At 30.6% G+C, this 72089-nt stretch overlaps 2 protein-coding genes across 2 annotated transcripts; both read right to left on the bottom strand.

The window, feature by feature from the left end:
* Positions 1-27778: 27778 nt before the first annotated feature.
* LOC113550533 (protein sister of odd and bowel-like) lies at positions 27779-39501 on the bottom strand. Its single transcript, XM_026952426.2, has 2 exons — positions 38093-39501; positions 27779-28724 (listed from the first exon to the last, which is right to left on the bottom strand). The coding sequence occupies exons 1-2, from the start codon at positions 39034-39036 to the stop codon at positions 28328-28330; spliced, it is 1341 nt and encodes a 446-aa protein (XP_026808227.1). The 5' UTR covers positions 39037-39501; the 3' UTR covers positions 27779-28327.
* A 15743-nt stretch (positions 39502-55244) lies between these two features.
* On the bottom strand, positions 55245-55814 carry LOC113550475. Its single transcript, XM_026952322.1, has one exon. The coding sequence runs from the start codon at positions 55812-55814 to the stop codon at positions 55245-55247; it is 570 nt and encodes a 189-aa protein (XP_026808123.1).
* Positions 55815-72089: the final 16275 nt, after the last annotated feature.

Raw genomic sequence — 72089 nt, forward strand, 5'->3', positions numbered from 1 at the left:
AGAACACACTAAAATACATTCATACAGATATTATCTAGATGCAGCCGATACGGGTATAAATATATACATTTAAAACTACTGAAGTTAAAGTAAGGAACCCATTTGAAAAGTTTCACGAGAACAAGTCTGCAGCAGCGGTGACGTTGTAGTATAGGTATACTTTTACGATAAAAATCAATTTATGTAGATCATATGCGTTGAATATTAATAATGCATGAACACAATACGGACATTTGAAACGATTACCACCTACCACATACATTTTTCTTCCGTTTTCGTAATATTTTATATTGTAGGTAGGGGAATGAATAGGCATACAAACCCGCCGTCGTTTTCGATTATTCAACGTGTAGGCATCATTATTATTATTATTATTATTATTATTATTACACCAATCATATGCGGTTCGAGTTAGTTAGTCGGTACGTAATATTATTGCGTTCCGTTTTTAATGAAATAAATGCGTGTGTAGTCATATATAATATATTCGTATACTCTTAGAAAAACATTATCATGTATACAGCTGCTGCAGCGTCTGTCCTAAAAGTGTTGTATCCTATGCCCGGCCCGGAGATTGTTAATTTTAAAACAACGTTTCTACGCGCGCAAGGTATATCACTCATAGACAACGCCTATGCGTAAATACGTATGTATACTACACGCGCCGTATCCGTTTATAACACGTTTTTCAGTGTTGTGCTCGAGTTCCCGACCGCGCGCGCTCGTCAACCGAGCAACACGTCTCCCGCGGTGGGTCGAGTCGGTGATTGGTGGTGGAGTGGTGGCGGTGTGCACCATGCGGCGGCGGCGATAAGTTTCACCCGACTAATCGAGTTTGCGCGTCGTCGGGACACGATAATTAATATAAGTTTATCCGGCCGGCCGGTCCGTTGACACTTGATAAAGTAGCGGTTTATCACCGCCGCCGCCGCCGCCGTCGCCGCAACGACTTGTTGTTTGGCGTTATTATTATTAAAAAAAAAATAATACGTTTATACATATTACACTATATACCGCGTACACGGTTATACTGTTATGGTATGAATGGTATGATAATAATATATACCCAACACGAATGTGCGCGTATACGTTGCCCCGGCCGAAGACAGCAGGTAGCTGATGGGGACGCCCGCTGACACGCGTGCTCGTGGTGATGATGATGATAATAATAATATTATGTCCACCGCGGCCGAAACGACACATCGAATTATTACAATATTATACTATATATACGTGCGTGCCTTGGTATATTGTACACACGCACTAATATACTATAAAATATTGGTACACGCGTACTGCGGGCAGTTGTCTCAACGCGCGCCGCGTGCAGTTTGTCTCCGTCGACGACTATCGGCTTCTATATTTAATTTTTTTTTTTTTCAAACAGTATGAGTATTTTGTTACTACAGAACATTTTGATGTCGAAATAAAAATATGTTTGAACACTTGAACTACGTAAGCTCTTCTTCTCTTCTTTCTCCACCAGCTGTAAATAGGGGCGCCACCAAAGTTTATTGTTTATTTACACCTCCTTAAGAGGGACGGATTGATAGAATAGTTGTATGCATTTTAAACTTACAAAATGTCGGAAATTGATTTAGAAAATTTATAAAAAATTAAGAATATTAAACGTTTATACAAAAGAAAAATATTAATGTATTTTCGATATTTTTAAATTGCTGTTAAAGATCAACCTACGAAGAACTCCATGTTCAAGATTTCTTATACTCACAAACAAAAATATAAAAAAATAAAAATAAACTTACAATTTTAAAAGTCTATAAATAATTAAAAAATTGTCCAAAATAACTATACATTTTATTTTTTATATATCTATATAAGATGCAATTACAAATACTTTTCGAAAATTTAAAGTCAATAGTATAATTCAATTTTTAAATTTTACAATAAAACATGGAACTGGTTTTACGGTTTTATTGTAATGCTTTTTTCTTTTCCGTTTATTTAGAAAAATAATTATTTTCAATACTTTTTCCTTAAATACAAATTATATCTAATTTTTTACCAGAAACTTCTTAGGAAGTTGAAAATTGATTTACTTTTCGACTATAAAAATAATCTTCAAACACAGTAATAAAATTAAAAACAAGCCATTGTAAAACTATATAATATAATTACAATAGTAAAATATATTTATCATACCGCTCAAAACTTAAAATACGCGACAATTTAATATGAAACTATACCTAATAACTATATAATACTATCCCTTATCACTACCTTTACTTACACTAACTACTTATTTTCATGTTCTTTTTCGAGCTCCCTCGCCTTCAACATTTATTTTCATAAACAAAAAAGTAATAAAAAAAAAAAAATTGTTGTATTGGATTCACTGAGATCACTTTAGCTTGTATCTATAAACTTATACCTGCCTATACCTGTATGTTATATATGCGGTCGTTCTCTAATTAACCTATCACATTATCTCTGATGTATAATGTATATGTATACTGAATCTTTTAAATTTTAAATACGCCTTTTAGATTTATCGACTTGTCGCTTCGTCGCGTATTTATTGCCAATATTTTCGCCCCGTTAAAAGTTATTATTATTATTATATACTCACTTGCTCGTCGTAAATTTAATTTAGTGGTTTTTATTTTTTGTCGTTTTCTTTATATTTCATAAAATTACCACAAGCCGTGAAAATCCGCCGATTTTACGACATTGCACACACGCAATACCTATTATTTATATATCTTATGCCGCCGATTGGAAAGATAATAAATATCGGTCGTCTCCGCAGCCACACAGTCAACATGCAGCTAGCATATAATATATACGCAATCGGATACGCATTGCGGTCATCGAATTGTCTTTGTATACCTAAGTATTTCCCAAAAATATTATCACACACCTAAATAGGTAGTAGGTGTATTCGTAATATACCTTGTAGGCTGTGCATCTAATATTGATGTATAAACGTTAATTTTCAAGAGTTGTAAGTTTTTCTTTAACGAATGTCAATAAAATATAAACCAATTATATATTCGAGATCATTCTTATTTTTTTCTTTTTGAACCTGTCTCGATTTCGATTTCAATTTCAGTTTTTAACGATTCGTTTGACATATTCGCCTTGGTCTCTCATCCCTTATTTGCATAGATCGAATTTCGAATGTTTCGTGCAAAGTTATCCTGAGAAATAAATGTAATAGTATTATAGCGGACCGGTTTCTAGCGAGAACCATTTGGAAACCGTTTTTAAATGAGTAGCCGGTACCTATATATATATGTTTTTTATTGGTGGGAACATATCCAATCAACGTGACAACTAGTGATTGGACCCCCCGTCGTGGACATTGAATTATAATAATAATTATAATTACTACTCAAGTACACTGCAGTATCTAAATGTGTACGAGAGGTATCCTATACCTATATGTATGTATATAAGAATAAAGAATAACAATAAATGTCCAATTAATATACGCGCGTATAAGCTCGTCTTTAGGTAAATGACGAATGTCTACATGGATTCTATGGATTCTTTGTTTTGGTCTCTAATATATTTATATAGGTATATATAGATGTATAAATATGGATTATAAGACTCGCATATAGACACACTATATATGAAAATACGTTATAAGTATACAACTGTAAATTCAGTGAGAAGACATTATTGAAACGGAGAAGGAGAAAACATATTACAAAACAAAATTAAATTTATTCATAGCTAATAAATAAATTTAAAAATCAATAACGTGCTTTTGATAAATATTTTATAATGAATATGAATTCGGTAATCTGGAATAAAAAACTAAATAAGACTACTGTATAAGACGTATACTTATTACTTCAGCACTATTAGTACTGATGTTGATATAATGTACTTTAAACGTATAAATTGTATCTTTTCGAGAGTCAATACCAACGAATAGGCTATACATTATATCATTATAATGTATAATCGTTGTGAGTTTTGATTTTATTTTTATTTTTATTCGTTTATTCTGATAATATGAGTCTGGAAAACATGTACCTGGATGTGTAAAGCTGCAACGACATTTTAACACAAACGAATGGAAGAATGTCAGATCTCCAATATATACAAAACTCGTACGTCCTTGACTTGTAGAACCCATAAGATTTGAAAAAAAAACCGTATAAGAATAAATTTAATACACAAGACCAATAGTATACATACGTTTGTATAACATAACACGTAAACAGACATAATTCTTCGTTGGTAGTAGGTGATAAGTCGAATTCACAAAAATCGAATAAATCCTTATATAACTGTATTCGACTAATTTTTATTTTTTAACAGCTAAGCATGTATAATATATATACTTTACGCTCCTCGTGTTTGTATGTATAATAGACGATCGATAAATAACCATATATATATATAGGTATACATTATACCTATATAATCGACTGGCTTAGCTCTTTCAACATTAATACGTCAATATTGCTACAGTGTACCTATACATAATAATATATAGTTATGAACAAAATATCATACGCGTCGAAAATGTTCCGATGAAATTGTAGGTATATAATACAGTTTATGTAATATGTATAATATATACTATATAATATATTTCTGTGCAATATGTATATACATTATAATGTCATTCCGGTGGATCTCGGACGTTTCATGTTGTATATAGTTATATATAAGAGTAAATATTTTTTTAGAGAATTCTCAATAATACTGCACACACACACACACACACACACACGCACACATGCGTGCATATTATATCTGCTGCATATGATATGTGCGCGAGTTCTCCCGTCTTGTACGTCGGTATATTTTATTCTTATTTTTTTTTGTTTTTTTATGCGTTCTCGAAAACAACAGCGTGGGCCCGGTGTCACGTACCTCGCCGTAGCGCCGTGTGCAGTCCTGCTGGCGGATAATGCACCATATAGTATATAATATATATAAACTATATAGTCTTTGTATTTTTTTTTAAGCTTATTAAAATGTAATGTATTTTACAACGCGGCCATGTCGTCGACATGACTACGTCTAGTCTAAGTGATTTAAACAGCCTATACATATTATACTTTCAGCCACGATCACAGCTGTATATACCAGATACCTGTACATAATATATGTACCTATTATGTATATTATTGTATATATGTATATGTATATATGACATAGGCGCAACGAGTGTAATGTGTTTGTACGGCGGTGTGTAGTACTGGCGATACCTCATGCAGAACAATATAAAATTATATAAGTTGCTCATTTTATTATTATATCACAGAAACGACTTTTTTACAAGAGGCGAAGAAAAAATGAGCGATCGAACTTCGTTCTCCTTTTAGGAAAATAGTAAGTACTTACCATATTTCCACTGACACGAATCCGCGGAGGAACATTTTCGTTATTAATATATATTATATAGTTATAGTCGTAGTATATTATACAGCGGTCGCGTGTATTTATGACGTATATAAACATATAGTCAATATATATATATACGTGTTAGGTACAATAATACACGTTTGGCTATTGTGTAGACGGTAACATAACATTGCCGTTGTCAATGATAATGTTGCAACTCTGGCTCTTATACCTACATTTATATAATATAAATTTATATATAATAATATTAATGTGTATGTGTACTGTGTAGTACGACTATACAATAATACGCATTTTATTATATAATATGAGGGATTTCGGGAAAAAGTATCGACGCCTCGGTTGCATCAATCACGTTTTGTGTGATCAATTCCGACAGATATTGAACGATTTGCCTTTTCAATACTTTTTTTCCATTCTGTTCGATCGTTTTTATATTTTTTTTTTCTTTTCAGGTCCACACCGGACATAATTTATGATCCGACGACAAGGGTTTGGTGGTTATTAACTTTTCATCAATAACGCCTGCACCAAATATATAAGCATTTATATAGGTATATATAATATATATATTATATATATTATGTGTTTGTGTGTATGTGTATGAGTGTGTGTATCTATACACATATCCATAAACAAATCGCTGTGTTGTGGTTTTTCGGCGCTTTTCGATAGATCTCTTTGCGTGTACTACGTTAAAAAACCACATTTTTAAATTTCATACGAGTTCTGCATAGATCGCGGTTCCATGTCCAAACGACCAACGGACAAGTGGTTATTACCGCATCAGGTAACCCGCAAATGTATTATTCTATAAGGTCGTTTATATTCGAATAAATTAGAGAAAAATATACGCATTATTACTCATTGGTTACGACAATATACTTTATAGCTATAATGACTATATATTTATATATATGTACGTATAGAAGACATATACTATTATTATTTTATGTGATAAATTAATATTATTGATTATTTTTGCATATTATTATTTTCGTATTTGTTATATTCAGTTATTTAATAATAATTATAGTATTCACGTAGGTAATTAATAATATTTTTGTGTTGAAAAATTATTTCTATATAAAATATGTGTTATGCTATATTATATAGACTATAAGTAGGTTTTCGTTTATGTGTATTCTATAATACATAATATAAATTTATACTAAGATTTTGGTTATAATTTATACAATAATATAATATACATAAGACATAACCGTTTTTAAATAATACATATCATTATAAGTTTGTTTTTATCATTTAAAATATAGGAAGCAACCTTGAATATAGTACAGTTACAGACTACAGTGTGATTAACAATTGAAGCCTGGAATGGGAACTTTGGGAGAAATTTTTTTTTTAGAAACAGATGAGACATATATAGAATTTATGAAGGTTTTCGGAGAGTTTCCAAAATGTATGGGTGAACGGATTGTGTAGTGTTAAGTTAAATTGGATTAAGACACGAAAGGTTAATATAATATCTATAAATATATATTCAGGAATACATAGAGAAGATATGAAAATAGATCTGGAGTTGAGAGAACAATGTGAGTAGTAGATTTTAAAACGATGGGGAATACTCGAAAAAAAAATATTGTTAGCTATGATGATATAAATATAATGTAGATTCAACTTAATTATATAAGTATACGAATATTATGAACATATAAAAACAAAATGAAAAAAAAATAAATATTTTTTTTGTTAAAATATTCAGTTTGCGTATAAGATAAACCGTTCTTATAGAGACACCTTGACACTGCGTCCTTTTAATTTTATCCTGCCTATATATGTTAATATAATATGATATGAGTATATTATGACGATTGTACCTAATAAAATAAAAAATATATATTAAATAATTAACAAACTAAAATTAATGATGGATAATAATTACATTTTTAATCATAAAAATAGATAGTATTATGATTAACTATTTCACGAATTAGTTTTTTTTAGTAAAATTTGACAAATCATCATAATCCTTATAAGTTTTATAAAGTGTAATGAATATCTATTTTTAATTTTTTAATTATATAGATGTAATATTTATAATCTTCAACCATCAATTATAATCTTAAGATTTTCCCAACACTTTAAATATTCTCTATCACAATTGAATTATTTATGCATATTTAAAATGCTTTTATTTCTGTTACCTTATTAATAAGCTAAGTCGGAGTTTTGGAACTTTGACTAGTGTACACTTGTTTATATATATATGTATTATATAAACACAATATTATATACCTATATGAAATCCGAATGGTCATCGGAATAAAAGTCATCCGGAATCTCATCTGTCGTACGTTCAACAATTGTAACACCACATGTCCACATCGTATGATATATTATTTAAAACCATTGCAGCAATCCACGTCCGGAAACTGCGGTTTCTTCTACGCGATCATTTAGATATATTATAATATTATACTATAACTATAATATCATCACGTTTACATATTGTTATAGCGGTTGTTCGTTCCATATCGCATACATACCATCGTCATCGCAGAATATAAAAAGATGTATAGTGCGGCGCGCGCGTACACACATACGCATACATACACGTGTATTATACATACATAATATATAGACTATAGAAGAGGTGTTGACTGACACGGGACCGAAAAAGGCGCGGGCGGTTGAGTGATTAGCTCATTGTCGTCGAGTCCACGTCCAAACAAGCGGACTATACGTGTTATTATTACAATAAACAATGAACGAATACATATATACATATATATATATGTGTGTGTGTGTGTGTGTGTGTGTATGTGTGTGTGAGTGTGTTAGAGCGAGTGAGAGAGATCCAACAACGGATATAGACGAATGAACGGATACATAGAAACCGCAATCGGTGTAAGGGAATAACCATCATACCGCGGAGAGGTGAATCGTCGGGTTAATTAAAGGAGGAGAATAATGTTATATTATTATTATATTTTTGTTTCCTCGACTATACACACTCTATACCCCCGCCTAGATACGCTATACCACTATTTTATACCACCACGTCGTCGTCACCACGCCGACTGGAGTTTATGAATGAAACCCAATGACGTCATGTGCTCGATGTGTGCACGCTACGCGTATACAGGTAAAAAAACGCGTAGGTGGCGGCGTGCCGGTAATTCATCTTTGACCCCGGACATCAATATAAGACATTCCGCGAGTAAGGTACGTATGCGTACAATAATAAAAAATAATATTATAATATAATAATAATAGTACCGAACCGTTGAACACGCTGGATGCTGACGCCGCATGGGCGAGGACCAAAAGCACGCGTTGCTCGCACAAAGCGCCCATTGTCTTCGGTCCATTGAAGCCTCCGCCGCCGCTGTATACGTGTATATTATATCATTATGGTGTATGTGTTTGTGTGGCGCGTATGAGCGATCGAACGAACCAGCGACGAAGACGGAGACAAGACAATTGAACTTGATTTTTGACGATTCGGCGGAGCTTGATAAACACTGCGGCAATTATAATACAATATAGTATATATATATATGAGTGGGTCAGAATAATCCGAAAGGCTGTCCCACGTTTTTAAGCCACAGCATGAGCGATCACAAAATTTCGGGTCTGACAATAAACGGAATATACATAATTACCGCGAGCCTCTTAACCGTTCCAATAGGTCACTGTTGTATGTTATATACGTATAGGTTATGTCCCACCATAAGATAAGTATTTTTTTAGGCTATTAATTATTTTTTATGTGTAAAATTATTTCTCATATTATTTTATACTTAGAACTTTTAAGCGTTGAGATGTGTATGTAATTTATTTATAAATATGTCTTATAGTCAATACTCAATACATAGACCGGTAACTCATTGGGTGCTAGATTAGGATGAATAGTGGAACAATATTTATACACAAAAACGGGATAATCGGATAAATGATTTGGGTTCAACTTTAAAAATCTTACAAAATTGTAAGCTGATTTTTATGTTTATATTGATATTTTAAAGTTAATGTTTGCCTGTTGTATAAGGCAAATGATCACCTTTGTTGAGGATGGGGAATCAATATTACACTGTTGTAGTAGTTAAATGGGATGATTGAAGAGAAATATTTATAATTCTTAAGATAATATGATTCATATCTAATTTTGAAAAACAAATATATTAATAAAATTATAGTGTGTCATAAATTTTAAAGAAAATTGTTTTCATAATTTTAAATTAAACTTCTACTAACTCGTTTGCTAAAAAAGTATATATATATATATATTTTTAAGGAGTTTAGTACCAAAGATGTGTTTAGGATTTTGTACAGAAGGGATATATATTTATTCAGAGTTCATTAATCTTTTCGTAATAATGATTTATATGGTTTTTTAAACTGCTACGATACATTTCACAAATTTATGAAATGATTTTTATATTTATATTATAATTTATAAAGCTTATAAATTAAACAATTTACTTTTATTATTATGCGCAAAACGAAATTTATAAATAGTTTAATTGACGACATTACGGCCTACGGGGAAAATATATATATCAATAAATAGACTATGTGTTCCAAAACCTTGCCATCAGTTGCCAAATACAACATTGTTAGAAAGACTTGTCTTTTCTTGATATAGAGAGTATAGACACGTGCACAAAAATAAAATTCAGATGGGGAGATATTTATAAAACAATTTAGGTACAATTTACAATAATATAATATATATTTTTGTATTTTCGAGGGGGGGGGGGTAAACCCGTGCATACATTAGTATAATATGACAAGACTTAAAGTGTATGCCTAAGAAACATGTTATCTTTTTCTAAAAATGTTGTTATTTTTATTTTTGAATTTTTTTTTTATTCTCTCGTTATTAACGGGGATAACTTATGGACTAAGTGGTATGTTATGTCTATGATAGGCTTATCATTAGAATGTTAAAAGCTATAGAAGTGGTGGATAAATTAGTGGATTTTCTCGGTATATCTATTATTATAGTGTTGGTAAAACTGTAATCATTGCGGTTTCCAATATTCGTTTAATTTCATCTAGTTTTTGCAACGTCCTTTACCACAACCACGGTAAATCGCAGTTTTCCAGTCTTTCATGACTATTTGATCTACAGACAGATCTATTGACTTATTATTTTTATAGTATATGGTTTGTTCAACCACCCTTTCGTTCTTTGAATTCATAACGGAAGTTTACATAATATACAATTTTATTTTTCAACATTTTTCTGTTCTCCGAGCTGCATTATTGCGATATTGATGTGTCCGCAGCGGTTTTTGTCGTTTTCGTTAATACAAATTTTTACCCGGTAAACTTCTGAATCACTATATTCGTCTGCTTATATACAAATATACAATCACACTATTATACATGGACAATGATATAACCATCAGTGGTGTAATGATGTATTTAAGATTTTGTTTTGGAGATTTGATATGTATTTATCCTTAACTCACTAAATCGAGGAGGCTCCGTCACCTTCATTTCGAAGTTTTTTATATTGTGATAATGACATAACATTATAATTTCATCATTATTAAAAGCAAAAATGGTCCTTAAATCTAAATAAACCAGTAAGCTGAGAAGAATAAAATTTTTCTTTTCATGAATAATATTTTAATTTTTAGACTCTGTGCGTTACATTTAAAATGTCAACTAAAAATGTCACCGTAAACGTGAATCCAGATCAGGTTAGTTTAGTTTGTAGTTAAAATATTATTATAGTTTTAAGATGATTGAAAATATAATTTGGTCGTAAACAATTTATCGTCTTCAACCAAATAATATTATTAGCATAATATGTATGGTTAGATAGTACCTATTATCGTGATCACACGAATTGATACGTAGAATAATTTTATTAAAAAATAATTATTAGATATAGTTTATATTTTGAAAAGATTTATACGTTTTTCTGCACAAAACCATGTACTTATATGTACGTATATACAATATAATTGATCGGACTTTGTTTTATTGGTAGTCTTACATAAATCACACGGAAATGTCAACGATATATGCATTTATTGGTAATAAATCTAACGAATGTATCTTATTGAAATACTCTTCCATATGAAATATGATACGGACGTCATCAGTATGGATATAATAATATTAATACGTAGATGACTACATAATAGGTAGACAACTATATGATATTAATATATTATATAATATGGCGCACACAAAAGATGATAAAAATGCAATGGTAATATGGTATGATACATTGATACGCTGTATACCCATAATCGTATAGACTTAGGTATATGTACAGCCGTAAGGTGGTAAAATATTTATAGGGATGCAATTGTTTTAAACACGGTTATTTCGTTACTTTTGTCAAGCAAAAATCAACAGATAAAAATAATTATAAAAACTATACGTATTATTTATATGCATGAAATTAAAAATAAAAATAAATAATTATGTTCTTTGTTACAACATCCGTCATTAATTTAGTCGAACTCACTCGTACTGTATATAATATGTACGCAGCTGATAATATTATATATTATTAATTATGAAACCGGTAGGTACACGTGGCACGGTACCTATTTAATATTATGTGTATTATTTAATTGTTATTATTTTTTTTTCTATTCAATTATCACCCGTATGTATAATACCTTTATGGTATTTTTCACGCGTTTACAGGCAACGCCCACTATGTATTATTATGTCTTGTACATATTTTGAAAATTACTCTTATAGGACATGGGCCCATTAAAATGCATATTGTATTAGGCATACCTATTAATCGATAGAATATAATATTATATCATGAAATATATAATTTGGTGATTAATAAGACAGTATACAGTAGATATATACATTTGTAGACACGTAAGCTGGGTTGGTTTCCGACTGTCCTGTTATACAACAATATTATAATATTATAATATGGTATATGGTCGTATTTAGGAGAGGTAAACAAGGGGGTGTTGCCCTGCATTTGCTAATTTTGAGTGAGTAGCTAATAATTTTTAAATTTTAATTGTTTTAATCCTCTCATAACTTTATTCACTTATCTCCTAAAATTAATAATATTATATTATATATATTTTAGATTCTAAACACTTCGTTCTGATAAATGAATTGGTTTTACAACGATATGTGTGTGTGTGTTTTTTTTTTCGGTCCAATTTTCAACTAAATTCATAAACTGTTTAATACTCACACCTAAGGTTTTAAAATTAAATACAATGTTCATTATGAGTTTTATAGCCTTTATTAAAAATAAAAATTATACTAGAAAATAAAAGACCTTTTTTATGAACGTTTGAAATTCATAATTTTTACAACATTTCATACTCCTAACCCGTAAAATAACTATTTGTCCTCAAACAATTAATGTTATTTTATTGTAATTTAAAAACAAATAATTCTAGATACTTATAGACATAAAAATGTTTAACTGTTTTATTTAGTTTTTTTTTTTTAATTGTTGATGTAAATTTATTTGCTGGATTTAAATTCTTAAAAATTTAATATAAGATCCTCACATGCGTTATTCTTATATCTGCATAAAAATATTAAAAATACAGTCACATTTTTGCTTTATAATGCATTTGAAGTTGAAATGTTTACAGAATTACGAAAATTTACATACTACAAGTATTATGTAGTAAACAATTTATTAAAAATATTTAATTTTTGTAGCAAAATTCTATAAAAAAAATATTTTTTTCCCACAATTAGTTCATACTGGAACCAAAACAATCTAAATAATATATAAACATTATTATTTTTTATTGATTTAAAATTTAACTCGCATGAAATTATATATTTAAACGATGAAACGGTTTTTTTTTTATTAAATTATTAAATATGGCTCTGTTTGTATGCCATATGAGACAACGAAAAATACAACTTTATATCGTACTTTAACTGTTCTTCAAATTTCATTAGAGGAAGAGCGGTTATCTTATATATACAATAAACGTATAATGTACACACCTAATATATTATAATACAATAAGTACAACTAGTCACTCGTTAAATTATACTTGATTATAACATAATATAATATAGTATTAATAAATTAATACAACACAAGTATCGATTTTGAATTTTTATTCCTTATGAAATCGTTGTTTTTACTATTTGTGTGTATATGTGAATGATGAGTTATCTGCGACGCACTCAGTGGTTAAATTAAAATACCGTTGATCGTTAAGCAATTGGACATTGGCTATTATATTTATTAGTTTATTATTAAATTGTGGAAGATGACGAGAACTAGCAACTCTGAAGTGAATTGCATTCGAAACTACTTTTATTATTATTATTTTTTTTCATTTAACACTTTTTATAATATTTAATATAAAATTTAAATAATGCCTGTAGATAATGAAATATTATTATTGATAGTTTGTTAGGTTTTGTGTTTATTGAATATTATGTTTACATTCTAATATGAATCAATAATATTATAAATAGTAATAAAATAAAACCGCTGAAAAAATTTTGACATATAAAATAGTATTTCTAATAAATAAACTTAAAGATTTTTTCGCAAACAATTTGTTTTTTACCTTTTTTTTAATATTGTCTTAACAATAAAATTTGCTAGTTACTGTGCTAATTTTATTTTTTTAGCAGTGATCTTTGAATTAATTTCACTAATAGGTTATTATACATTTGTATGATTTTCTCAGACAGTCTAACTCTAACTTATTGGAAAAGTTGTTTTAATCTTTCGTTTTGTTAGTTTTTGGGTATTTATTTTCCAATATAATATTTTACACTACGACAGTTCAGAAACTAGTATATTATACGTCAAATATCAGATCTTAATGTTTCATTACGGTTTTATATTATATTTTTAAACCCATACTAAAGTTTATTATTTTACCCTCAATGTTAATACTATGTTTTTTGTTATGACTTATGAGTGTGTGCGTCTGTAAATAATTTAAGTTCTTCATTTTTTAAAATTCTTTCTCGGATAACATAGATTCATTTAATGTATATATATTATTAATTTTTAATAAGTAACATAACATCTGTTGTATAAATGAAATTTGTGTTGGCTAATGTATTACATATTTTAGTCGTTTAAATTGCTTTGGTACTAGTACAAAATTTACTTTTGTGTTACACGATGATACTGTTTCAACTTTTCTCAGATTGTTATCAGCAGAAAAAAAACTATTTGGAGAATAAAAATCAAAATATTGTAACAATCGATAATAACGATGTACCTATTATTTAATGACTATTGACTAATGAACATTGATAACTGTCGAGTAAAAATTAGATAAAACGATAAATAATAGTATGTAATTTATGTGTAACTATGTAATACAATTTAAAAAATCTAAAAAAAATGTCTAATAGGGCTATAAATGTATAGTATTTTGGTTGGTTGGGTATGTCTTTGTAAATTTATAAATAAAGTACATATATATCAATAAAATTCATTAATATTTTAAAATTGTATAAACCTGTATATTATAGTTAATCAAATACTATTCAATTAGCGAACATTAGGAATTAGGATTTAACATATTTTCCTTAAGAATTTCATATTTATTTGTATGCAATATGCTTTAAGTATAAAAATATTATATAATATTGCAATATGTAATAAACTAATAAGAATTTGTTTAAATAAATGTATTGCTATGATTATAAAAATGAGAATATACAAAGCCAATAGGTAAAGGAAATTGAGAAAACATTGTTATATCTGACCACCTTGTGCTTATTTATAACAAAACATTAAATAATTCATCCATTCAAATCCATTAATATGCGATGATAAAATATATGTATATAATAAAATTACCATATGGTCCTAATGTACTTTGTTCTTAATTTGAACATACGGATTTCTTGTTCGTATATGTAATCTCCTATCCGTTCTATGTAAGTTTAGTTTAACAGTGTGCGTATTTCTGTGGTACCTCGTATAGCTTTATACTTACATAATATTATAATCCTATTTAAGCGGGACGTAGGGGGTTAGGTACTCCTCCATTAATGACCACGTAAGGTGTATAAACAAAAGAATGAATGGATACCGGCTTTCACAATGGCAACGTGTAATATGTATAGGGTACTGTGTAAATGTATAAATAATACCGTAAAAACTTTTGTACACGCGTTATTCACTCTATGAATGTGTAAAAAAAACTTAAATAATAATAATAATAAAAACAACAACAATTGTAAAAAGGTATATAATACGAATATGTGTGATCCATGGGAGGTCCGTTTTTATGTGGTCCCGACTCAATGGAAACATGGCACATTAGCTGGTGACACGTCCGCATCATGCTACAGACAACCGGGTAGGCATAAATCACCGATTGCGTGCATATATATCACGCGTTGGAGATCTAAATCCTGTACAATATCCATATATGTGTACATAAAATAGAAAGATCAAAGATATAATATAATATAGAGATATATACAGACTAAGTCGTAAGTTATAATGTAATAGATGATATGCAGTAGAAAGCTTGTTGAAATTTTCTGAAAACTAAATCACCCCTGTTATAAATTTATATATTTTAACAATAATAATACGATTATTAAATGTTATGATACGTGCACTGTTATTATAATTACTATTTTAACCTATAAGTATTGTATTGTTGGTTCGAGTCAGTTACACGGTCTTGATAAAGTACTATTTTCTGTTCATTTTTTAAATATTTGTTAAGTTATGTTAAGTTATATACTTGATATTTAACATTGTAATAATATTAACAAAACAACTTTAACTTTTTTTAAAGATTGAATGAATTTTAATTTGTATACAAACAACATTTATTCAAGTAGGTCCATTATTTTAATTATTCACAAATATTTCAATTACTTTCTTATGCAAATGTTTACGGTAATTTTCTTCAATATTTAATCGTATAATTATACAACTGAAGTTTATTTATAATGCGATGTACCTAATGGTCGTTTTTGTTCGTTAATATGTAGGTATAATATACTATTATTAATGTTATGCTTATGATAATCTGTTTGTTGGATTTTTAGACTGTTCATATTTATGAGCTATTCGCATACTTTTTAAATAATTTGTATTTTAATGACTTTTTTAAAGATTGGATTAATAAAAAAAAAACGTAGAATTTATTTTTCTTTACAAAATACAGTGTACCTAATATAAGTATAATATGATGAATCATCACAATATACATACAAATATGAAATTCAAAATATAAAATGAAAAATGTGTATAAATATTTTTTAAATGCATAAATGTGAATACTAATTGTTATAAAATGTTAATCCGATTTTTTTGACATTGTTATACTGATATATGATTTTATGTTTTTAAATATTGTGTGATAATAAATCACCTATCAACACCTACTCTCGTTCCACATAGTTTACAAAATAAAAAAAATTCATCAGTATAAAATATATCTATTCCTAAATCGGTTAATTATACCGAACCTTAATATTAATCGACTAATATGACTATTATTTGATATTTTAGACATTTTTAAACTCGTGAACTAATACAACGTATTTGAAAAAAATCATTCAATTATGAATATGTAAGTTCATAAATATTAACACGGCAGAAATTATAATCACGATACGCTAACGTTATACACGTATTGATTTTGTCAAGATGTTATTAAGTTTCTAATTGTAATTTTGTCCAATAGAAATCGTAAGATTTAACGTCAATATAAACTATTTTCAAAATTTTTTTGAACGTTATACAAACACAAAATTAGTTAAAAAAATTATGATCATAATATAAACTTAAAAAATCTGATAAATGCATTAATATGCTGTACAATAATTAATTACCCATGCTCTCTTTTTTAAATATACAAAAAATAAACAAAATAAAATGTATTTAAATTATTTAATTTACGAAATCAATTTTCATCTAATTTACCCTAATGATGACACTTAATATATATTGTAATTTGAATTGATAATCACACTTGTCATTTGGTTACATTTTCACAGACTTCTTTTAAACGCTAACTTAAACCTAACCTAACCAGTGATATTTCTGAGCTATAACCTTCAATTGCTATGTATCTATATATTTTACTATTGTTATTAGGTATTTATTATTGAATTAAATGGCTTGAAAAATGTTTACCTAGTTTATTATTATTGAAATTTATTATGTTTCTTTTGCTTCTTTTATTCAAGTTTTATCTCATCATCTGTGATTTTAAATTTGTTGTAATTAGTTATTAAGATAATTCCCAATTTTTTTACTATCTAGTATCTATAGTATCTATTTTAAATATATTTATACGTGGACATAATAATACGGAACATTATATAATATATGTATATATGCTGTATTAAAAATACATTATTATAATATATGTATGCGTACATTAAAGCAAAATTTTTTTATGTTTGCCACAAATTTACTGGACGATTTAATTTGTATCGAAAACGTCTGTCATTCCATCACATAGTCGTATATGACTTGAACTAAGGTACGCTGAGTTCATCGAGTGGGTTGCCACCCGTGTGGGCCCAGCCGCGTGTTGCTACACGCTGACTGTGATGGTACACGCTACGAGGACGTTCTCCTCTTTTAAACTGCATAAATATTCAAATCACGCAGTAACCTATTATATGCGCGTGCAGCGGATGTGCAATTTGAAATGATTACCATTTTCCACACCTGTGTTAGCTCATTTGCAGGTACAACACACGTACGTAAATTATGACTGTAAATATATTATATGAGCAAGGATAGGGTGGACACAGGCAGAAGGGGATGTAGATAAGTATTGCGAATGCGTGTATACGTCTTAATTTACTCTGGCACGTGTACGACAGATAAACTTCATTTGCTTTTTCGCGATACAGGTTTTGTCTTAGTTATATTGTCCAGTTTTAAGTTACTAATATAACGTTTGTATACCTTAGCAAATAACGACATGGTTATATGTATTCTATATTATAAATTACATATATTATCCGCGAAACAGTATTTTCTCAAATTTATTTATCAGGTATATTATTCGTTAAACGATTAATATTATTTACCTATTATACTATAAATTACGAATAAGTATTGAATTAAAATAACTATAAAAAATAAAATATTATACAATAACTTAATATCATTATAATATAGTAGTTTAGAAAGATATAATATTTTTATAAATCATTGGGTAGAATCTTAATGAAAACTATAATAACTTGAGATAAAATAAACTAATTTTTTTTTAATAAGCATATAAGATGCACTATATTTCTATACATTTTAATGAAATATGTTGACCGAACTTAATTTTTTTTATGAAGTAACAAATAAAAAAAACAGGAGTTTAACATTTAAATTAACAGTCCATGTAAATAAACAATATTAGAAAATAATATATTCGGTAGGTATTCTAATATTTAAGTCACATCGTAAAACATAAAACTTAGGTATTCAACATTTTTTTTTTATTTTGATGTTTAATATTATGTACTATTATACATTGCATTTATTGATTGTTATATTTCATAAAAAAAAATTTTAAATATGATAAAATATTAAAATATTATTTAATAAAAAAATACCTCTTCATGGTCTATTTACATATTCCATAATATTATGGCAAATGTAAACAATAATTATTATTTAATTTTAATGTTATAATCAAAATAGAACTTTTAAATAACGATAAATTTAAATTAAAGATTTAGGTGCATATTTTTTATAATAGAAATTAAGAAGCTAAATTAAATTTTTTGGTTAGAAAACATTTTGTGTTATGTAATACCTTCACATAGTATTTAAACAATATTACCGAAACTACTAAGTTTAACACTGTACAAAGATAATATTATGTAAAACGGCAAAACAAACTAAACGTCACGTATTTCTCCTTTAACTTATTTAAACAATATTCATGGTACTTGATAGTTGTTAATCTATTTCCTTAATAAAAAGGGTGAAGAACAAACCGCAATGTATTGTTTAGGAACTTAACTGTCAAAAAGTTAAATGCGCCGCATTTTCTCAGAAGGTCAGTGTTTGATAATGAATATAACAATATCATTGTTGCCCGAAGGTAGATCATTTAACGGTGTTACGCGCACCGGTGATGGAAATGACTGTTGACTGATGATGATGCTAAGGGGTTGAAAATAAAGGCTACCTTTTAACAGGGGTTCTTATATATACCCCGCTGACAGGCACTTATAATGATCCCTTTGACGTTCAAAACACCGGGTCGTCCGACAAATGGCTTCCTGCTGAGAATTCATCGTAACCCTTTTCTTCTTGGTATTTGTATTCAACCCGCCAAAGTATATATTTGTACGTAATTTTGTATGGAACAACCATTATCAATAAAGAGACCAAACAGAATGCATTTTGACTATGTTATATTTTTCTGTCCTCTAAATCTTTGTTCGTCGTATATTTAAAGTGGTTTGTAATTATTTATACGCGTATAGGGATATCCTCCTACTAGTTTGCTAGTTTGCATGCTTATAATATCTAAAATAATAAATAATATCTCCCCGCCCGATTCACTGTAATAATGTACAATTCATTCGGTTAATCGTAGTAAATAACACGTATTCACAGACTCACGGTTATATATTATAATGATCTCATGGTCTAAGCATTTTTCGCCTAATCAATGGATTTTTTATTACCATAATTTTGCCGACAATTTGTTTTTTTTATCTGATCGGGACATTATGGAATTTAAACGTGCGTTCATAATATTTTTAATTTTTAATTTAATATTCTCATGTTACTCGTTTTAGCCCGTCGGCATATTTGTTGTTAAAGGCGCTTCATGCAAAGCCCGCACCGTTTTGAGCATGCACACAAATACCAATTATAACAGTTGATTGCAATCTTCAAGTATTTTTCCCTCACTTAAGCTCAAAAGACCAAAATATTTGCTGAACTATATATTTATAATTTATATATATATATGTACATACATAATACAAATATACTTACATTGTATAATGCTCAAAGTAATATAATTTATAATTCTTTATAAGATTTCATATCAATAGTCAACAGAGTGCTACTATTATACGTTTAAAAAGAAAAAATTAAAAATTGAGTATAATTAAATTAATATAATAGTAATAATAAACATCGGTTATATATTATATAAAACAAATAATATTTTATTTTAAATAGTTATTTGTGTATGATTTGTTTCTATTTAATCGTAGATTTAATCAATAAGCAGCCAATTACATTTATTAAATTGGAATTCAATTTAGATAAACTTATTATTTGTTTATTTGGGTTAATTTAATAAAAAAATAATTACTCGTTAAGTTTAAATTAACGTATCAAACAATTTGAACAATTATATTCTGTGTGAGTTTGAACGAAAAACCTTTAAATTTTAAGAATTTTTAAGTTATAATGTGATCATCTGACTTAAGATGACGCTATAGTAGAATTTGTCATTTCTATCATTTTACACGTAATAATAACTGAATAGCAAAATATTGGTATCCTTATTTTCAACATTATGCATTTTACAGGGTCAACATTAATTTAAATATATTTACATAAACTATATTTATTGATACTGCAAAAAATAATCCTGTGAAAAAATAACTACGGAACAAATAAGAGACTGTGCAAAATGTACACTGCAAAATATAGGAGAGTCCAAAACAGTACAATTTTTAAAATTGAAAACCGTTCAAAAAATATTAAAAATCTTATGTAAATGGTTAAATACTAATTAAATTTATGTGGGCTCATTTAACAAAAAAATAAACTTAAGTTTAAGAAAACGATCATGAAATATTAATATTATAAGTATATCATTTTTTTTTACATTTTATTAAAATTGTAAATAAATTTATATTGACTAAAAAAATTTTCAAATGTTTTTAAATGATACATTTCGTGACATTTACATTTCGTGAATATCAGTACGATAGGTGCACATCATTTTTATTATAGGATTATTTTTTCAGGATTTTTTTTCTGTGACTAAATTTCCAGGGTTATTAACTAGGAGAATCATATTTATTATTATACACTCAACAAGATCTAGGTCATTGCGCACTCTTGAACGCAATTCTAATTAATAGTTAAATTAATATTCATTAATTTTTTTAAAGTCGGTGTTCTAAATCTTATTCCGTTTATTGTATACCTATTACAATTTACAATTAACATTCAATTTTTTTTCGAGAGAAGAAAAAAAGTAGTAGATATGTGCAGGCTATAAAATTTGTACAATACCATAACATCATCGGTATGACTACAATATTATTACTTATTAGTTATCACTTATCACTATTATGTACGTATACCATTGTAATACTTATGTACTCTTGTCGCACAGGCATCGCGTTATTATGGGTACAAACATATTATATTGTGTGATGTACGAAGAATAAGCATTGTCGTCGAAACAGCGGTCGCATTTCCCCATTTTTGTCACCACTACTCACCACCGTCGACGGCGTGACCGCGCGGACATTATAATGACCGTCACCGCGGCGTCGTCGTCGGCGGTGGCGTACAAGACAAATTACACGTGAGCGCACCTCCTGCGGTTTACGGTCGACAAATCCATTCACACGCCACCGCCACCGCCTCCTTCCGGCCCTTATTGTCGTAGTCTTTTTATTTCGTATTTGCGGTGTAAATACCAATCTATTATCGTAGTTAAAATATGATAATATTATTATTCCATGTCGTACGACGTCGTCATCATATTATTATTATTTCGTGTCTCGCTGCAGTCGCCTCTAAACGGTGCTATCGCAGCGATGTAATGCATCCCGAGGGAATATTATCTTATATTGTAATAATGCACATAAATCACATGCCCGGAATGTTCTCGACAAGGGGAATTTATCGCGGACCCGTTTTTATGATGTGTTGGACTCGAGTTATGGCATTTGTGTATACATAGCACAGCCAGCACGGAAAACTTCATGTTGCCTGTTTGGCTATAGGTATAACCGTTAAATAATATAAACGACTTATATACGATGAGTATACGTGTATTGTGTATACGCACTGTATATTAGACTCAGTGACACGATGGGCATATTATAAAATCTAAATGAACACTTATCAGGAGTTTTGAAAAACAAATAGTTGGTGACTAGTAAGAAGTTCATGTTATGTCTTATGATTTTTAGTAGTCCCTAATATTTTAAGAATACAATTCGTACAATTTGTACATTAGTCAAACTTATATAATATGGGAAGCGTTTAGGTATATTACTTACTATACTACTAAAGCGTATACCCATACATTATTATAATATATTATATGCATTTCATAAAATTTAAAAAAGCAATGACCGTCTTTCAAACAATAACAAATCTTTATAGTTGGTAGTATTATTATTTTTTATTATGAGGAAAATACCTAATTTAAGTAGATATTTTTAAATTTTTTTTTTTAATAATTTTTGAATTAAAAATTATCATTGTTGAATATTCAATAAATACATTTATAATTAAAAAAAAATCCATAAATAAATTAAAATAATGTATGTAATAAATAAATCATAATAACTAAATAACTGCTATACCTATTAGCTTCATATTTTACAGTTTTAGAAAATATACACTTATACTTGATATTATTCACCACTCGAAAAATTGAATACTTCTTCTAAAAATAAATATCAGTATTTTACCTTGAAATCAATATATTTATTATAGTGTCATCATTCCGTAATATGCACACCAACGCAGAATGACAGGCTGAATGACGATAGAATTTGTGGTTTAAAAGTAATTATTATTTGCTTAATTTATTTATATATTCATAGTAGCTAGAGTAAAAATATATTTCATCAATCCAATAGAAAAAAAACTGTTTGATAAATAACCGTATCTACCAGCGACGTTATAGAATATTATATTACTTAAACAGTTGGTTAGAATATTTTTCTAAGAGCATTGTGCACATATTTGCAGTAATATCAATATGCTTACATAATATGTATACCGAAGCACCTATTATATATTATAATATATATATATATATATATATATATGTGTGTGTGTGTGTGTGTGTGTGTATGCATAACGGGGTTGCTTAGGGGTTGTTGGAGATTTTGTTATTCTTTATTGTGTATACATATTATATACGTCGTCCTCTTAGACCTAGTATGGCAGCATACATATTATATGATGAATGTATATTGGATACCAATCCCTGTGTCAACATAAATAATGGCATGTTTATCACGTACGCAAAAAAGAAATTATTTGAAAGGAGTGTTGCGAAAAAAATAAACAAATACCTCACACGATGCGACGAGAGTATATATACATATTCTTTCCACATTTTTGTGCACATTTACCCGCACCCCGTTCAAATTCCATTCACAACGATATATTATATAATTACGTAGACTGGCGAAAAAAGGTTTTTGTTTTTAAAAAAAAAAAAAACGTGTTTTTTTAAGCCAGAATTGTAAATGTTGTTTGACACACTATACAAAATAACTCGTAAGTCTTTAAATTAAAACGATATAATAGTCAGTAACCAGACACTTCTACGTATATAAAACTATAAAACCGTTCATTCATATTTCTTTGTATTCTATCACTAACCGTTTTCCTGATAATTTTGATTTTAAAATTAATAAAAAACACTACGACAATGGCGTATGTGATTTTGTTTTAACAAAACCTGATTTTTGTATTTTGTGTCACAGTTAAAGTTACCCATTAAAATAACGACAATAGAAAAATACTCATTTGAATATACATTTTTTTCACACTTAATTTTAAATATAAATTAATATTTAACAGAATAGAATATCATATATGGTATACTATAATGTTTAGTTTTTAGAATTAATCTATGTAGCTCAAATATTCATATTAAATTGATAATCTTTTAAATTAAAATGTTCAACTAAAATAATTTACGTAGTATGTTAGGTCCAGCCGTCTAGGTAGATGATCCTTAAAATTTAGATTATTTAGAATCAATATAATACAAATATAAAAAAATAACTAAAATGTTTTATCTAATGCCTGGAGCCAAATGCCCTTGACAAGTTTCACATGTCGAATATATTTTGATAACCTTGGAAACCATTATTGGTCCTAACATATGTTTTTATTTATTTTACCTATTATGGCTTCTTGTTCATTAAAAATACATTTTTTATCTCGTAACTGCATTATAGTATTGTGCATATTGTATTTTATTCATTGATATTTCAATTTTTTTTTTGTATGCACCATTTTTTATACGATATTTATTATTTATATTTCAACAAAAAATAAGTTAATCTACATCTTACTTCTAACTTCAAGAATTTGTATTCATTTTATTTTAAACCAAATATGTTTTTCAAAAATAAATTTAACCCGGCTTAAATTAAATTTAAGTTATATAAACATAGAATCCATGTTAAAACCAGATTTAAATTTGTTAATATGAGTATACGTACTTACAGATGTAAAGTTCAAAAAGTTCCAAATAATAATGGTGTTGAATAATATGCAAATTTAAGTTTAATTATGAATTAAAAAATCTCGAATGAAACGTAAAAATCTCAAACATAGTGCTGAACTGTTAAATATTCATATGTGTATTGCTACAATAGTAAATTACTGAGTAAATAGGTAACTCCTTAAATAATTTCATTTAAAATATGTTTGATCTTTTTTTTAAATGAACAAATCCTTTTCAAAATAATCGATTCTTTGCCATACGTACCTATGTCATGTTACTACATAAATTCTTGACTAGATATTACAGTAAAATTGTCTAAATGCTTCTTCAATATTTATAAAAAAGTTTAAATCTTTGTTTTTATAATAGTTTTGTCTATACATTTAACTTTATAAAAAATACAATAGATGATATTAAATATTCACCTTAAAATGATGATGTTAGATACTTGGATAATTTAATTAAATAACTATGTCTTTGTTTATATATCAATGTTATTTTACAATTATATAGTGTCTCAGTAGGTTAAGATAGTAATATGCTATCATAGTATAAGTAAATTGGGCCAGAATGTATTTTGTTTTTTTTCTTTTCTAACACGTTTTAATCCCATTGAGTTATTTGGATTTTACTACCAAATCAGTATATGTTAAAATAATAATTTTAAAGTTCTGATAAAAAATTTACGTGCAAATGCATTTGGCATTGATAATATTCATAGTATAACTATATATTATATTTAACTATCTTACACTCAAAAATCATTCTGTGAGTAAATGTATAGTAGTTAATGTTAAAAAAAAATATTCGTTTAAAATATTAAATTTTACTTTGAACTATTCTGCTATTAAGTTACACAGTAACGTATATCGGTAATTTTAACATTCAATGATTTTATAATTTTAAATATCCATAGCTAAAGCACACTCTATACATTTTAAACAATATTAATTAGTAGGTACAATTTGATTAATTGATGATGTTATAATATATTCTATTTTATGTTAAAAACATTATTGCCAGTGTAATATAGTCAATAATCATCACTCATCTCATATCGATTTAATATAATTAATTTAAATTTTTATTTTATATAATTTAGTTAATTTTATTTTGTATGCGTTTATTATTCAAATTTAGTAAATATAAAACTTAAAGATACGATAATATATAACATAAAGATAATTTTTTAACAATATATTCAATAATCTATTGAATTATTTACGATTCGTTTACCTTTACACTATATATACTCCTCGTATAGCAGACTATAACCTGCTATATTATAATATACCTACTAGCACAGTAGTCTTATAACAACATATATTATTAAAATATTGTTTAAGTTCATAACAAATGCGATGCTGTTTTAATTAATATTAATTAAAAAAAAAAAACAACAACTTGTTCGTTCGCTTGTAATTTATTCGTATACATGGTATTGCGGTTACGATATAATACTGGTATTGGTACAGTGTTAAATGTTTTTCTGTTGGTTAGAAGCAAATTATCTATCGAATCATATGTTTTTCACAGTAATAATTATGTATATAGATGTATTACATTACTGTACAAACGGCCAACGCTTATTTATTATGGATCAGATAATAAAAACACGTGCACAACTGTTAAATCGATGTCTTGTAATTTATTGAGTGCTGTTAGATGAGGAATCGTTTGTCGTGATTAATTTTGCATTATCGAATGTTTTTAAACTACTCGCGAGTACAATGAATGAATCCGGAATAATGGCACAATGCCTGATTATGGAATGGCTATTGGGATACATTAAACATTTGCTATCATTCATGGTGTGTAACAATTATTTTTGAATCTATTAACATATAAAAATATTGTGTGTTGTTTAGATTTAGCTGTCAGTAGTTAAATGATTATGAATTTATAATAAATGAACAATATTTTGAATAATCTTATTGAAAAAATTAGAATTTTCTGCCGTAAACCAAAAAATATTAATACGCATGACTGTTTCTGCAAAAGTGCAAATATTATTACCAATTATGTTACATACCAATATTTGGCACATTTTTCCATCCATATTATGAAAAGCTGATACGCTTTTAAAGTGTAAAACAGTATAAATTAACATCGAGAAACTTAAAAAGTTTTTTGACATTATTGGTTAAAACCAGTGATTTGAGAATGTATTTACTATTTTTACCTTAATTTTCATTAGGTTTTCCGTTTAAAAACATCATTCGACCCGTTTACACAAACAATAAACATAGTTGCAATAAAAATGTATTTTGTGTCTTAAGAAAGTTAATGTTAAATAATTCTATTTTTAATTAACTCATGCCATTTAATATTTACCATAATACAACTTATAATTATATTAATAATATTTGACTATACTACACGTATAATACTATATAAATAATAATCATTTAAATGTTTTATTTAGATAATTAGATTATCAATATATTAATATACTATATATTTTTATGATATTGAATAATGATTTTCTACGTACTTAATACTCTCCACAGTTTTGGTACCTGCATGTAAGCATTGTAAGCTATTTGCACACATGACGTCTATAGGATTTAATTGATATACATTATGTTTATCAATTGTTTTAAGGTTAGGTATAATATTATACTACACTTTAAAGCACGGATATAGATATAAATATAGATAGTATCTATATCCGTGCTTTAAATTAATATGCACTCATATATTATAGATACTTCTTCAATATATATCTCAGATTTATTTTCTGTCTTATTAGAGAAATGTTGGTGTATAATTGCTAAAATCAAGCGAATAACATTATATCATATATGATACTAAAACAAGCAATTAACATTTAATATTAATAAAAATTGAGTTTATAAACATTTTTTTGATACATATTTCTGAATAATTCCTACTCAATAGTTTGATAAGCAGTTATAAACATTAATTGGTTATCATAGTATACCTACCCTACTACCATAATTAATGAAACTAATAGGATTTTCATCGGGTTAAAGAAAAATATCTTAAAAAATCATAATAATAAATTATATAAATCGTTTATTATGTATACAACTTACAAATTAGTATTATAGGAGTTTTTTCTCTAACAAATTGCAAATATAACATGAATATATTATATATGTACACATATTACAGTACAACAACAAAGACGGGCGGTTACTATACCGTAATAATGTATTTAAACAACATATAATTTATGACATGCGTGTCATTTAGCGAGTAAAGTAATTACAAATCACGTAAAAATAATAATAATCATAATATAATAATTAAATATAAACAGCAAGAACGAGGGGATAGTATAATATATACATATCAGTCCGCGCAGAGTAACGGAAACAGGAAGACATGGTTAGGTAATCCTTTAGGCACATATATATATATACCTTTTGACAAATAAAAATGAATAATATTATATGGGTACTCATCATTCGTGCGTTATTGTAATATCATAATATTTTCGCGTACTTGGTTGCCCACGTATAATTTAAAAATAGAAAAACTCAATATCGTGGTATTCACTGCGGTGGGCCGGGGGAGGGTGGGATGGATTAGCGTTTTTTTTAAATTTATTTTTTCTTTCTTTCGAAATGAGATCAGCGGCCACAGTCATCCACAGCTGCTACGGTATCATTGTTGCGTCCGTGCGCGTCGGCGATGACCGTGGCTGATTGCAGTTCGGTTGTTGCATACGCCAGCTGAATTGACGCCGCGGATACAGGCGACAAGTTGTGCGTGAGGCTGTGCCGGCGCAAGTCGCAGTTCCGGCGAAACACTTTACTGCACGTCGGACAGTTGTATGGTTTGATATCGGTGTGCGTCAACAGATGCGTCTTCAGGTTAGACCGCTGGTTGAAGCTCCGGCTACACACCGGACACTTGTGCGGCGACTCTTCCAGGTGAAGGATCTTGTGTACGGCTAACGTACGCGACTGACAAAACCCTTTGCCACACTCCAGGCACTTGAATGGTTTCTCCTTGGAGTGAATGTACCTGCGGACATTAAAAACACACACGCCGGTTGATATAATAATACATGATAATTTATAAATTTACAATGATAATGTGCGCTAGGTTGTGATGTACATGTAGAAAATTATGTATAAGTACGGCATGTCAATATACTTATGGTTGCGATTTTATTAAATTGCTTATCCTTATAAATGTTGGACGCGCGCGCGCGCGCGCGTGTGTGTATATACATATGTAGTCTTAGACGTAGCATAGTTGTATTTAATTTTATTGCATACTTAAGCGTTTTAAAATTCTCGTGCGGATTTCAAATACCAAATTATATTTTGTATTGTTTTGCGTTTTGCGTACTTTGAGAATTGTACTAATAGTTTATTACATACGTCTTGGACGATGATGTAGCGTAGTGATTAAAACAGTAGTGTTGCAACGTTGCAAGCACTATTTTAATTCTTGTTTAATTGTTTAAAATGTTACCTCTTACCTCTTAAAGTTATAATATATACCTAGGTATGTACTGATCACAACTCAAATAAGTTATTAGTTCTAAAGTTTAGTTATTATATCACAATCATAGTCATAATCAGAACATTTTTTGGGAGAAGGGCTTTATGAAATATTTTAAAAAATATATTAAATTTACGTTAATTTACATAATTTGAGCAAATTTTGGAAGAGTTAAACACTTACCCCTCCCCAGATAAATTAATATTGTATTAAAATCAGCAACATCAAAATATATTTATGAGCTTTTGAATCTTTTTTTATTTGGTTATCCGCGAAGGCTTTAATAATTTAATACATAGGTAGTTACATTTTCTATATTATAATACAATACTTCTAAATAAGTTATAATTACTTTATCATTAGATTACTATATCGTACATATTATATTGTTGCACAGGGTGAACTGAAAAAAAAATACGTCAGTGTATCTTAATTTTTATTTAAAGCCTTCCCCTATCCAATATATAGCTAGTTTGTGTCATTGAAAGGTTGTTTTGGTTGATTAAGGTAATGTGGTCATTGAAAAAATTTTCATTAGGGATATCGGTACAAATGCTATACATATTAAACATAATATATTCTGAGGTCGTTCTTCAATCCCGTAATCTCTATGGTAAGACGAAATGTTTAATCATACACTACAATATGATGTATAACAGTATCAGTATTTTACGAATTTATCAATTTATTTTTTTTGCGTGTTTGCGCCTGGTTTATTGTTTTTATTATTGATTATTGAAAATAAAACGAATCGTCACTAGATTCTATGGTAGTAATTTTGATTTTTTTATCCTAATAGTAGAAATACGAGTTGTGGTTCTATTGAGCTTTCTAATCGATATCGTACAGACACAGAGGAACCCAAGGAACTGTATAGTATATAAATTACGTGTTTGCCTTTACATAGCTGTGAACGTTTGACCCGCAGCGACTCGCACGAATATTATCCGAATTCGCCGACACGTTTTGCGATAACGACTAACACCCACCTTATAATATTAATTTTGCTTTTCACGCGTGCGCGACGACAAGCCGACCTAGTATCGTATTATTATTGTACGAGACGAATTGCCTGTATTTATCTACACGAGTGGAATGATCTCTGTTTAATGTAAAAGTTACCTTTTCCAACGCTCACGAATGAAAGCGACCCAATTACATTCATTGACGTCTCAACACTCTCAACAGAAAAACTTAATTATTTTCAAACGAAATTTGTCGTCACTTCTCTTATCTCTATGCATTTATTGATAAATCTTGTACATAATCGTTGTGTTGCGCCCACGATGTAGAGAAGATATCTTCTCTAAATCGTGGCTGTGGCATTGTAAATGGGGACTGTACTACCATGCACTGTATATTTGTATTGCGATTATGATTACGTTTATGATTATGTATTATGTATGTATCGCATACTTCGAGGAATGATCAATCAGTTATCATGCAAAGTAGAATATACTATACAGATGATAAAACCGAAAATACATTAACGCACCTACTATTTAGTCAAATCTTATTTTATTTTAGTGTACATGAATTTTTAACATAGCCACATATCCACATAGGTTTGGGTCATAAGTAAAATGGTTTATTTTTTTTTAACTATTTAAATATAAAATCACTTATAAAAATGTTAAAATAACATGTAGAATAGAATATTATAATATCGATAATTAGTCATCTATAAATAGTACTGATTAGATATTCGCACTACGAGTATTACGTCCACAACATGGTTGCCCCGTGTGGTTTCAAAGGTGGAAAGGTGCGGCATCCTTACTGTATTGTTTATATATATTTATGTATATATGTGTGTATATGTATGCGTCTATGAATTATTATTACCGGTATCTATACAGACTTCAAGGCGATCGAAGATCGCAATCGCAAACATATTATTATCCAGCTGTATACACCAACGAGGCAATAGAATATTTTTTGAATAAACCAACTCGATCAGTTTATTATATACATAATATATTGTATGTAGTGTTGTGGTATTTTTTTTACCTTTGGTACATTCCGCATTTATATCGAATATTACCACGCGCAGTGCGTTCACTTATTCTCATATTTCCTCCCAATTATGTTTATCTTTACGATTTTTGTGCAATAAAACTAGTTATACAGCTTTTTTTATTTGCCTTTATTGGGCCGCCAAAATAATGTTTAATTTAATTACGTTGTTTTTTAATTAATTTGTGTAACGTTTGCATTAAAAAAAATGGTTTAAAAAATTAAAACTAAAAAAAAATTATTTATGTATTTTTTATAAAGAATGTTAATCATAACATCTGTTACAGATTTAAAAATTGCATGTTGAATAAATAATTTAAGTATTTCAGCGATTAATAGGCTATATTGATTATCAATTAATTTAGCCGTAAACATTTTATACTTTAATAGTTAGATCTAAATGTGTAATCACTATACAGCTTGTACAATTGAAATATGTTACGTGACTTCTAAACATTCTTAACTGTTAAATTCCAAAAATAATTCGTATTAAAAAGGTTGTTTGACCAAGTGACAATATTAATGTGGGCGATAATATAATTTTATAAATATTGTGAAATATTGCATTGTTGGTAGTTGTCAGTTGTCATCTAAAAAAATATTCGAACCGGTTCCACTTAAGTTTTTATTTTTTATCTTCGGTAAACTAGTCTTGACAAATCCAGTCGTTTGCGCTTGTAACGTATTTATAATTTATAACACATCTCTGTTTCTCCAACACCTTGTCAGAAACACTCTTCACCTCGACTTTTTATCAACCCAAGACACTGTTAAAAATTATTTCAGACGAATAACGATAGTCTACGACTTTGACTCGCGTTTTCTCGTCACTCTGTATATATTATTTTGCGCCATTCAATCAGCTGTCAACAATGAATTTTCATAAAAATTCGTTTACGAATGTTTACCGGTACGTTAATCATTTGTTATTGTTATTACAATGGCTGACCGCAGTTTTGCACTTGATTTACAATTTTGCGGTCTCTAATTATTATTATCATCATTCGTGACGTGTTTAATGCTTATAAGCACGCCGTATGTATTATGTATTATATAAAATGTAATATATAAAAGAGGCGTTCGGTCAGGAACCAAATGGATTTTTAACGACTAGACAGTTTATATGTATGTACATCGAAACGACCGATATTATATTGTCTGCAATAAACAATGTTAAAAAGTATTGCAAAGCGATAGTGGTAGGCGTTATACACAGTGCAGAAATTTTATTTTTACTTTTAACTGATAGTTTGGAGACAAGATGTTTACTAAAGTAGTTTTTTGTAAAAAAAAATTTATGATTTTACTTTAAATTTAGTCTTTTTTTTTGTTTGGCAATTTTATTATTCTCGTAGTGATAACATGGTAGCTATATAATGGATCACCGGTGTAAACCAAATACGCTCGACTTTCTTACGAGTAATACCGTGCAACAATATTAAAATATTATGTACAATTTTGTTTAGGATGAGCCGTGAAAATATAGTTTTAAAAAATCCCATTGTGCGCCGGTCAAAAGCCACAGAATATACAAAGTGTATTTTTATTGTGCAATCGGTTTTTAATGGACTGCAGCGCGGCCCTGCAGTGCGGCGTCGGCGACGGCACACGACACGCATACAATAACATAATGAAGCCATTAAAAGGTATATACTGCAGTCGCGGTCTCTTCGTAGGGGTGTACTAGTACTATACATTCCTCTTCATACCACCGCCCCGTGTTCGGCAGATAGGTTCTTCGGTGTATAATAATAATAATAACAATAATAATATTATGTACCTACGCGCATGGCACTTGACCTTTTCATTCCCACGACGGATGACGCGCGGGGACACGTTGAAGGTGATAAATGGACGAGGATTACATATTATTATTAAATATATTATACAAAAGCGGCTTGCAAGTCATATTACTCACGTCGTCACAGACCATTGTTATACACACACACACACATTCATATACATTATAATAGCGGGCATATATTTTTATGTTATGTACTATGTTAATATTATGTACAATTATTATCGTACGTGTATAATGTATCATGATAATAGACACGATGGTAGGTTCGTGTATATGTATCTACCTGTATAACACGCTCGAGCATTTCAGATCGCGACCAGCACAACCGCCTATAGGTTGTGGAAACGACGGAGCAATATTGCGATATTTATTTTTCAATCCAGAGATGAAAAATACGCCAAAGGATTTTTTTTAATAAAATTTTTATTACTATTGTGATCATGGCAGACATCCAAATGTGCGGAGCGCGAGGAGAAAAAAAGGATATTATAATAAAAACCACGCACACACGATTAAGTTTTTATTTTTTACTTCTCTTTCACTCACTCTGCTCTCTCTTGCTCCCGCACTCTCCAAGCATATAAAATTGAGTGCTGCTTATACGATCGTAAATACGGCGCACGCGCAAGCCGGTTATTTGATCGACTCGACGGCGGCGGCGACGATGGTGTGCATTACCCCTGCGAGACGTGACGTGCTCCTCCGCCAACGCGAATTTTTTCCTCTTAGCGCGCGCGAGCTCGTGACCAAAACGCGCGGCGGCGACGTAAGATAGACAGTGACATTATATATATATATATATAATATATATAGGTATAATATATACGGCGTCCCTCTCCACTGTCCACCGCCGACCTACCAACGAAATCCTCTCTCGGTGACAAATTTATTGCGCGCTCGCGCCACACATCCGTTTTACTGTCTAATAAAAACGCTAACCTAACGACGACGTTAAAACAATTTTATGATAATACGACGACGAGTCGTGTGTGCGTGTATGCTTACTCGCGGATCGTTTGTTTTCCGACACACTGCAGACTGGTTTTCGAAGCCAAACCGACATGTCTCCTTTCTATGGCCATCCGTATTATTATATTATAGGAGGCACATAATATTATATCTATTTATATAATATTAGAATAATATAATAATATACATCATATGTGTATTAATTAGTACTGTGTACATTATAATATTAATGTTATGAATGATATAGGTAGTTACCGCGTTTCGAAGGGTTCGTATTCTTCTAAAAGTATTTTCATTGTGGTACGTCCTCGGCAAGTTTGCCTTAAAAATATATATACTTTATCGGCGATTTTTGAAACGCGGAATGCAGACGTCCAAAGGTTTATGACAAATTGAAATACTTTTGTACAACGTGAAACTGATATGATTTATAATCGCGTTATTACTAGACCGAATTTTGACGTTTTATAATAATGCGTATACCGCACCTACAATCAATAGCATTACGATAGTCGAAAAAGTTTCGATAATATTATATTAAAGCGTTCATCTCTGAAAGGATCGAAAAAATCGTTTGTTCGTTTAACGTTTATTATACGAGTGTATAGGACTTTTATTTAATTTCTAGTTTAGTTTTAGCACCGTGAACATGATAAACTTAAATCGTTAAGCAAACGTTCGTTGTATTACCGGGATATATATGGTACATATGTAACGACCGCTGCAAATACGATGAGTTGTATAATAATATTATGTAAATCGACTTATAGTTAACGAATCGGATTATCATATTATACCCACGCGGTTCAGTGATGTATTTTATTTTTGGTAACCGTAGAGCCAATATTAATATACGAATTAAAAAACTCCGAGAAATTTATACAAAACGAATTGGATTTTTTATTTTCAATTTTGTCTTGTTTTACGCTTATGTGTAATATATTATATTATATACCCTTTATCAGTTACGTACATGTAAAAACTAAACCATATCCGTGGTGCAATTTTAATTATTAACTTCCACACAGCTCCACTATATAATATAACCACTTACAATGAAGTTTTTGGTATAAAATGTGTATGATATAATATCAAGAGTTGATATTTTGGTTTAAGAATAATTATTATACCATACGTCATATTATTTTATTATGATGAGATTTGAAAACATATTCGAAAATCCTATCCAAGAATGTTTGTATGTACCTTTAATACCTTTTTTTCTGTTTAACTGACATTAAAAGCACATATATTTTAATGTATCAATAGGTAATACTTAGCAATTGTATTATTTAATACATACAAATAAATAATTCATAATTTTATAATATTAATATAGATTTAGATAAAAACCCCCTCCGAAAATATTTCCTACCTACGCCCATGATACTTGGACATTTAATTAACATTAAACATATAATCATAATATATATTGTTGAGGTGGGCATCTCTGTGACTATATTTCAAAGTTAATTTGACTAGTCTTACTTGTAGAAATCGTGTTAAAATTAATGTGTAAGTGATAGTGAACAACACTATATCTTGTATAGTTGTGTCGAATTAATTAATATTATGATGCATAGTAAAATCAAATGTCCTATACATTGTATGGATATTTTTCGTTTTCAGACTTTATAATATGTACAATGTACATGATATGTAGGTTTAACTCTATTTTATAATATTTATCACTCTAATCATACCTACATTATTTCATAATATACTACATATACAAACTATAATGCATGCAATAATACTGCTATATTGTGACACAAAATAGATGAAAAAACATTTCATGTAAATAGTTTTAAAACTGTAAACAACATATAATGATGTTATAATGATGATTGAACAGTAGAACAGCTATACCTATACCATCGGAGTTTTCTCACATTTTTCTTTCTTGAAAACATTCTTGCTGAGAAATAAAAATTCTTTTCGATTTCCCGAAAACCGTTTTCGTAAGCGTAACATAATACGACGTGCGGCTATTAAACTGTCGACCCAAGAAGACGGTGGACGATTAAAATCGTGTATCGCGCAAATGATCGGGGGACCTGTGCATATAGATCTGTTGCGGAGAGAGAATCGTCGTAAAAGAAGCGCGGGTAATCCGATACGCGGGCGCACGCGGGTCGGAGTGAGTTTTTTTTATACCGCATATTATGTACCTACTTCAGACCGCTTTTGGTGTATCCCGTAAATTATTATTTGAAAATAAATGATAATATCTTTTTAACTCGATAACCGTCGCTGTTAGTAACACACACTCACTCACACCATAAGTATATTACACACAAGCATAAGTGAGTAGACACATACACACACGCGCATGCATACACCACCCCAATAATATTGTTATATACCACTCACGGGTAGTAACGATACGATCCAGTCGAAGTGGGAAGGCGGTCACCATAAACGAAGACTAAATGACAACAGTCGTAAACACGGCGATCGCGAACGGTGTAGAAAATATATTATTATTCGTAGATACAACTGTAATAATATCAATAAATAAATAAGATCCCAAAATTAATATGTTTCTCTAAATTACTATTCTTCGACATCCAAATGTTTAATAATATAATAATATTATCCATGAAATATTGAGTGTTGGCCTATTGGGTAAAACGTTGGTATATTAAAATATAGTGTCAATACAACGGTATAATGCCGACAAGGTTTTTAAATTTGATCTGAATAAGTACGATATAAGTACAGTTATAATATGGACAAGCCATGCCTTTAATTATTGCAATATAATATTATTGTATATTATATCTTTTGGCGGTACAGACCGCATTATTAGAATATATTTTTTATTAAGACGGGATCTACCTATAAATGCGAGTAATATATTAATAATAATATATAGGTACACACGTACACCTATCCGCATAATATATATAATATGAAATATGGCGTAAGACTTTTCTGCTAGTCACTCGGGTTAAAGGGTTTCCCCTACAATTTAAGCTCTCTTTAGCTCTTATATACATACGTATGTACATTACACCGCGGGCACAGGTAATTAATTAAATGCGACGTACGTACTACGTACAACACGATTTCCGATTGATTGATATGTATGTAAGTTATTTGTACTACATGGGTAGAGTTTAATCGTGGGTCTCGGAATTGTATAATATTATTAATTAATATAATATTTAGAAATCGTTATTCTGACTAATTCGCTTTCGTTCGTAGGTATTGTAATATTAATACGCATGACTCTTGTTACCGTCCTCAATGCATTATTCGCGTGTGCAGTATTCCCATAATATCTACTTGCAAAATGTCAAAACTAGATCAGAATATGAAGGGAAGAGATTCCACAACCCTTGAATTCAACCATTGCCGCCCGATAACACATGGCTAAATTTTAAAATGTAATCAATTTAAAAAAATTGTCAATATACCTAAAGTTCAATCCGTATCGATATTATATTAAATAGTTATTGCTTATTAGGTTCACCACTGTATAAATTATATACTAAGACTTAAGGAACATAGAAATTTAGATGTTTTTTTTTATTTGCAACGTACAAATTAGTCTATTGATCAAGTGATAACAGTTCTGAAAATAGATATGAATTTATCTATTAGAGAGTTGAAATTGACTTTTTCAAATTTTTGTCTAAAAATTTAAATACGTCAATAAAATCTCGTTGATTACATAGTGTTCTATTATACTACACATAATGTTATTATATTTACTATAATTATTCACTCGAAAGTATTTTTTTTATGCTTTATACCCTTGTACCATCAATAGGAATTGGTCATAGGACCTGCAGATTTAGTCTAACTACAGACCCGAAACAAACAGACAAGTTTTTATTGTGGAATTATCGTGCAAAATAAATATAAACTTATAATGGTAAATAAATACCTCCTTTTATAGGTGAATACATAGTTTTTGATGTTAGATAATAAAATACGCATAACATATCACAGCATATCCATAACAATAATCGCGTTTACTACATATTTCGGATAAAAAGTATATGCATTTAATTCCGTACAGCTGTTGTACATATATGATATATATGTACAATATTTAAGTCGTGAAAATCTATGAGATATTTACCTGTGATCCCTGAGATGGTCTTGTCTCCTGAAAGCTTTTTTACAAATATCGCACGAGTAAGGCCGCTCGTCCGTGTGGGTGCGCTCATGTATGAGCAGGTTGTATGACTTGGTGAAGTGTCTGTTGCAGAACCGACAAATGAACTGTTTCTTGGGCCTCGGGATGGGCCCGTTGTTGTTGTCCTGATGTTGGTGCAGGTGTCGCGAGGCGTCGATAGGTTCGTCGACGGTGTCTGCAGTGACCGAGACCGGAGTATCCTCGTCGACGATCGTCGTGGTGCAGACGGCAGCAGCGGTCAACGAGGCGGACAGCCTGTTAGCTCTGGGAGACAGACTGGACAGCTCTTTGGAGAACGCCGGTAGACGTCCTCCCCTGCTCGCGGCCACGACGATGGCGGCCGTAGCAGCGGCTTTAGCTGCAACTCCGCTGGCGTCCAAAGGCGTCTGTCTCTCGTCGTGGTCGTCGTCGTCATCGTCGAGGTAATCGTCTTCAGCGTCCAACGAGGACGGATTTTCACACTTGACGCCGTCGTCGTCGTCGTCTTCGTCATCCAACACTTCATGCACGACCACCACACTGCCAGTAGCGTGCGCCCGGTCCACGGTAACTGCGGTCACCGCGGGTTGACGGGGAACGGCGGTCAGTCGCTGCAGCGTGATGTACGATTCGAGGGCCTGCAGGTTGAGTGCCGCCGCTACCGGCGAGTCGGGTGGCAGTAGCGCGGCCTGCTGCAGCGACGACACGAACGTGGTCTGCAGTGACAGGGCGACGTTTTGTAGCGATCTCTGCAAAAGTTGTCCCATGGCCACGTCGTCTTTATTGTTGTTGTTGTTGTTGTTGTTGTTAGACGACGGAGATTGCTGTTGTTGTTGCTGCTGCTGCTGCTGCTTTTGCTGTTGTTGACGGTGGTGGTGCGCCTGTTGCACCGCCGACGAAGAGTGCATCACGCTTGGGGTGGGGGTGCAAGCAGTCTTAACAGAGTGACACTCACCGGGTGGGGGAGGCGGGGCAGGGGTGCCCCGGAAACGGTTTTTCCGCGAGCAGCACGAATAATTCAATACGCAACCGCCGTAATATTATATATGAATATAATACTCGTAATAACACTATAATAATATATTCGAGCGGGCTTACCTCTACGGTGGACGTGCTATATATTGACAAAGCGTTTCTTCCGGTCCGGAAACGACGGTGCTATTATAACGGTCGGGTGTCGCTCAGCGGTGATATTGGGCGACGGCGTCAAACGTCGTTTCCTTCGTCGTTGTTGTCGTCGTCGCAGGCAGAGACAGTAGTAATAATAACAATAACAACAATAATAATAATAATAATAATAATCTAACCTACGTAAGTGCAATATAACACACACACGCTGCAGTGGTGCCGGCCGTCGTCGGTGACTGCGGGCGACTACTACTACTACTTCTACTACTCTTTTCCCCACTACGCGCGCGCGCGCGCTACACACACTCGGGTACGCACGCGACGCGAACACGCGCGTGCGCGCGCCCGCCGCCCGAGATCGGTTCGGTTCGGGTTTTTCGTCTTCTTTTAATTTTTTCTTTTCTTTTTATTCGATAGAGTATTATTTTCGTTGCTTTTTCTGCGCGGCCGTCCGTCCGTCTGTCTCCCACTCGGCCACACGGCGCGGCGGGCGACCGCCTACAACTGGCCGACGCTGCGGACGGTGCGGCCGGCTGACTGACCACCGGTACCGGTACGTAATTCTCCACGTGGACATTATCATCTATATTACGAATACGATATCCGGACAGACACAGAGGTGTTGGGACGCGATCCGAATACCGAACACACGATATTCCAATAACATCATTAAAGGGTATACAAATAAAATTAGGATACCTGCGCAGAATAATACACTACGTATTATTATGTTATGAATGATGTTTTATTATTCATAATTAATTTAATTTGTATTTATCATCTCTTCGAATACGGAATTTTCTATATATTTTATAGAAATGTTTTATATTTTTATTTTAATATTTTCTAAATATTCAAAATTCGATTCATCGACGGCAATGGTTCGAAAACAAATACTCGCAAAACTCATAAAAAATTGTCACCGTTCGGACGACGACGACTTCTTTTAAAAACGTGACACGCACAAGCTCTTTTTCCCCAATTTATTCACCTCACATCATTCACGATCTTGTCGTGTTAACGATTGTACAGCCAAAGTAATTTATTTTATTTTTTGTCGATCATTATATATATATATATATATATATACTTACTTGGATTGTCCATACGATTATGATTTTTGCAGTCGATTTTTAAAATATTTGTTATCACTTTCTGGAAGCTAGGTTAATAAAAAATCTAATTTAACATTTTGTTGTAGTTACCTCGCAGGCCAGTGGAGTCTGCAATATCATTTAACGTAAATAAATGAGTTAATAGATTTTTATTACATATATGTGAATTATTATTAATAAGTTTTTTTAATTCGGAGCCAAAAAAATTAATTTATTTGTATTCAAATTATTCATTAAAATCATCTAGATTATAAAAATATGATTTTCACACATCTTTAAATAATATTATTTGTTCTAGCCGTAAATTTATCGATATTATTTTATCATGTACAGTATTTTCAACGCTTTTTTCATATTATTAAACTGACAGTATCCGCGATTAGATAAAATTATTTTAGGTAGTTGGTACTTATAATGTTCATATTATGATCTTGCGTTCAGACTATAGCATTTTCCTAAACGTAACAAAATGATTAGCTATCTATGGTGAACTGGATAACGAGTATTTAGGACTATCTGTGATATGAATATAAAAATCAAGTATATATAAAAAAAAAAACTTATCCAATAATTATAAATGTTTTGTTTTTCCATATATTAATAAATGGTTGTTGCAAATGACTTCAAAATTTTTGTTTTGCTCAATTAGGTACGCTTTACCTTATACAAATTCTGTAATAGTTAACTAAGAATCAAAATAAAAGATAGGTACACAATAAGTATATTGCAATGGTAGTGATTTGCGCATAAAATGAAAATATCAACGATAATTAACAGAGCGTTGCACGTATTTGTTTCACTCTATTGCCATCCTTTATCACTCGCAAATAACAGCCGTCCTGAAGATGAGTATAAACAATAAACTTATAGCACCATTCGACAATATTTCCATCCATTTCAGAAAATAATAATTGCCGGTTATGTGTATATAAAGACAATACCGATGGCCGTTCACATAGCGTACTCTGAGCTATACAGGGATCATCGTCGTCATCACGGACGAAACCCATGGTTATTATTACACTCAAATACACACACATATATATTTATATGTATAAACCCAAATCACCCCTTGCACACATAGATGTGTGTATGTATGTGTGTATGTGCACAGACGAGTGTGCCACAGCAGTATAATATTATATTATTGACAGGTGTATTCTTTTTATATCCCGTCAGTATAAACCCTCCGGGGTCTTGGAGATGTATTTTAGTAAGTATATATATGTTTAATATTTTATGTATAATATGTTTTCGATTAATTTTGGCATATCACGCTATATTATGCTCGTAGACGGTACACTATTGAGGTACAGGCTTTAGTACCCAAAGTGTGGCCGTGTGCACGTGTACACGTAAACGGCGGTAAGCATGGAGTGTACTTAACCGTATCATAATATCGGCATATTATATAACATTAATATATGATACACACGTATTAAGTACCCAAATCATTGTGGTCAAGGCGCCTGTATTATTATATAATATTGTATTAAAACGTTTAGTCGGGCAATGATTATTTCCTATACTATGTTATACAGGGTGATTCACCAAGTATACCCAGTCACCTTTTTTTCTCCTTTAATGTATTTATGTATTCTAATTTTAATTTTTGGAATTTTAAAATATGTATTTAGATGTTAGATACCATATTTTCAAACTTCTCGAAATTGTTTGTGCTATAGAGATATCCTGTGGGATACAAATTTTGGTTTTTCAAATGAACTCTCCCCTACTCACCTATTTTACTCTGAATTATTTAGTAAATAATTTTTTGAAAATTGTGATAAACGAGATGTAATACCTTTTTCAAAATTTAAACGAGTAGTTTCTAAAGTTTCTTAGCTCTTAAAATTTCTAAACTAAGGATAATAGTCCTTAAGAATGATTTTATAATAATATACATAAAATAGATGTAATATTGGATCTATTATTTAATCTTCTTTGATAACCCATATTATTATGTATTTATATTATCTATAGAATACAAAATTAAATAGGTAACTTAAAAACTAGTCATTAAAATTTAATTTTGTTACACCAAAATGTTTAGAAAATGTTGTCGCTATAAATAATCAAAAGCAGAACAGGGAGGTTCTCATTTGAAAAACAGAAAGTTATATTTTCACAAAAAATTCTAAAATCAAAATTTAATAACTGCAATAATTGCAGTATTATTGAACTGAGAATGCTCGATGAATCACCCTATATATGATTCGAAACAAAATAGTTATTGGAGATGCACAATAATAATTACATAGTAAACGTATTTTATACAGACGCAATTATTTATTTAATTTACCGTTATTAAATATAAATATATTCTCGATACGTGCGTATTATATTATTATAAGGTATAGTCACTATACTTATTCAGACACAGGTCTATATGCGTATATAGGCATATTCGACATATTATCTTTATTCTGTTCTGAAACAGACAACCAGACTAACCCTTAAATGCAGGTATATGTATATCCATTATCTACCAAAATCATTTACTATATATTTCTGTAATATATTATAAAGATAGGAATGTAAGTCATACGACTGTATTCAGTTTATGATGTTTTAATGCTTATGTATAGTTAATATTTGTATACTTAATAACGGTCAACATTACCTGCGTATTTTTAAATAATCAAAACCTTAAAAAAAAAAAAAAAAAAACAATAATGTTTGAGATTTTAACATTTTACCCAGGTATATAATAAACTAATTTTCATTTTCAAACGTAGTATATCTAAAACGGCTAAAATTTTTTTAACTTATAATGTTATAGTTGATTATTACTGCAAAACTGTATATATGTATGAATTCCAAACGCATAAACATATTCATTATAATATTGTTTATTCATTTGTTAAAAATGATAGTATTTATTATTGATTGAATTCTAACAAAATGTGAATAAAATCGTACCTTTCTATCTCGATGTACTTCAACCAGTTCAGCCCAACAACCACTACATTTGTGGATTATTATGTTATTATAATTTTATACATTCAAACAAATACTGAATCGCTATAGCGGCTAGTTTAATGTATATTATTATTTATATAATATTATTTTCACACACTGTACAATATAATAATATCCTCAACCGATGCTTTAATATTATATATATATAGGAAATATACACATTATTTCCTGTACCATAGTAATATACTACACAGTCCGTTTGGTCGGCGGCACAAAAGCGATCAGATCGATGTATTCATATATAATACCGTGTATACGGTGCACGCATACAAATGTTCACACACACACACATGTTTATCCACTCGGCGGCGGTTATTTTATATACCTATATCGTGGGTACGGTACACGCGGAGCTGTTTTGCAGCCGCCGACGACGACTTGCACGATTTATTGGCGTGATGTCTGATGCAGCGCAAGGCGCCTTTTTGTTTTTATTTTACTTTTTAACATTTATACTCCGTTCTTATATATATATATATATATGTATATATATGCAAACGTCTCACTCGACGCACTGTGAATAGGCATATTATATGTATAAATGTATAATATAGGTACATAATGTATATACCTTCACCAGTGTACTTATATATATACCTGTATAAACCGTGCTGGACTTTGAGTAAATTATCCATCGCGTTCTGAGACTCGCGTGTGTGCAGGCAGACTATTATAATAATAATAATAATAATAATAATAATGGTAATAATAATGATAAAAATAATAATATGGTCGACAACAGGCGTGAAAAACACCTAGCATGAGCATACATATAATATATACTATATGTATATGTACATATGTGGTTTATTTACACACATAATATACTATTATAAATATCTTCAATATGTATCGCATTTCGTTTTCTCGCCATCGCAGTCTCCAATTGGACGTATATTCACAATGGTTTATGATAAATCTAAAACCTATCGTATAATCGATTGAGTGATTTTAGGAATAATTACTTTAGCATGTAGATTTTATTTCATAGAATTTAATAACGTAACATGCCTTTTTTCCCTTGTAAATCACTACATGAGGACTGAACTGTTTTCATATTGCTTAGCCCAAACGTAACATGCCTAGTAGAACTTTATTGCGCGGTATATAAACGTGAGATAAATTTTGGAAATTTATTGTTTACTGTGGGTTCTTGAACCAGTTGAATAACCCAGACTAATATAGTCTAGTCATTCAGGTCAAATGAAGAAAATATGCACAACATTAATTATTCATAATATTATGGTGATTAGTTCTGTCTCTAACTTGTTGCGAATACTGCGTTTGAAGTTTATACTCATTATTTCAAAAATAAATAAATACTGTATATACTATATACTTTAATGATTATCTGTCACGGCAATACACGTAAGACGTAACTTTTGCACTATAATATGTATAAAACGTTTATTTAACGCCGACTTCTTGGACATTTATACAGGGTACACATATTACGTATATTACTAATATTACTAATATTACTAATAGTATTCATGATATTTATATAAGCTTAGCTAGATTGAAGATTTTGCAGACTTTCCGTAATTTTAATATTTACGACCCAAACAATTTTAAATTAAAAAAAGTATACAAATGGATACAGCTCTGAATTGTATATATTACGTATAGTAAATTTCATAATAATAATATATAGGTACATTAAAGTTCTAAAGATTAATTTTTTTAAATTATAACAAACTTGAACTTAAAATGTATATAAAAAATAATTGTCATTACATATTTTTTAATTTTTATGACTTGAGTATCAAATACTTATATTAATCTTAAGTTAAAATTTCAAAACTTAGATAGGAAAATAAAAATTTTCATGAACAAAATAATTTGTAGAGTTTGGAAATTTTGACAAATTTTATCGAAATTCTAACTTTATAAACGGTTAAAAAACTATTGCTACTATATCTTTTCGATATTATTTAATTGTAAAATCATTAACTTATGAGGAACTTATAGTATTAAATTTTCAAAAATTTTTAGTTAAAATTGCAAATTTCTAACTTAAAAAAAGTGAAAATATTTTTAAAATGATCACATTAGGTGAAAATTCCAAGTATCTAATGTTTTTAGTTTTCGAGTTATATTCAAAAAAAACTAAATCAATTTTGTCAAAAATTGGGTTTGTATAATAATTCCCGATTTTCTTTAACTTCTTTTTTTTCCCGATAATTAAATGAGATACTAGTAATGTTTAATTTTGATCTTTAATTTAAAGTACAATCTAGATCCAATTATTTATCTAAAACTACTATCAAAGTTAAAATTTGAAGCATTTTATAGGCAATCCACTGAGTCTGTAAGTATAAATCATAGTATCATAAATATATATAGGTTTTTTTAAATTATTATACTCCAGTATTACATATTATGTGACCGTCATCGTAAGCGCACACTTGTTAGTATACTTCTCACCTGTTCGACGATTAGTATAAGTACGTGCGGATATTATAATATACAGATACCTGTATCATATTTAAGATACGATTGGATTTTTAGAAATAAAAGCAAACAATTTTTCCAAAATATTATCAACCGATTTAACTAAGAGAAAGTGCTGCACCTACACATGCGTGTAACACTGTAACATATATAATATGACCAGTGAAAAAATACGACGAGCGCGTGCTCAAGCACTTTATACACATAATATATAATATATATATATATATATATAGGTACTCAAACACTTTTCATCGACCGAATGACTAATTACGATCATTAAAATAACTTAAATATTACGACAGAACATTTTCCGTGTAAACTACTCCAGAAAAACGTATAAAGTGTTCTGAAACACGACGATTTATCGACTTCTAATCCGAACGAACGAAAACCGGTTTTGGCCATCCACCCGCCGAAATCTAGCCAACTCGACTATATCTATTTTGTTTTTCAGAGAACTATATTATTATGTACATACAGACGAGTGCGCGTATCACAATATTATTGTATAAAAATTATTTTATCATACATTATAATATTATATGTTGTGGATATTATGAACTATGATGATATTGTTTGAATTATGTCATGCAGGGATGAATTCATCCTTGAAATAACTCACGTTAATGAATAAAAATCGGTTGAGTTTTAATGAAATCCATTGCGCGCATCATCATTATCGCGAGCCAACAATTACGGATTTATATCAAACCTCGGAGATATGAGAAAAGGGTGATGTGCAATTACACTGTGTTATTTAATCGATATGTCCATTAATCTGGCAGAAAAATTCAGAATTGTAATTTCAAATAAAATCATCTGTACCGTATATTATATCTGTAATATCTTAACCGAAATCGATTGTGCAGTGTTTTAGGTATTCAAATTTAAGCCAGGACAAAACTGCATGCTATAATAAAACTAACAACACAGTATTCTTCACATGTAATATTATACGTAATAATTATTAAATGCTCATTACTCGGGCTAATGTGTTTTAAACTTACGTTTTTATAAACATCTATTTTGATAGAAATCATTATTAATTTAATTACCCAAAATCTTTTGTTTTATAAGTATTTTATTTATTTATATCTTATTTATTACTTGTAATTTGTATACTATAATAATCCATCGTATATAGACGGTTACTTTGATTAAAAAAATCACCTGTATAGTGATTTTTTTTTTAAAACGGCTATTTTCCTAATATGATTTTTATTTTTTATATACCATACAGCCTATATAATATTTGTGTTATAACATGTTTGTATTATAGAAGTATATAATACGGTTAATTAGATATAACTCGAAACCGTTGAAAAATATATATTTCTCAAACAGCGCCCATTCATTATTATTTTTCCAGTGCGTAGGTAAGTGAACTACAAATTTTATCAAGCAAATGGTGTCATTATTTTTTAAATTTCATAATATGTCTGTTCAATCTTGAAATAATTCCTTACCAAAACTTCAATAAAAACCTTGCTGTGCCTTGCTTAATCGTACAATTTGATAATGATCGAGTGGGTACCTTTGGATACATCCTACAATCACCTCACCTGCAGGATATACTATATGGACTCCCGTTTTTTTACCGACTATATATTGCAGTATATTATAGCAGAACTGATCAGAAATTCTTTTGCGTTTCAATTTAATCGATGCAGTGAGTTTTTATTTATTTTTCCTGCACCGTAATTTACCATCGGCATTGTACGTAATATCTACCAACATTTTGATTGTTTATAGATTATAGGTATCGTGTTTTATATAGTATTGCTTTTTATTATTATTATTATTATTAAAATATGTTAAGGTATGAACATCTACCTATACTGTCATAGTTAGGACAAAAATGAACCTAATAAAAAATAAATTAAGACTTTTTGTGTTAGAAATAATACTCGTAACTTAAAAAGAATTTATATTAGTCTAAAAATTTAAATTTTACATCGTATATGAAATTTAAAAAAATGTAATTGATTAAAATTACCAACAAAATAAAAATAAGTTATAAGTGATAAAATATTGTAAACATGTATAATACGTTATTATGCAGTGTTGTCTTCAAGCATACTAGAACATAATATTTTCGAAATCAATCACAGCGCCAATGTTATATATTAAGTATATACTACTTAAATAAATATGATTTACATTACTCACGATGTCTGTCATATAGGCTATATAGCACGCGACGTATGGTAATTACACGTATGTCCGCTGTAAATGTCCTGGTCTATAGTATGCAACTGTTAGGTGATTAATGAAACGGTTGTTATGAAAAATGATTATGATTAAAAATATTATCCCGCAATGTTCGTAAATATAATGGTGGTTACTGCAGTGGCTACCAGTCGTATAGGATCGATTTCTTGCAGTAGGAGTGGCTCACGTCAAAATAATATTGTAATCTTTATTATCCGTTGTCAACACCCCGTTCGATTACCATTTGTTTTGGAACAGGCCCGTTCCATCGATGCGCGCACAGTACGTCCTATACCTCATCATTGCATGACAAACGGGCAGCCGCATACATATTAATATATGAATAGGTATCTATATTATATTAGTCCCATATAAAATATCCGGCAAAACTCGCCGACAGATTATTAAACCGTCGATATTGATCGTTTATCGTTACGATATGCATAACTTATATTATTATTATGATTTAAAATATGACTCTAAACTCTGTATACACGCTAAAGGATGCAATATATTATACACATACTGATATAACTTACACAATATGTTTATTGGGGAATTCAATTTTTAAATTCGTTTGGGATTTAAATTACGCGTGTCTTAACCAAAATATATAAACATCGTATGTTTGCAGTGTGTAATATATATTTTTTATAATGTTCTATTCACAAAATATAATATGTACACGCGCCCACACTGATATTGCAGTCGTATAACTTTTTGATTTAACCTTGACGATATTGTATAGTTTGGACAATAACTTTATAAAATAAACTGCACACATTATATACACACCACACGGATACCCATACGACCATACAAGTATAGTATGTATCGTATAGAAGTATATATATCATGATCATAAAATATAATATAATTTGTACACGCAGAGTTCTTAAGACGGAAAAAATTATAAAAAATATACTTATAAGAATTATGTCGTTTACGCAGTCTAGAATAATATGACATTATGGCGTATAGTTATATTTAAGTATTTTATAGTGTTCTATAGTACCTAAATATGTTTTTAATCGTTGAGTAGCTATTATATTTTATTTGAAAATTAATTAAACAAATTTGTATTAGATATAAAATGCCTAACCAAAAGCAATGTAGCTAGTGTTTGTATATATAACATATATTTATAGATGAATGACAACATAATATTATGGGGCCATCGACATATGTATATATTTTAGTATACCTACCTTTAATCATGGTTATCTAGTAAAATAATAGTAATATATATATTGACATATGTTGATTATATTATACTCTAGTTATATTACCTCACCTCATCCAGGAAAAAATGAAAACATTTAGAATACCCTATGTGTTTAGGTATAAGTGTACATCACCAGTTTACAGGCAAATCGTAGTCTTTTTAACTCGTTCTGTGAACTAATTTTACTTATATGGGTAATTCATCTATAGTTACTTGACACTTGGTCCCAACAATAGTTTCTATTGAGATATATATATATCTAAGAACAATTTTTGAAATTGAGTTTATAAAATACGATCATATACGAACAATTTATTTTAGTCATTTTTTGTAATCAATGGCAACTTATAGGAGTTTATATTTACAAAACTTGTTTAAGCGAAGTTATAAACATTCTCTATAAATCTCAAGGAATATATGCACGTGTTTATAATTTAGCTCTAATTAGTTCAATAGTCTCCAAGTCAAGTCTGCAGTTCACCTCATCCAAACATACATTTATTTACATAAAAAAAAAATATATATCGTAAATTCGTGGTCACCTATAATTACATTTTTCCATGAAAAATTATCTGTTTTATGAAACAGTAATGATTTTCCTTGCACTTAATGAAATATAAAAATATGAATTTTTTTTTCATTAAATAAATTATATTTGAATCTTACTCTGTATTATTGTTGATAGTTTGGACATCTACTAATTTTACGAGTAGACGAAAATATGCAGCTAACGAGATTGTGCGAATATGCGTAGAAACATATTAAACCGGCTCATACTCAATTTTCTCGTGATTCATCACATTTATGGTTGAAACTAAACGAGAATACATATACATACACACATTTTAATATAAATACGTATATACCAATTGAAATAATCAAAAAGTATTAGTAAATAAAATATTTATTTTATAAGTGCATAACAGTAAGAGGCAAGATAATATTATTTTTTACGTGATTTTACTATTTCCTATTGCTTATATCTTTCTTGATCGATGATGAGTGATGACTATATGACTACCATCAAAATAATATACGTGCATGTCCATCATAACATTATGGGTTGGCTATAAATTTTTCTAATTTACAATTTAGATCAACAGGCTAAATTCACTTTAATTTACGTGTTGGTATTAGAGATAGGCACAACCGAATAATTAGGATAATCGACTAATAGTTTTATTTTACTCTATAAAACTGACTAATAGTTGGTTACAATTTCTATGACCAACCAACAACAAACAGCTAAATGACTATCGAAAACAACTAACAACTAATACTTATTGGCAAACGACTAATGACTGGCAAAAACCGACTAACGACTAATGTCTATCGAAAAACGACGACAATCGAATAAATTAGTTCAATTATGATGTTATGAGTTTGTGACAAAAAATAAATATTCTTTCTTAAGTTTCATTAAGATAATTTATAAATATTTAATGTGATATTTTTACAAGGACAAAATAATATTCCAAGTATTTTTTACAGCAATTAAATATCATATATTTCAACCAAATACAATAAGACAATATCTATACAACTTCTATTAAATATTTGATACATACAAGTTAAAAGTTGGTTTTAAATTTTTATTTAAAAATATAAGAATGTATAAATAAATTTCTTTTTGTATTTAATATTTCCCCTGCCTTTGAAAATACTCTTTAATAAGGAATAGAGGGGGCCGGAATAATAGAATATTTCATTGCAATCTCAAATAATGGGTCCAATAATATTTTATGCTAATAATTCTCTGTCAAATGTGTTGGTTGTTCATTTTGATCTAGGTACTGAAAAATAATATATCTTAATTCGTGGCTTATGACTAATAGAAATGGATAATGGGTATAAACTATAAATAGGTACTATACATTATAAAACTATGAACATATTTATTTTTTATTATCATTCGATATCGGTGTATTATTCGTCAGTTAGATTTTTGTTCGTTATTCGTTAGTTGGTTTTGTTATTCGTCAGTTGGTTTTATTATTTGTTAGTTGGTTTTAATAATTAGTTACTTTAATAACCGACTTATTTACTTATTGTTTACTACCGATCAAGTCGTTAGTCGGTTGTGCCCATCTCTAGTAGGTATGTTCTTCATCTCAAATACGGCTTAAACGCAGTTGTCCACATGATCTTATTAGTTAATTACCATATTTTAAGTTAATACTTATTATTATTATACATCTTGGTTAAAATTTTTCTTCTCCACACTATTATCATTATTATTATTATTTATAGTGTCTAACCAACTTTATGTTCAGTCTATTTAGATATTATTACTATTGTCATTTATTATAATTTAAATATTATCATGTTAAATAGCCATACATTTACTTATTCATATTTATCTATCTATGTATATATATATAAATGAAAAGATAGATAGCCTATATAGACTATTATTGTTTCATTTCATTATTAAGAAAAAAAATATGATATACCAACATACCATATTAACTGTGCCCAATGTCTGCGGTGCGTACCCATAAAAACGAATATATAATACGATTAATCACATTATTTAATATTATCATATATATAATATGATTAGTGGTAGAAGCCGAGCGCCGTATAGCCGACGAAATGTGCTTTTCGATGACGATTACCGTGTCCATAATAATAATAATAATAATAACAATACTATGGATAACGGTACGAAGGGACCATATTTTTTTCGGCTGCCGTGTATTATATATACATAATCATAGTACAATCATATATATATATATATATATATACATGCTGCGTGGTATCATTGTGTGTATACATATATACACGATATCGCGCGCATGCTATAATGTAATATTATAATAATATACGCATCCGAATCGATTATACGCCGTCAGCAGCTCCAAAAATAAAACGAAAACGATGAGGACCCCGCGCATACAATATCGCGTGTGTATGTGCGTGCGTGTGCAATAGATGTTTGCGGCGTGTCAAGATTTATTGGTCGGTGCTTGTAAAACGGTCCTACCGAACACAATATTGTCGCTCTCCACATGACGTCAGTCGGGGTTTTTAATAATGGAATCGTACGACGAGGTTAAAAAAATAAATTCGGTACAAGAACAATGAACTGACGAATTTTTTCTTATATCCCATACGCACATAATGTACCTACAACAGCATACACTCCGCCGGAGTGGGACCGCCTCCACGGCTATACGGATAGCTTCGCGCATCATTTTTCACGTGTCAGATCCTATCAAGGTATTAAAACGTTATTATTGTACGTGGTCAAATATTAATAACGTCGGCGCGCGCGGTGTGCATTCCAACGGACAGCATTCTCGTGCGCCGGACAGCTATACGGCGGGGCCGTGTCAATACATGACTGATAGGGTAAAAACGAAAAACAATCCGTGATCTACATATACACATACCTACTACAATAATAACACAAGTCCATATCAAAACACTGAACGCGTGCGTTTCAAAATAATATATAATAATATTAGGATAATGTCATGACGTTATAATATAGGACCTGTCTCTATTACACTGCGATATCGGGTTTAGGAAACGACCGCGGCTGCAGCAGCTGTCCATAACTAATCCGGCTGTATATTTATATGCGGTATAGGTACGACGATCAAAACGTACCTAGTAAAATGCGGACCCCGAAGCAAATCAAAAAATAGTTTTATCATTCTGGATATTCGTTTAAATCTATTCGAGTATATTATAATAATATACCTATGTATTTAAATAAACATTGTCCAGTAAGAGAACATGCCGTGGCCCGAAAAAATCGGCTCTTCTGTATATCCTTGCGTGATATCCTGTCATAGAAGCACAAACAAAAAAATCACATAATATTTAGTATTTTATTATACAAATAGTTTTTAGTAAGTAGCCCTATAAATAACACCAGCAATGTAAGATAGGTATAATAATATTACTAGTTAGATTATTGCATGTAACTCAATAATCGCTTTATCACAATCTCTCGCCTATGTTTACAAGACGTATGTATGAGTTTTCGGAACGAATAAAATAAAACCCATCATTGTCCGCATAATAAAATTGTGTACCTAAATCACTAAATAAGCATATTTTTTTCACTGTAATAATTATTAGTTATTTCTACTATACCCATTCCCGCGTGCTTACAGTATTGTAACCACGCGAAACGGCACGACGGATATTATAATGCCGATTTAATGTATCCCGAACAAACGAGTCGAACAAGCGATTTCATTAGCTATGACAAATACTATTTGTTTCACTTGGATAGTTATACTCGTATTCCCTACGTGGACCCATAATATACAAATAATTGATCGTATATAGTTAGGTACAACGTGTCACTGTCCCAATGGTGTTTGACTGTTTGACTGGTTTGTTGGTTGGTTGATGACACATACTGCACCGACCGGATTTTCGTATAGTAATCACTCAAGTGGGATGTTGGTTAATCGGAGCTGATTACATCGTTTTTAGTAATTTAACCGAACCGATAGGTCCGTTAAAGGTGTCATCTTATCATCTATTCGCTGCGGTGAAAAACCCATCATACTAGAACGTGCATTACATATAATACTATACCTACAATCATAAAAATCCGACCATCTATCGAATGTAGTTTAATATATAATATACAAATATCTATGTGTGTGTTATGTAAATTTTACAGATTAATAATAGTCTAATACGATTATTTATGTATCGTGCAAGGTGATTCTTTTAATAGAGAAAACTCAATAGTTTTTACCTAGTTCAATGCACTTATATTGTATATTGTATGTTATACCACTGGTTATACTGTGCATCTGTATATAAATATAGGTATATATTGAAAAACGTTTTCTTATAAAGAGCTCAACAATTAAATGTTTACATATTTAAATAATAAATGTCAATAAAAGTACTTACGCGATTTATAAACCATATTATATTAAGAATAGTACATTGTAGTTTTTTACGTGATGAATCCATTAATGAAGTTAAAAAAAAATATGAATATTTACGTAAAAGCACGTGCTTTTTATTATTTATAATCATTCAAATCGTCGTTTACGTTCTCGTACTGCACGAGTGCATATTATAATATTATGTACCATTGATTATAAATACTAATATAAATATATGTATAAAAAAGACGTTAATTCTTTTTATCATCGATTGTTTTCTTTTCATTAAGATCAGATGATTACATGCATTAATAAATAACATTGAACAATAAATAATGAATAATGCGCTCCTCTAGCGTTTGTAAACAATAAGTAAAAACAATATTATTGTAATTAAATTGTTATGTATTTTACTTATATTAAGCCGTACAAAATGTGCGTTTAACTATTGAACTTTTGAACTTGCATAAACAATTTTAATACTGTGGACTTGTATTTTTTAAATTTTATTTTCACATTATGCTTTTAAAGACAAAATTATTAAAATTGTTTTTTTACAATAAGGCATACCTATAAATATAAAGTTTATCTGATTTTATTCAGATGTTCGTGATTATTTTTAAACTAACACTTAATGTAAAAATAAATAAATACAACATAAAATATATATCTAAATACATAATAATCATAATTAATTGTAATCCCACAAATATTTTCACTTTTTTTTTTAACTATTTCTCGGGTCGATAATAAGAATTATACATTATGTTAAGTTATTCATCAATAGTGGAGGTTCAAACTCATGCATCTTCACCTACCTGATTATATCCATGAACCTGATTGGGCGAAAAAATAGGAAATTATCGTGATTTGTATACAAATTGCTGAAATGAAATAATTATAAATTAATCTGTATTCACTCGCAATGTAAGTTTTATTGAAATTAAAATTTTAAAATACATCATAGTTGTAAGAACTGTTTGCATTAATTTGACTACGATTAAATTCACTAAAATGACATCAATAATTAATGCTTACCGAGATCGTACCTAGTGGGGAGGTTCAACCTCAATATGTATACCGAGTAATTTGAACCTTTTTGCTTGGCGCCTGTTACATTCAAATTATAATTACTTCCGTGGTGTTCTTTTTGAATTAATTGTTGAACAAATTGTAGTGTTTGGTTCATTTTTATTAATTTCGTCGAAATATGACATATACTTTTGTGTAATACAATTTATCTTGTTTTTAAACAGTTCATGGATACAATCATTTTGTGTATTATTATAAAATTGCTTGTTAGATAAATTGCAACACAAAACGTTTGGGGATTTTGAGTTATTGTTTTCACGATTATCTTCATCATTATTCTGACAACATGGACTGGTATCATTTATATCAGAAGACATGTTTTCTCTGTCTAAGACTTTACATTTTACATGTTTTTCAATACATGATTTATACATTTTCTCGCATATTCTACTATTGTCATGTTTTCTATGATTGGATACTTTTTCTAACTTTTCACTCAAAATTTGAGGTGTTGATTGTTTTACACAAACACAATTGCATGAATAGTCTAATTTTGATAACTGACTCATTTGATTCTCTTTGCATAAGATGTCCTCGATTTCTTTTAAAAGATTGCAAACTTTATTTAATCTAACTTTTATTTCTTTTGATATCTGTCTATTGTTCATCTTTCTGAATCTAAAAACTCAAAACCAAAATTAGTAAGTTAGTGTTAACTAAAAGCAATGTTTTTTTTTTCAATTGCATTAGTAATATTATTTTATATTTTGTTTAGTAAACCTAAACTAGGTAAGTATTTAAATTTAATAACGAAATAACATGAACTACTTGTGTTGTAATAAAGTAAAAAAATTTAAAATTGTAGTCTAATTTGTTTTGTTTGTTTATTTAAGGTTGCCATAGTAGGTTATGTTATGACTAGCCACTTATTATATTTTTCAGATGTCAAGTGTCTTAAGAGATTTTAATCTAAAAATAGCAAAGTTCATATTTCGTAAATATAATTATTGCGTAGGTGTATCTATATGGCAGAAAATTAGTTGTATATTACAGCGATTTGTATACGTACCATGGTATTATGTAGCATTAGACTATCGTAAAATTGTATAAAGTAAAATAAGTAATAAAAGTTTATGTCATCATAAATATACAATTATTTTGATTATTAGTTTTAGCTATTGGTAACTAATAAATAATAATATATCATACGTGTATACATAATATTAAATTATGTATATCCCATGAGTTAACTTGCATCAAGTTGCTTGTATATAAAAACGACCACTCAAAAATCACAAGAAAATGCATATTATTTTATATTACTACAGTGGTGTACTAAATAATAATAATAATAATAATATTATTATTATGTCTATATATATTATTATTGAGAGCGGAAATCGTAAATTTCTTACAACCGATTGTGTATAATCTTATATACCTATATACAGCTATTAAATGTGCTTACGTGTATATTTATATTTGATTATTACAATATAACTATTATTTGGTATTTTAAGTAACTACGGCTCTAGGGCTCGGGTAATTTAGGTAATTGTCATTACCCTGTGTACACAGGATCGGTTAGTTGGGTTGGGTAAACACAGCACCTCATGTCCGTGGGAACTGTCGTCGAAAAGACAAAATTAACACGTTTTCGCCGTTCATCTTTAAATAATAATACTTTTACGACGTTTCGGGCAAATATTGATTTCCAGTTTGCTGACATTGAACAAACGACAGATAAGTCGGTCTTCAACACCAAAGAAACGTTTCCTATGTATTTATTATATATTTCGATTTTTTTTCGTGTTATAATAAGTTAAGCCGTAAAATAACCGAATAAACGTATCTATTATTCATTAATAACAAACAAAACACTTCAATTACAATTCAAATTGATAATATGCAATTTTTATATTATGAATATCGAACAATGATAATCGTAATTATTATTTTCTTTCGAAATTGTACACCATTGTCTCTCTTTCTGATTTTTACCCATTAAGGCTCTATAGTCTGCATTATATGAAAAACATGTTAAATTTAGCGTATATAATTAAATAAGTAATTCAAACTGTAACTGTATACATTTTTTATTACCTAGATAAATGAGTACCTGTTTGTGTCGCTATATACCTGGTATTTAAAATCTTTTTATGCCATAAACTATAGATACTATAATCTGTAATGAAACATCGAATACAGTGATATATTATAATACGTAGTAGTTGCGAGTAGTTGTGATAAAATAATAATGACAATTATTTGTCAATACGAGCAATAAGTTTTAACCACTGTAATACAGAATGACAATAATAATAAATTAATTATATAAGTACCTATAATAACTAGTAAGTTCTAAGGAAGTACCTACATGATATATAATAATGTAGGTACCAGTTCATATAGGTACATAGGTACGTTCGACCAAGCGCTATTAAAGTGGTGAATGTGTACTTAGATTGCACTATTACAACGAACGACGATGTGAATCTGTTGATTTTATAAAACCTAGTGAATTTTGACTATTTTGTATAATTTTTTTTTTTTGTTTAATTTGTAAGTGATTATATATGTTGATATTCGCTCTGTATATACCAGTTATTAGCTCGTTTTCAATACTTCATTTTAAAATAATTCAACTTCTTTGGTACGTGAAATGATTCGTCGTGACATCTTAAACGGAAACATAATATAACAGTATAATAAACTTTAAAAATTACAACGGTTATATTGAAATATACACCGATTACATAGTGGTAGATTTTTGCAAGCCCTCCTGTAGCAGCTTTTACCGTTGTCCGATTCTATATGTTGTCACATCGACGATTGATACATAGATAATAGTGATAATACCTACAATCATAGGTACAATGTAATATTATACATTTATGAAAGTGACGACGTGCCTTATTTACTTGTCGTCATGCCATACCTATGCGCGGCTTAGGCAGCGGCACATAGGGGGTCTCATAATAATATTATAATATTATATACGTGACAAATGGCTGCCAAACTGGTCTCGCTCGTCGCGCGCGCGCGCGTATTATTATTATTATTATTATTATTATACACGTTATATCCACTGGAGACTGCATTCCGACCGGGTCCGCGAATAATATGTCACGTATATGTGTGTAAGTGTCTCTTTGTGCGTGTGCTAAACGTATCATGTGATGTGTGTATGTGTGTGACGTGTGTGGTGCTATAGTGCAACTCGAGTGCATAATATTATTATCGCATTATCATGTAGTGGTTTAGGTAAATATTATAATATTATTAAAATAATATGCTACGGCGTACGATGATTTAAAACGTTTAATGCGTACATATACACTGTGCATGTGCATATTATACGATATATATACCGTGCACAGTATTTGTCATCGTTACAATACTATGTACCGCCCGCAAACGTCTATAACTTTTGTTTATTATTATATTATTATCACTATTAGTATCATTTCTCGCCCACCGCACCCTATACAGCGTGTCGTATACGTAGATACTTACCACCGGGCACCGACCGCAAGCCGGTCCTCCGTCCGTATTGCGTACACGTGAGTTATAAGACTAATAGTGTAGTCTATATAATAATAGCTGCTATGTGTGGGCAAAATCGTCACGGCCACCGCGTGTGTCATACTACTGGACCCACACGCAAAAGTGCGGCGAGGTCCGTGTCGTTAGATATTTTTTAATCGGTTATTTTCGCCCGTTACAGCGCAACAACATTATAACAGCCACAGACGCGATTATTCATGCGCGCGCCGGCGTTGTCTAAATATTTGGATCGCGTGATCCGAGAGAAAAGCCGGCGGTGTATACAATATACCGCGTATGTGTGTGTATGTGCGTATAAAATAAAAATAATAATAAATAAATGTCGCGATCACGATATGGGTACTACGCACATGTTATATATACCTATACAGTCTCACTACCGCCGCGATTTTTTTTTTTTTTTTTTTATTGGCCACCGTCACGCGTTCATATTATAATATAATATATGTGCTCTTATGATATATTTGTATTATTACCTACTTACACTGTAGTTCTACACGTGTACATACATACGCGATAATAATAATAATATATGTTTCACGCACAAGGCTACCGGAAAGGGCCACGCGGGACGTCGCCACTTCTGATGGGTTTATCGTCCTACAACGGCGGCGACGACCACACGACGGACGATGCAGGTCTCAGAATATATAATAATATAGGTAGGTCGCGCCGACACGCGAAACCCGCTGCAAATCACACTGCCGAATAGGACTGCGTCACGAGAGGTTTTCTGTTCGAGAGCCAAATATACATTTACCGTTTATACATTTTAATGATCCAGTGTTCACCGTTTTCATTTAGATCGCGTTCCATGACGTATGGTCACGCTTATATTATAAAATAATATGTTTACTACGAACAGAACCGCGAAATGCGGTAGGTACCTATACATATTATAGTTTTTTTTTCTTCAAACTGTTCTACTCGCAAACTGCCTCAATGTTATACCTATGCACGATTAGTATTATATTGAGAGGAAAACATAATATATTGTGCAACCTACACACTTTAATATACTTCTATACATACCTGCCACATTATATAATTTATACACTGCTTATTCATAAAATACTACTGAACACAACTCTTCGGTATTTTGTTTCTAACTATAATTTGCATTATTAGCAGCTATTTTCTAAGACGCGATATTGTACATGATAAAATATGCTTGTATGATAATTTTCTGTCCACAAAATTATTTTGGCATGGTCTGCATAATATTCTAAATAAATTTAGTGTAGTGCGGACATATTATATGCGTATACTTTATTTGTAATATTTCGACTTCCCGGCTGTATAATATAAGTATTATAATACATAATATATGATTTACCGTGCTATTTATATTCTTGAAATTGACAATAATATATGTTCATGTTACTTTTTTTAGCTCTGTAAAATATTTTTATCAACTCTATATTGGTGACTCCTGATTGGTTCCACGTATCCGAGTACGTATTCACTGATTTATTTTATAAATTATATTTTTGCTCTTCTCGAGCTGTATCGCTATGATATATAAACCGTTTTAAATTATTGCTTCCAAATAATATATATTTGTACTGTGATTTATTACAAAATAATAAACCAGTTTAACACCTATCCAATATTCTGAACGTGATCAGTGACGTCACATATGCTACAACTCAAAGTCACTCGATTATCACTTAGGTAATCGAAACATTAATAACAATAAAACGGTCCCTTTACGAGCCAATCATTCTTGTAGCGGAAAGCATTGGCGATGTCGGTTCTTTGTATCAGCAGCAGCGTGCGCGTGTATTTATAGTATGTACCTATACCTATTATTATTAAGTTTACGTAGTAGCGGTTTCGATTTTACATTGTAAACACGCGAATTATTGGGGGGGAAATGTTGCAAACGTTCCAAACGCCATCGGCGGCGTTTATGAGGTATCCGTAGACCAGACAGTGGAAGAATTCAAAAAACATTTAATCATCGAACTGCCAACCATTACGGCAGTTTTGCCACCCGCCGACAAAGAACCGGCCAAAAACACTTCTTCATCATCATCGTCGTCGTCGTCGTCGTCATCGGGGAAACATTAGACGGTTTATTAGTTCTGTTAAACACCGGTCCCTCGCGGCATAACCACAACCATCGTATAAATACCGATTCAGACCGATGAGCGCTTCTACAGTAGCAGGGCGTGTCCGCGCGGGCAGACGAAGGGCCGCGAGAGACCCGCAAAGACCCCTGTGGTCACCCGGCTGTGCGCTCCCCGCTGGTTCTCTAATTAGCTTTTTTTTCCCGTCCGCTCTGACGGCCAAGAAAAAAAGCAAGCGACTTCTTCAATTGGCAACACAACACGTATCTATAGGTAATAATATAATATAACACATAACCCCTCGAACGTCATTTACCGCGGTCCCAAGCGTGCCCATTAATCATAAGATATGCCTTTCAGTTTTTTTCTCTAAAACATCCTCAATTTGGTTACGTGTACAAGGCGGCGGTGCATATAAGCACATTATGCTAATTCGATAATAACGCACATAACCCTATATATATTTATGCATACATAGTACACACTCACCGCGTGGCGCCCGAAAACCATATGTTTCGCACCCGTCGTCGTCGAAGATGAGAGCATTTCGCCGTCATCATCCAGTCGCTTCAGCAGCGGCAGCAGCTAGAGAGAGAATCCTGCCACGTATTCTGTCTGCTTCGGCGGTGACGTCGTGTTCATTTATCTTGAAGCACGTACCTTATACATAAACCGCATACAGTTAGGTTGGTAGGCAGTGCGTACACAATATATGTGTATAAATGGCCCGCGCAATACACCTCGCTTACATCGACACAATGGGACCACTAATTTCCGATTGTTTTGATAAGCGATCGATCGACCGACTGGTGATGCATATTGTACAACAATTTATATACATCAAATAACGCGCACGTATTAGGATATACGAGAAATAACGACTTGTGGCAGATTGAACAGCAGGCTATCTGACTGGTACAATAAGAAATAAAAAAGTATAAAAAGAAAAACACACGAGTACGTCGTATCGGGACGGGTTCACAATTTCTAACCCCCGTCATAACTGTTGCCATTGGGTCAATATTTCAGGCTGAGAATTTTTTTTGCCAAGCCAAAAATTAACAAGGTTTGAATTCTATTTTCTAATTTAGTAAAACAATAATTTGTTCAGAAGTAATTTAAAAATATAATAATAATGAAGCACCTCTTGCTTATTATTTAAAAAACATTTTCAATATTTAATATAGATATAAATGGATAACGTCGGTTTCGCCCGAATTACAAATAAACGTCATTCATTTTTCTGTCAGTTATAAATTATAAAATTTTAAAGTTTGGGATATGTAGTTAAATAATAAATGTATAAACATACAACTATTTAAATCATTACGCATGATTTTTTCATGTTATTATATAAGTACAATAACATTATAAAGATATTGATTAAATCGTTCAAAAAAATTACCAAGACAAAATATGTGATAGTTAAAAATACACTTGATTCTTTCATAATATTATTATATTATCGATTATTATGATACTTAAAATCACACGAGCAGATAAACCATATACTTATTTATGCATTATATGTATTATAACTTATAATGTTTATATTTTATGTTATTTCATTACGTAAACAATATTTTTAATTCCTGAAATATTATCGGACCATATAATCTATATTATTGAAACGAGTCACCGGGAATCGGGATTTGTCTCTGTGTACCGCCAGGCCAGTCCATCTCTGGCTGTTGCGCGGGCGACAGACTCCAGTCAGCTAGTCAACGCGGTAATTAATCTTATAAGTTATAATGTATAGGTGTATAGACAATATTATCGTGCCACAGGCGCACGGCTGTGTCGGCTAAACTAACTTAGGTAAATTTTTTGATTTGTTCAGGGAATTGCCTTGATCAACGACGATATATTATATTATTGTATCGGCGTATCGCTATATAATATACATTATACGTTTATAACATATTGTTCGGCAAGTTATCGTGGCACATAATAATATATTGTGTCTTCCGGGATCGTGTATGCAAGTCGATATACGTATATATTGTTACGCGAGTGGTTTCGACTTCGGGGCGACAAACAATATATTGCCGTTGCGTGTTCAAACGGACTGGTTTTTGTGTGTAAATTTTTAAATCTTATATTTAATTTGTCACAACTATGCTTATCTCAACAGTAGATATATAAAAATAACAGTTTTCGAATTTAAATATCCATATAGTATATAATATGTATAATATGTATATATATATATATATATATATATACACATATAAATATTCAAAAGAGATCCAACGAAAAATAATTATGAACATTGAACACTATAAATATTATAATATATTCCTTAAATTAGTGTATGTTTTTCAAATTTCGTTGTAACTTGTAGACAACATTGATTTACATTGCACGTCTTATAAAAATCTTGATGTGATAAAGATAAGACCCGAAAAAAAAATCAAACGGTCAGTGTAACTACGCTAACCCGTAGGTCCACAGAGGATTTATTACAGGTCAAACACCCTAATAATTCGGTAAGACTGTACTAATATGTCGACGTATTTATTATAATTGATATGGCTGCAGTCTATCTACAAGTTACTGGTATTACGTAACAAGACGAGTTTAAGTATTATGTTTTTGACAAGTTATATACATTTGAATAAAATCTAAATGCTGAAATTTTAACTAGATGTCTACATACATGCATCTATAAAAATAGTCGTTAATTTTCTATTATTTATTAAAAAAAACTAAACCAATATGCTAATACAATGAATGTAATAAGACGTCAATACCATACTTTATCGATCGTTTTTATCCCTTATTAATTATTATATATTATTAATTTCCTAATTGTTCATCGATTAGCTTTTTAATTGCTTCATGTAATATATTATTTCATCGTGTATATTGTCTTAACTATATAATATGTGTATTCATTTGGAACGGATTTCTACTTTCTTCGTTCATTGTACAAGTATTCTACACATATCTTATATCTATACATGTCGTGACAATACGCGTAACAACGTTTATTGTGGAGAATATAGTGCGTGATCAGCGTTAGGTGTTATAATAATATGATATATGCACAAGATAATTGAATTAATATGCGTCTTTTAGTTATAAACATATTATGTAGATCAAAAGTTGACGATGGTTATAGTATCATGGTCACATATCGATCGTCCAGTAGACCCATAAATTACCGTGTTCATTATAACATTTTCCAATTATTCGGAGCGTCGGTTACCGGCTCACCGGGGGGCCTTCGAGGAGCCTGAGGCCACTGGAACTCTACATACTCGTATAATATGTATGTGTGTATATTGTTTTTATTTTCGTGTTATTTTTTCATTTTAATCGTATATCTGTTCGAAAACCCATGATTTATCACGAGGCTCCGATTTACATTGTTTCTCCGCAACATTATCTACACGGGCGAATACGTCTTGTATGTTTTGATTCCCCAGCCTCCGGGCGTACTATATACCATAAGTCAATTGACTCGAAGGAAAAAAATGAAATAAAATTATTATTATTATTATTATTACGAAAGGGAGATTAATATGACACTTTGGCATCCGTAAAAACTCGTCATTCCCACGATCTACTACGAAATATATCGTATAGTTATTATAATGCTATGGAATTTCAAAAATGGTTATAGCGTGAAAATAATAATATTATAATATGTACGTTATAATATATACATAGTAGTAAGAAATAATATGCGCGTATGTTACACGGTCGAATTCAATAAATATAAAACATGTTCACTACATATTCGGCATTCCAACTGGGATCAATATACCTATACCTTTGTACTTTTTATGTTTTTATCTTACACACACATATATATATGTATTGTTTACAAAAAAAAAATTAATTATTTGGTACACTATCATTTGATAACAATAATACCTACAATATCAATACAGGTGTACAAAATCACGCGTGAGTGTAAAGTAAAACGCATTAAATTGCAAACGACAGCAGTAGACTCACCAGCCGTACCGGCCGATACATCTATATAGGTACCTATAAAATTCATATTGTTATCGTTCTGGTATAATAAAAATGTAGGTTCATTAATATCCATACGTAATACATTTATGATATTTCGCAATACCGTATGTGGCGCTGATCTTCTTCGTCAAAAATCCGATATTATTTCGTTTGTGCAAAATAGAATGTTCTTATACATATACAATATACCTACCTAGCTATTACCTTTTGCCTATCTACATACAATTAAAGTATTATGCATATCGTTCGCTTGAAAAAATAATTTGTAATTTGAAAATGAAATTTCGAGAATATTGCCCTACGGCGGCACAGAACGAAACAAAAAATAAAAGAAATAAAAACGAAGACGTAAAAACAAACAGCTTGTCTCGTGAGAAGTTTGCGGCAGACTATCGAAGATATGTATAGGTACCTCCTATGTGTAACTAATGAACGTGCGCCCCGTTGTGTTTAATGATCTATACAGAGAGGGTGCCCCTATTAAAAGGCGGCTACCGCCACCCGGAGCCCTTTTTGTCTTCTTTATATGATCCGTTTAATATCCAATGAATATTTTAAAAGAATAGACGAAAAGATCGCGGGGGCGCGAGGATGGTTGAAAAAATGTTAAATCACGTTGGAATGTTGATTAAAACGCATAATATTTGGAGGGCAGCGTTTGGTATGTACTTATATTATTATATGCTGTGTTATCGTAGTTTTAGTGTACATGCGCAATTGTGACAGCATTATTAACAAGCGTCTATAAAATTAATGATGACTAATTTTTTTCTCCAACATAACTATACACCTACCTAATGTGCGATCAATGGTCTCGCAAGTCGTAGTTTAATACACGATTAGGTTCATTATTGTATTAGTACGGCACGTGCGTTAAAGGAATGCTCGTATTACAATATAACTTTGTAATAATTATGCAGATCGAATCAAAGTATAGAAACCTGCGCTTCACGCGATCAAACACAAGATTACACATGTTATCAGTTCAAATTACTCACTACATACATATTATATCATTCATCAATATCGATTGAAATATTATAAATGATAACGAAATGTGTTATGTGGAAATTTTCTGCATGGGACGTGAAATTAACCGCATTATTACGTTTTTTCATTAACTAAATACCCCGTGCGACGATATTTTTCATTACTAACTGCGTGTAAATCTCACTTCCACTTGCATGATATAGAGAATTTAAAATAATATAATAACAAAAAGGAACGAAAAAATCAAAATAAATTTCTTATAAAATATACAGCAGTAGTATAGAATAAAATGTATATCATTATATTGAATCGTATACTGTGAGAGTGCATCAGTACAATGTCACAAACATGAAATCAATTTTATTTAAATTTAAATGCATAACAATAGCTTAAAGTTCACAAATTATATAGTTAAGTATTTTAAAAGTTATTATGTATGTATATTTTGTTTTTACTTGCCGTATTTTGTATAATTATAAAAAAAAATAATTATTGTCGTTGAATTTTGTATATAAAAAAAAAGTAAAAACGATTATTATTTCGTATAATTTTATAGTCGGACGATATATTATAATATATGGTATAGGTTCAATATATCTTTGGTCCCCGGATACATTATCCAGCTTGACTGCCCCACACAGTTTGAACTCAGAACTTGATCATTGTGTTTATACTTTATTATTGTGTTACGCAATATACCTACATTTAAACACATGCCTCATTTTACTGAGCAAACGTGCGGGTCTCGGGGAGCCGATTATTTTTGAATTATTCTAAGACTACAATATATTTTGTATAATATTACCTATATATAAACGTATATTATGATTTATAATATATTTGTTAATGCTAGTCAATCCTATCTTCAAACGATGCGCACTAATATTTGCATTTCGACTGTCATACACGCACGTTTATCAACGACCGTTTAAGTCTCCGTGTTCTTGGCACCACCACCGCTGCCGTCGTTTCACCGTGCTGTACGTCGTTTATTATTACGTATGTAATAATAACATACACAGTTCTATGTATACATGCAACTCCGTGCACTGCGGAGTTTCTCTTGCCGTCCCCGGTGGACCACCCTGGATAAATTTAATTAACAATGTCGTCATAAATATATACGGTACATAGGTATATTTTAAGAGGAAAATATACACAGTTTTCGTCGCAATATGACGTCTAATGACGTGTGTTTTTTTCTGTTCTTACTCACGATGAATATTCAATATATGGATAGCCAACGGATTAAAATTGAAATCCACGGCGAGGCTGCTGCACTAGTGATCATTATATTAGCACCAGTTTAGGTGACACGTTTATAGGCTCCTGCTGTCCCGCCCGGAACCTCCCGGCGTTCACACTAATAACGTTTTAACGAGGTAGCTACCAAAACGCGCGCAGATTCGGAGAATCTTTATTATTATTTTATATTTTACAACAGCTCCATATTACAATAAACATGTCATAAAAATCGTATATAATGCAATGCGGATGCCTTCTCGCATGTGCCCGAATTGCGTTTTTATTGAATGCCGCCGCCGACCAGAAGTCGTTTTTCTACATTGTCCTCGGAGTTTTTCTTTGTTTTTTTTTTTTTTTTTTTTTTTTTTTTTTAATGAAATATATACCAACGATTTACGATCATTGTGTTCATTTTGGGTTTTCAACAACCCAATATCATAAAATATCATAAATTTTACGATTTATACTTCATGTAGTCGAGGTGCTGCTGCAGGTATATCATCGCATACCGAGTAAAACGCACTAAAGAGATACCAAAATTACACTGATGGTTGCAGGATATCACTTACATAAACATATATCCCAACCTATACCATTTCATTATTATTAAGAATGCGTAGATTATTGTTTTAGAAACGTATTTGTAAAAATATTAATTAGATGTTGTACATAAACATTTTATAGTATTGGTATTATTTTCTATATCATAAACAAACGGTACTATTAACGATTTTATTTATTAGAAAAAAACCATAAATTTGTTTGACCAGTGAAAAATGACTATAAAAATAACATATATCATTGTTTAGTTATTTGTTTTTACGCTTTAGTTTAGCCCTTACCCAACATTTTAAACCTTGTGCGTATTATATATATACAAGCAATATTAAATTGTGGTTTACTATATTATATGTTCTCTACTGAGAATTGCCTAAAGATGCCGATAACCACAGATTTGCGGTGTGAATGTCATAAAAGGGAATTTTATACATACCATTTTTATGCCAGTTCAATTTTTATTGCTTATAAAAACACCAAACATTCGAAGAGAAAAACGAAGTTTTCACAACAAAACGATTCTGCGAACCTATACGAGTGAGTATTACATATTATATACATATTGTTTAGAAAGTCTAAATTATTTAGGCTTACGCGATTATTAGTTCATATTTGTATATATTATTAAAACATAATTTATTAGTAGTTATTTACCTACTGAAAAGTAAATGTATTTCAGTAGGTATTTACATTTAGGTTTGATATACCTGCGTAATATAATATAAATAATAAATGCATACAGTTTTACTTTTTAATTTCGTTTTAACTATATACAGGTGCAATATACATGTATAGGTAATTCTACATATTATAATTCATCTTGACGATACATACGCATTATATGCAACAGCGCTGTACCCTTTGACGTATTTATATATTTTAATGCATTATATAAGTAGCGTCCAAAACAACTTTGGAGTGCAGTTATAATATTTTTATTTCCGTGTACATTATTATTATACAGTGTACACACACGCACATAATGCATACGCGCGCGCGCGCGCTGATATTTGTATACTATATGCAGTATGCACTATACTATACCATTATAGGTATGTTTATATGCCACACATACAGCGCATAACATACGCATGCCTATAAAGAAATCGCCGATACGACCAAGCGAGCGGATTTATTGAACGTGGTTTGACAATATTTGATATAAAACCGAGTATTTACAACGTCTGCGGCGGCGACTGCGATCTCGGGCCGGAATGAATCAATGAGCTTCCGATGGGGATTTATGGGCCCACGATGGCGTCTCTCACATTCGTATATACGCGTATTACATATAGGCTACAGGTACCTCGTGTACTTATATCATATAAGCGCACGTTCGGTGCACCGCTGACGACGACAAGCTTTGCATACAATTGGTATTTTTATGATTTATTCCTTACGACCGATAATATAATAATGGTTATTCTTTTATTTCTCATGTTATCGGGAGTTTATATATTATTATTATTATTCTCGTGGGCGTCAGACGCGAATACGAGGAGCAACAACCTCGAAAAGAAACGCACTCGTTTTGCAAGCGGATGCGAAACGCGTTCAGTCCTCCTCGGCCGCGTACCTACATACCTATATATTTTTATGGGTAAAAATACGTACATTGCGGCATATATAATTCGCAAAATAGCATATTATATTATGTCGACAGGTTTATATTATATTATACCTCCGTATGTATATTTGTGTGTTTATATAAGTACTATATATATTATATTTACCTAACAACCGCCGCGACACCGTGAGCATTGTTCCAAATGCCGACTAAATCGAGCTGCTTCGTGTAAAATCGTGTATTATGTGTGTGTGTGTGTGTGTGCTGTGCAAAACTAAAGTTATAAAGAGCTTTATGAATTTTTATCTCAATACCGATACAAATTGAAAAAAAATATTTATTATTTTTTAAACTTATAGGTACTTATATAGTATTTACGCGTACTCTTTAAATAAAAACTAATCAGAACTTTGCTGTGCATAATTCGATATTTTTTCTTGCATAATATTTCATATAATTTATACACCACAATTGTGAACTGATATTATTACATATTTATCCGTTACTTGGATGATGTTAACACATCGCTAGCACATCGCACTTGAAATAGGAATACACAACAACGCAACAAATATTCTGTTTGTGAGTAAGTGATAATTCATACCATAACGACGTCGTTGAATAAAATAAATGTCTATGCGTGTAACTAAAGAAAACGTTCCCACACATCGACAGCAATAATTTAACTTTATTGCGATAAAACATAAAATAATATACATTTTTGTATATATATATATATATATATATATATGTGTGTGTGTGTGTGTGTATATATATGCATTTAAAATCGAATATTGATAAATAATATTCTGTCAAATACGTGTAGTATCTATGAGTTGGATAGCATGTAATATGATTATATGAATAATCATAATAATATATCCACGTACATAATAATTTTGTTTTTGAGTTTTTAAAATCGACATTTTTTTAAATTACAATTGATTTAAACATCATAATCAGTACAAACTAGACTATTTACGTTTAAATCTCAGTAGGCATAGTATATTATGTATAATATAAGTGACAAGTATACTCGAACATTTCATTTTAATATGTCACTAATATTATACAATATATTATATCGTTGATAAAATATTTAAATCTCTATTTTAAACCTAATAACGTTATAACCTTGTTTTTTTAAATGTGTATATTAAGTAAGATCTAATATGTGTATTATGTTTATATGTAAATTATGCTGTATTGTATAGTCACTATAGTATACTATAGTGTATAATATATAGGTATCACAGTAATGAATTAGAAATGATGCAGCAACATAATATTACGGGTATAATAGATTCGGTATATTATATTAGAGTAAAATAATTCGTATAATTTAATATTACAACTGTGATCCCAATTTATTCAAAATAATATATTGCAATATATTTTTGAAAAATCTGATTTTTTTTGCTAGTATAAAATCAAAATACATAAACGTTATTTGATTTTTGATTTTAACGGACGATTATAATGTTATCACGTATAAATTATTAACGATCGATTTTCGTGAGCGTGCTAATAACTGTATGCATACAACATAATATACGCATCATATGCTGTCCCTTTGATCGGATAATATAACAAAACTATATGATATGATCTCGCGAACCCTTTGATCTGTCACCGTTACTCTACGGTGTACGCAAATTATAGTATATTTACAAATAAAAAAAGAATCAACTATAAGAACGATAAAATAAAAAATTGCTTTTGATAACGTCGAAAGATAACGCGCGATTGAATAAATAAAAACGAATTTTGTATAACATAACAATACGCGCTACGCGTATATTATCCATTCGTTCGGGGCGAAACAGTCGCGCGAACTATCGCGTCGCAGTCACTATCATCATCAACTACCCGCTGCTCCGCATTGTTTGTTTTTCATTATTTTCCGATCGCCGGGTGCGCGTTTACGGTCTCGTTAACGACGGATAGTATGCGTACGCGCCTACAGTATTTTATACTGCACATTGTACGGGTGTACCTATATTCTCCTATATATATATATATATACGTATATACACAAATAGTCACGTTTAAAAAATGATTTACCAAGAGAAAGAGCTGAAAAAAAGTAATAACAACACTCCGGTGTCGTCGCGCGCCGGGGGCGTGTTCCGGGGAAATATTATTATATAATATTATGTAGGGCACGCGTTCGGTCGATCGCGAACAGATGGCCAACGTGTGCGTATATATGTATAGGTGTATAATATGTGTGTGTGTAGGTATAATGTGCGCGTTATACCCACACGGACCGTCGAAATTACAGTGATTTGTAAAGACCGAGTAGCGCGTGTACTAGTGTGTGTGTATGTGTGTGTGTGTGTGTGTGTATGAATGCGTCTCAGAACGAGAAAATTATACGAGCGTGGTGCATGTATAGGTATACGCATATGATAATAATGACATTCCGATACGATCGCGTGCCTGTCGGCCGTAACACTAATATAATATATATACTCATTAATATTATAACTATACACGTGCGTATGTTTGCGTGTAACTCGGAAGCTCTCCATTGCAATGGTAACCGCCTCAGCCCCGAGGTTATAGGAGCAACTAGAGAGTATCACCTCAATCGCCTCCGCCACGGTCCAATTATATTATTACATTATTATAGATACCTTATATGCGGTCCGTCATCTGCGGACTGCGGGTCGGACGATGAGCTTCAGTACACTATGTAATGAAAAAAAAAACCAATGCTGTTGGTGTATTATTCACTCGAACGAAAGACCGATACGATTCCGTTTATGAAATCGGTGGCGATTGGAAATAATTACACGTACAATTTGACGGAATTTGCTCCTAAATACGCGTCGTATCTCTACATAACAAATGCTCATCAATACATTATGACTGTGTATATAATGCTCAGTAGATACGTATAAACTTGTGTAGTGGACATAATATAATACAATGAGCTCCAACAACTTTTTTCT

Source organism: Rhopalosiphum maidis, chromosome 1 (assembly GCF_003676215.2).
Source record: "Rhopalosiphum maidis isolate BTI-1 chromosome 1, ASM367621v3, whole genome shotgun sequence".
NCBI lineage: Eukaryota > Metazoa > Arthropoda > Insecta > Hemiptera > Aphididae > Rhopalosiphum > Rhopalosiphum maidis.

Excerpts from the sequence above, each read along its gene's own strand:
- LOC113550533 (XM_026952426.2), bottom strand. The coding sequence starts at position 39,036 with ATGCACTCTTCGTCGGCGGTGCAACAGGCGCACCACCACCGTCAACAA. Across the intron at positions 28,725-38,092 it reads GACCATCTCAGGGATCACAG|GTACATTCACTCCAAGGAGA; the intron begins GTAAATATCTCA and ends TAATGTCCGCAG.
- LOC113550475 (XM_026952322.1), bottom strand. The coding sequence starts at position 55,814 with ATGAACAATAGACAGATATCAAAAGAAATAAAAGTTAGATTAAATAAA.